At 42.2% G+C, this 71,157-nt stretch overlaps 6 protein-coding genes across 11 annotated transcripts in view; 2 read left to right on the top strand and 4 right to left on the bottom strand.

Moving 5' to 3' along the window:
• The window catches only part of LOC121580795 (protein phosphatase 1L), an 18,811-nt gene extending 13,718 nt beyond the window's left edge, over window positions 1–5,093 (top strand). The window contains exons 2-4 of the mRNA XM_041895836.2: window positions 657–831; window positions 2,733–2,894; window positions 3,583–5,093. Coding sequence (XP_041751770.2) covers window positions 657–831; window positions 2,733–2,894; window positions 3,583–3,935 — 690 coding nt within the window. The 3' untranslated portion in view covers window positions 3,936–5,093. The remainder of the gene's footprint in view (window positions 1–656; window positions 832–2,732; window positions 2,895–3,582) is intronic.
• A 7,680-nt stretch (window positions 5,094–12,773) lies between these two features.
• arl14 (ADP-ribosylation factor-like 14) lies at window positions 12,774–14,788 on the top strand. Its single transcript, XM_041896969.2, has one exon. It carries the CDS (start codon window positions 12,875–12,877, stop codon window positions 13,487–13,489), a length of 615 nt encoding a protein of 204 aa, XP_041752903.2. The 5' UTR covers window positions 12,774–12,874; the 3' UTR covers window positions 13,490–14,788.
• Window positions 14,789–23,107: 8,319 nt separating this feature from the next.
• LOC121581471 (zona pellucida sperm-binding protein 3) lies at window positions 23,108–26,477 on the bottom strand. 3 transcript variants are annotated; one of them, XM_041896965.2, is made up of 8 exons: window positions 26,070–26,477; window positions 25,509–25,621; window positions 25,314–25,417; window positions 24,861–25,038; window positions 24,551–24,668; window positions 24,361–24,446; window positions 23,856–24,085; window positions 23,108–23,591 (listed from the first exon to the last, which is right to left on the bottom strand). In XM_041896965.2, exons 1-8 carry the CDS (start codon window positions 26,439–26,441, stop codon window positions 23,497–23,499), a joined length of 1,296 nt encoding a protein of 431 aa, XP_041752899.2. In that variant the 5' UTR covers window positions 26,442–26,477; the 3' UTR covers window positions 23,108–23,496. The 3 variants fall into 3 exon arrangements, with proteins under 3 accessions (XP_041752899.2, XP_041752901.2, XP_041752902.2); XM_041896967.2 differs by having other exon boundaries at window positions 24,861–25,035; XM_041896968.2 differs by having other exon boundaries at window positions 25,314–25,414.
• Window positions 26,478–31,931: 5,454 nt separating this feature from the next.
• On the bottom strand, window positions 31,932–33,934 carry LOC121581688 (interleukin-12 subunit alpha-like). The gene is made up of 7 exons (XM_041897169.2): window positions 33,913–33,934; window positions 33,521–33,675; window positions 33,337–33,423; window positions 33,135–33,194; window positions 32,832–32,948; window positions 32,598–32,642; window positions 31,932–32,385 (listed from the first exon to the last, which is right to left on the bottom strand). Exons 1-7 carry the CDS (start codon window positions 33,932–33,934, stop codon window positions 32,230–32,232), a joined length of 642 nt encoding a protein of 213 aa, XP_041753103.2. The 3' UTR covers window positions 31,932–32,229.
• A 784-nt stretch (window positions 33,935–34,718) lies between these two features.
• Window positions 34,719–60,190, bottom strand: LOC121580794 (schwannomin-interacting protein 1-like). Of its 3 annotated transcripts, none has more exons than XM_041895834.2 (8): window positions 60,087–60,190; window positions 59,301–59,673; window positions 50,737–50,849; window positions 39,543–39,657; window positions 39,092–39,295; window positions 36,677–36,800; window positions 36,262–36,355; window positions 34,719–35,973 (listed from the first exon to the last, which is right to left on the bottom strand). In XM_041895834.2, the coding sequence occupies exons 2-8, from the start codon at window positions 59,586–59,588 to the stop codon at window positions 35,922–35,924; spliced, it is 990 nt and encodes a 329-aa protein (XP_041751768.1). In that variant the 5' UTR covers window positions 59,589–59,673; window positions 60,087–60,190; the 3' UTR covers window positions 34,719–35,921. The 3 variants fall into 3 exon arrangements, with proteins under 3 accessions (XP_041751768.1, XP_041751767.1, XP_041751769.1); XM_041895833.2 differs by having other exon boundaries at window positions 39,540–39,657; window positions 60,087–60,187; XM_041895835.2 differs by lacking the exons at window positions 59,301–59,673; window positions 60,087–60,190 and adding an exon at window positions 55,970–56,202 and having other exon boundaries at window positions 39,540–39,657.
• A 1,845-nt stretch (window positions 60,191–62,035) lies between these two features.
• LOC121580793 lies at window positions 62,036–66,599 on the bottom strand. 2 transcript variants are annotated; one of them, XM_045224685.1, is made up of 9 exons: window positions 66,160–66,599; window positions 65,785–66,075; window positions 65,269–65,559; window positions 64,871–65,044; window positions 64,079–64,135; window positions 63,943–63,966; window positions 63,684–63,743; window positions 63,322–63,351; window positions 62,036–62,190 (listed from the first exon to the last, which is right to left on the bottom strand). In XM_045224685.1, exons 2-9 carry the CDS (start codon window positions 65,867–65,869, stop codon window positions 62,159–62,161), a joined length of 753 nt encoding a protein of 250 aa, XP_045080620.1. In that variant the 5' UTR covers window positions 65,870–66,075; window positions 66,160–66,599; the 3' UTR covers window positions 62,036–62,158. The 2 variants fall into 2 exon arrangements, with proteins under 2 accessions (XP_045080620.1, XP_045080621.1); XM_045224686.1 differs by having other exon boundaries at window positions 65,785–66,599.
• Window positions 66,600–71,157: the final 4,558 nt, after the last annotated feature.

The following is a 71,157-nucleotide window of genomic DNA, read 5'->3' as shown; positions in this document are numbered from 1 at the left end:
ACAGACATTTTGAAACTAAATGTCTGATACTCTCTGTTTACATTGGCGGCTATCTCCTGGCTGTGCTCTGGCAAAAGATGGGCATTTAGACAGACACTTTCTCAAGGACATCAGTCATTTACAGCATCGGAGGCTCACAACACTGCTGAACACAGACAATAAAAATGTGCCTCGTTCAAACATTTCATCCGGATTCATTCGGCTACAGGCAAAAAAACAAGCATTCTGTACCTCTGTACAAGTAAAAGTATCAACCAATCATCGGAAAGTCGACCGGTCAAATACCTGAAATTCAACCAAAACCGTGATGAACAACTTTCTAAATACTTATATTGCTCTCTTTCTCTCCCTTCTCTCTCCCCCCTCTTTCCCACTTCGCTCCCTTCTCTCTCCCCCACCTCTCTCCCTCCTCTCTCTCCCCTCTCTCTCTCCCCTCTCTCTCTCCCCCTCTCTCCCCCCTCGCTCTCTCTCTCTCCCCCTTCTCTCCCTCCTCTCTCCCCCCCTCTCTCTCTCTCCCTCATCTCCCCCTCTCTCCCTCCTCTCTCCCCCTCTCTTCCTCCTCTCTCCCCCCTCTGTCCCTCCTCTCTCCCCCCTCTCTCCCTCCTCTCTCCCCACTCTCTCCCCCCTTTTTCCCTCTCTCTCTCCATCTTTCACAGGCTGCGGCAGACTATGTAAAGGCCCACCTTCCAGAGTCTCTGAGGCAGCAGCTGCTGTCCTATGACAGGGAGAAGAGGGAGAGCGTTCTCTCCTACCCCAGCATCCTGGAGCAGCGTATCCTGGCCATAGACCGAGACATGGTGGATAAGCTCTCCGCCAATCACGATGAAGCAGGTGAGGGACTGTAGAAGTGCTGATTTAAGATCAGTTGAGCCTTTTAGGTCCTAGATCAGCACTCCTACTCTGAGACGTTTTATGAATACGAGCATAGGTCTGACGGGTAAAAAATGTGGCAATAATGTGGAGTGGTTAAGACAGTAGGTCAGATACACTATATATACAAAAGTATGTGGACACCCCTTCAAATTAGTGGATTCGGCTTTTTCAGTCACATCCGTTGCTGACAGGTGTATAAAATCAAGCACATAGCCATGCGATCTCCATAGACAAACATTGGCAGTAGAATGGCCTTACTGAAGAGCTCAGTGACTTTCAACGTGGCACTGTCGTAGGATGCCACCTTTCCAACAAGTCAGTTCGTAAAATGTCTGCCCTGCTAGAGCTGCCCCGGTCAACTCTAAGTGCTGTTATTGTGAACTGGAAATGTCTAGGAGCAACAACAGCTCAGCCGCGAAGTGGTAGGCCACACAAGCTCACAGAACGGGACCACCGAGTGCTGAAGCACGCAGCACGTAAAAATCGTCTGTCCTCATTTGCAACAGCTCTGCACTGCAGCATACATAGGCAGGCTAGCTAAATAGGATGACTAAAGACAGTACAGTATGGGGAGCACAGAGATTACTTTAAGGAATGAAAAATAATAGTATTCAAATAAAGTAATATACACAGCTGACAATTTTTATTATTTTATAGTAATATTCTATTTTTCTATTGATTTCTACCCAATGTGGACCTGACCGAGAGAATGGAATATTTTCAATGTTTTGGCAATTGAATGCTCACTATTTAGAATTTCCATTTAAAAGCTCTAAAATCATTGTAATTTAATGTTAAAAAAGTAATCGAAACTGAAATTGAAAACCGTGAATATTTTTTAATAATCTAACCGAAACTGAACCGACTTCAAAAAGCACTAATCGCTCAGCACTACGCTCAGCACTACTCTCAGCACTACGCTCAGAACTACTCTCAGCACTACTCTCAGCACTACGCTCAGCACTACGCTCAGCACTACTCTCAGCACTACGCTCAGCACTACGCTCAGAACTACTCTCAGCACTACTCTCAGCACTACGCTCAGAACTACTCTCAGCACTATGCTCAGCACTACGCTCAGCACTACTCTCAGCACTACGCTCAGCACTACTCTCAGCACTACGCTCAGAACTACTCTCAGCACTACTCCCCGTTTTACTCTTTTTTACAGCTGTTGAACACAACAATGCTTAAGACAGGGTCAGAGTTGACAAATCCAAATCACTTTATGCATAAAAAATATATATAAAAAATGTACATGTAAAGCACTTTTTCGATTTTTTACAGATTTGGTCTGTAGAAAAGTAAAGCCGTATACATCAAATGTATATTTATTATGGCGGAGGTGAAATGTCTCCATGGAGATGACCTTTGGAAGATCAAGACACAAAGTCAGTGTTATTATACGCCGGTACACAGAGCCACTTTGTTGCCCTGAGATATTTATTGTCAGCCCTGAGAAATGGATTAGATGCCTGTACTGGAAACAGTACCTTATAAATAACTGGATTGTCAATGGAGGAGGATGACATGAAAAGGTAGACCTTTGTCAGATAAGTTAGTAGGGCCTTCACTCCTGTTACCTGGACTTTCATAGCTGTGATGGAAATACAGCATGGCTCTCAGTATTTTGGTTGGTTAGCAGACCTTGGTACACTTGTGGTATTCTGAGAATGAGAATCACAGGTGAAAAACATGTGAACTTAAAGGTTCATTACACTCAGATGTTTTCAGACCTTCACAGTAGTCTAATGTCAATATGAGCCCACGTCGCAGGCCATCAGTTGTGTAGATCATCTATGGTTTTGGAATGTAATTTCCCTTTAAATTGAAATATCACCTCTGTCTCCCTCTCTCAGGTACTACATGTCTGGTGGCCCTGCTATCGGACAGGGAGCTGACGGTGGCCAACGTTGGGGACTCACGAGGCGTGTTGTGTGACAAGGACGGAAACGCTGTGGCATTGTCACATGACCACAAGCCATACCAGCTGAAGGAGCGCAAGAGGATCAAGAGGGCAGGTGAGTGGACCACCAGCATGGGTCAACAGCACCACAATGCTATGGGGACGTTAAAAAGACGTGTTTGTGTCAAACCTAGCTAAACTCAACAGAGTGAAGTCACACATTGGGGTGGGTTTTCTGGATCAGATTAACCTTAGTCCTGAACTTAAAAACACTTTGAATGGAGAACTGCTTCTTAGTCCAGAACCAGGCTTAATCTGTCCAGGAAACCTGCCCTTAGTGTTCAGCACAGAAACAAAACACACATACCATCTTATTGGCTGTGGAATGTAGTGCATAACGTCATGGCAACATAAAATATTTCCCACACTTGAGCAGATAGCAATGGCACACTAGGATGAATCACTAGAATGAATTAGTGTCAAATGGAGAGACTGCAGAATTGCAGCCTTGACTCACCACCTGTTGGCCCTCTTTGGAAGTGCAAGAGGAGTTGAATATATTACTTGCTCTGACAAATGATAGGAATCACTGCTATGCTGAGGTGGCTTTGGTAAATAGAATATCTATAGAAATATAGATATAATGTCATTTGACTGTGATAGAGAAATTCCCTTGCTCCGTCTGCACTTTTTTCTGTGTTGTTTTCCGTGTACACAATCAATGACAAATGTCCCAGTGTGAGATAATAAAGTTACCGACAGTTTAATCAAAGTGCATTGCACTTCCATCCCTTCACCACCAGGGGGCTTCATCAGCTTCAACGGCTCGTGGCGCGTCCAGGGCATACTGGCCATGTCTCGCTCGCTTGGCGACTACCCCCTGAAGAACCTCAATGTGGTCATCCCTGACCCCGACGTGTTGACCTTTGACCTGGACAAGCTGCAGCCCGAGTTCATGATCCTGGCGTCGGACGGGCTGTGGGACGCCTTCAGCAATGAGGAGGCGGTGCGTTTTGTGCGCGAGCGCCTGGACGAGCCGCACTACGGTGCCAAGAGCATCGTGCTGCAGTCTTTCTACCGTGGCTGCCCCGACAACATCACCGTCATGGTGGTCAAGTTCAAGAGCGGCCCTGTGGGGAACAAGGCTGAGGAGTAGAGGCGGTGATGAGGTCACGATGAGGTCACAAGGTCGTGTTATAGTTAGACTCTTCTACCATATGGATAGTGCAGCAAGCAATCAATGGGGAGGATTGGGAACTGTTGCAACCTGCATACCTGGCATTCTCTTTGACACGCATGTACACCCACACCAACACCCTAAACTATGTTGTTTGTTTTTCATTTCTGACTATGACTTTTGGATAGAGAAGTATTTTTGTTTGAATTATGGCCTTAACTCTGAAGCTGGAGTGCTTGATCATCTTGACACACACACACAGAGAGAGAGAGATCACCTCTTCTTCATCACTGAGAAGATGACTCTCTGACTCAAACAGTACAGCAAACGGATCTACTGTTCTCTGTACACACTCTGGCAGTGTATTCTACTGTCACAGGACTGATAATGTTCTGAAGAAAATTGTTTTTAAAAAATGCATCTTTGAGAATTTCATTTTTGTGGAATGTAAATCAATGAGAGAGCTAGCTCCAGCCATTGCCTTTTTCGTCAACATAGTCTTAACAGGGATGATGTTTAGTTACTGTATTATGGTACTGGACCTGTATAGGGCATTTGTTTAGCCTATCCATGTTTGGGAAAGATCTGTGGATTTTAGCACACAGGTGTTGATGCCTTCGACCATGGGAATCGTACGGACTGGGAGGTGCAACTCAGACTGCTTATTAAAGCACTGTTACCCATGGTGACCGACTTGAAGGCTACACAGCAGAAACAGGAAGGCTAATTGCCAGTAATACGCATATGATGCAATATGATTGGAGTGAATACTGATGTGTTAATAAGGTCAGGATCAAGTTAGAGACCAAGGATGGGCAACTTTGCTCCGAGAGCAGCAGTGCGTGCAGGGTTTTGTTCCAGCCCAGCACACCTGATTCTAATAGATGGTTATCCAGGACAAGAGTTGGCCACCCGTGTGTTAGTTTTACTACTGTTCTACTGTATTGAAAAGTACTATTACGACTGTATTTACACAGGCTCACCTCAGAATTAGACTTTCATCCATGTTTCTCAAATGTCAAAATTCGAAGTTGTTCCAAACAGCAAATTGTTTAAGGTTATGTTTAGGCATTAACTCAAAATCTTTAAGGTTAGGGTAAAGTTTAGGCATTAACTCATTATTCTTAAGGTTATACATTAACTCTGAATGGTTAAGGTAAGTGATAAGGTTTGGGATAGGCTTAAAACCAAAATATAAAAACAACTTTCTATGGCTGGATTCGAATATGCAACTTTTGGAACCAGATGCAGATGCTTACGCCCACCCGCCATCCCCGTCTACAACGCCCTAGCAAAACCGAAACCTACTTGACGGTAACAACGCTCACTGTTGTCCCTAGTGGCCGGTTTCCACTTTATCTCCCGGAGTCCTCAGACATGAATGGACATCGAATACTGACTTGTATGAGGGGGTGACCTGCCTGGTATTTCATAGGATAATTTTTTGCTTAAAAAAAAATAATATATATGTTATATTATCACATACACCGGATCGGTGTTGTGTACAGGGTCAGCCATAGTACGGCGCCCCTGGAGCAAATCAGGGTTAAGTGCCTTGCTCAAGGGCATATCAACAGATTTTTCATTTTGTCGGGTCGGGTATTCAAGCCAGCAACCTTTCAGTTACTGGCACAACGCTCTAACAGGTAGGTTACCTGCTTCCCTATGATGTGGCAAACCTTTTATAATTTAACAATGTACCTTAATTGCCTTATTTATTTGTTCCGTTTTAATGTTATTGTCAAAAACAAAACATACACAGCCGTTTATTGTTCACATGTACATATGCATAAATCGATAATGCAACAAGCATCACTTGTAGACAGTTCACCAACAAGTCACTCATATAATCTGCCAAACACAAAATGTATGAATTTGCTGAATGCAGTCTGTCAGTATTAAAATTCAACTCTACCATGTCAAATGTTGTTTTTGTTTGTTATTCCTGCCAATTTGAAAGAGTGTGCAGAGAGACTATTTAGCTTCTACTGCGCTCTCTGGTTTAACACAGTACATTTATTTTTAACATTATGGGTCCAATAACAATTCATTGAAAATCTATAATACAGCAAAATGATTAATAAATGGGTCACAGATTGGGCTGACCTCTGTTGCCTATTCATGTATGGCAACGTGTATGTGACCTTTCTGTAGGCTACAAACGAAGTATGGCCGCCAAGAAACAGTGCAGTATTTTCTGGGGCCGGTGAGAAACCACAATGACGCACGCACATACCAAGCCAAACAATCATATCTCTGTATTCATGTTTCTCGCTTCACCTGTGTGTTGGATTGTCACACATGAATGAATACGTCTCCCATCAGTCACGTCATGACACTAAACAATTGATTGGGTTTCATTTGAAAATCCTCAATCATGACAACAAGCATAAGAATGTTTGGGCTGGTGAGATCACAGCCAGAAAGAAAGCTATGACGTCGTTGAAACACTTCTGGGACCGCTAGACACGGGCACAAATAGCTCTGTCTGCGCCATAACTCCAGTAACTAAACACCCTACCACTAGCTACAGAGGCTTGGCAGTTGTTGGCGTGCGTTGCCTAGAAAGCACGCAAGCTAGGGGCCAAGTCAAAACTGACGGCCGGTGCCAGGTGGAACTGGCCTTAGAATAGCATGTAGGCCTACATTTGTAAAATATCGAATGTGCAAAATGCCAGAGACATGTGTGGTAACGTTCAACAGGCTTTCCGTAAACCAAAGTCACTGTACTTAACGCCACCTTACAGGAAAGCTAACCTCATTATTATGGACACTGAGCCTCTGTAAGAAGAATTCGGTCATTGGGCCAAGCGAGACAAGTGTGTATCAAACAGCAGCACAAGTGACGAAAGACGGGACCTTTGAGGGTGTTTGCAATTAGGGTCTCTATCTGAGCTTTGGTTCTTCGGGAGCTGACTCAGATCTGCTTTTGAGGTGAATTTGGGCTTAGTTTTGAAAAATGGGTCAGCGCGGTTCCAAGCCCACTGTAGTAGAGGCGCATGAGCTTTTCCAGTGCTTAGGTGCGCGGGCGCCGGTGAAACGCAATTCAATGTATCAGAAAATGAACGAATGCGCCACACTTGCCCTTACTATCCAGTTCCAAGAGACGGTGAAGAGGCCGGACCTTTCGTATGACGCCGGGGTTCAGGAGAGGAGGACACGACCCCGCTCATGGCACCACAGCCGCCGCGACACGGGACTAGTGTATGTAATGGATGACCCGACGGGTGGAGTTTGGATGAAGCCGAGAAAGAAATGGACAAGATCCTGAAAAAGAGGGAAATCTATGTTTTTAAATCGGTCTCTATTCGTGAGAAAGTCTAGCATTCTCTATTAGGGTGCATCTTGTGCTTCGGCGCAATCGCGGTGAGTAGTCGCCGCCGCGTATTTGTGCGGGGTGTCTCTCAAGGGGACAGAAGTTCAGTGATTGAGAGACGTTTCAGGGGGATGTGCTTGACCGCACCACCTTGCACTGACCAGTGAGGAAAGGATTTCATTGGATTGATTACTCTCTGGGTGCATGTTATCCAGCAGATTGTTATCATCCACTGTCCTAAGGTTAATACACCAAAAGTTGTTTTATCATGAATTTATCTAATATTTGTGGATGAAAATGAATGCATGCTTGGAAGCACAGCCTAATCAGGTGCCTCCACTCTGGAGTCGCCTTCGTCCATTCATTGTGCCATTGTTCATTGCTCACATGTACATTTTCTTTGACGTGTTATCCAGCATGAACAACTTTTCATTTTATCCTATGTTCATAGCCCTGCCTATTCAGTGAAAACATATTCAAGCGCAATTCATGTGTCAACTATTTAAAAACATGTGGAATGGACTTTATAACAGGCTCGAAAAAGTGGATTATCTTGTCACACCTGCAGTCGTAGGCTACCTGCTGGCAGAAAATGATACCGCCATCAAGTGGATGAGAACATTAATGTCTATATCAAAGATACTTCCTTTCTCTTTTTTTCTTTCTCTCTGTGACTAGTCTTCTCATCTCAACCCTTACAAAAAAAAGATTGCAGTTTTGAAACTGCAGTAAAAGTGCAGTAACTGCAATCGACTATGGTAATTTGAACGCAGTAATTGTAAGGCAGTTATACTGCACTCTGAACGCAATCTTTTTTTTGTAAGGGAAACAACTGTATCGGTAAAACTGAAGAGATATGCCAAGGGCAGGAGCCATACCTATGAACTTCGACTTGGACTTTTTCGTTAGATGTTTTTGACATGTATGGCGACTAGCCTACTACTGCATCAAAAACAATCAAGAAAACCAGGGTTTGATTATCATGTATGTCTTTTTCTCTTTCCAGCCTGAGTTTGGAAATACACTCATCTGTTTCTGTTTTGTGATAGGCTGTATTTGTAGTCAGCAACTTGATGGAACCCTTTGGCATTTACAGTAATATGAAGGAAGAAATTCCACCGTGCAAAAATTGGTTGAGTTAATGTTGTTTCCATTACATTTCAACAAAATAATTCAATGTGATGACATTGAATCAACGTGGAAAACGAATTAGATTAGCAAGAAATCATCAACATAAGGGAATTTCGTATTTTTTTCACCCATCTTTTAACTTAAATCCAATGACATGGTGCATTTTTGTTGTTGTTGACAACTCAACCAAATGTAAATCAAAACTAGACATTGAAATGACGTTTGCGCCCAGTGGGTATGGAAAGATCACGTGTATATTTAACCAAGCTTATGTAAACTATAACACAATCTCACACTCAATTCGTCCAAATATGTACAAAAAGTATTTCAACAGATTTGTGCGTTTTTGTGTGTTTTTGTGTGGCTTAATTAGTGTGAAAACACACACATTTTTGTGCAAAATAATTCGTAGGAAAATACACAAATTTTTGTGCGACTTCATTCATAGGAAAATATATTTTTTGGGGGTCAAACTTTGGAACAAGCTTTTGAAAGTTATTAGAGCAATGCATGATGGGCAATGGTGTTCTACACTGCCTTTTGTTTCTGTCCCACATTTATTTATATAAAAAACCAAACGTGTTAACAACCCAATATTGTTAATCAACCAGGTTGTCACCAAAATAATTATATAATATAGTAGTAGCCTTGCGTTCTTGTTTTTTGTTTATATAGGCAACAGTAGGCCTACACGATTTTCTTCATAATGCATTTCATATTTCGTGGAGCCTATATTACACAATTTCTTTCATAATGCATTTTACACAATGCTACATTTTATGAGGGTTGCCAGATTGGAGAAAAAAATACAAATATTCTTTTATTTTTTTATTATTTGTTTTGTAGTATCGATGAAGGTATTTGATTGGGGTATGGGGATACATTTTTATAAATGGGAAATTATAATACACACCATAATACACACACACGCACACAAACACTTCCGCACATATACACACTCACTTTGTTTGTACTCATGTTATTGCCAACTCTTGACTTTTGTATGAATTATTTTTTATAAAATATTTGTATCTCGTTGTCATGTATTCATTATCTTTAACTGGTTAAATGTTTGTAGTTTGCGTGTTTCAGTAATGGTTCAAATGGTTAAATAGTCATATCTCTGCTTGATTTAGCTTTTGGTATATTTGGCATTTTTATATATATTCTGTATTTCCACTGAAGAAAGCAATAATTAATCAACACACTACTGTAAATAAATGGACACTACCTGTTATAAAACGGAAATTGTTCTCTGTAAATAAATGGTGAGAAATGCTCAGTCTGAAGCCATTTGGCTATGGGGTTCACAGCCCTATAATAATGATACAAGTTATATCACCTTAAAAAGGGTTTATTTACAACCTCTGGGGTATAACATGTTGGGCAAAGTGGTACAGGAGAGTCTGACATATAACCCCTAACTTGAGATCAGTCTTCACCAATGAGAACCAAGAGGGGACTAGCTTTGTCCTTCATGACTGGGAAAAGCCTAAATTCTAGGCCGTAGAAAATCCTACATCCATCTCATTAGATCAGAACAGGATAGATCAACAGTGATTCATATCACTGGTTTGCATCCTAAAAAAGGATAGTTGTGTTTTGCTGCATAACACACTTACATTATTTGTCTACCCATATGATGTAGATCATTGTCAGGTTATTTGATACACAAGCTTCAGTAACAAAATAACACCATGGTTGTAATAACACATTAAACAGGTAGTTTGTAAATGTGTAGAATCTGTTTGTTTTTGGTCTACACTGGTGAGTTAACTTATTTAAATTAGACAATCGATTTTCTTCTGAATAACTGGTCAGGGCATACCACTTTCCATTCAGCTTTGGGCAACTTTGATGTAAGGCTTGATCACACCTGTATTGACTACTTCTATCCGTCACACCCATTGTTGCTTATCCATTGTTCACTAGATATATCAATGTAATTGCATCCAACACAATGTTGAAAAACAGAATGCTTCCCACCACTAGATCACATAACTAGACGTGAGCTGGACGTGATCCCAACGCTGCCACCAATGTAGCGGAAGAAAGTGAAAGCTGCAACAGGGACTGAGGCACTACTGGAAGAGCTTCTATCAGGACACAGCGGGACTGGTGTTCGTGGTGGACAGCTCCGACAGGCGCCGGTTGGACGAGGCCCGGCGGGAACTGGATCACGCCCTGAGGAGTGAATTCTTGCGGGGTCTGCCTGTGGTCATCCTTGCCAACAAGCAGGACCTTCCCGAGGCCGTATCTGTCACGGAGATAACGGACACCATGGTTGTAATAACACTTTTAACAGGGAGTTTGTAAATGTGTAGAACGTGTTTGTTTTGGGTCCACACTAGTGTGTTAACTTATTTAAATTAGACAGTCACAGACAATTTTCTTCTGAATAACTGGTCAGGGCATAGCACTTTCCATTCAGCTTCGGGCAACTTTGATGTAAGGCTTGATCACACCTGTATTGACTACTATCCATCACACCCATTGTTGCTTATCCATTGTTCACTAGATATATCAATGTAACTGCATCCAACACAATGTTGAAAAACAGAATGCTTCCCACCACTAGATCACATAACTAGACGTGAGCTGGACGTGATCCCAACGCTGCCACCAATGTAGCGGAATAAAGTAAAAGCTGCAACAGGGACTCTAACCAGGGCTCATACATGGCAAAGTGTGCTCTAACGGCTGTTGCCATGAAAGCCTAGTAGGCCTCTGGGCAGAGGCAGTAGACCCACAATGCTGGCATATGCCTTGTTACAATAGCCTAAGTATATAACATGATTGACACGACCGTAATAATCATCATGAAACGGCCTTGCAAGTGCCATAAGTGTAAGCCAACATAATGCATTATTTTACATTAACTTATTTAACTGCTTTGATATGGCTTAATTGATCATAGTCCAGACACTTTATAGTTGCAAATACCATTGCAGTTGCACCAGGGGAATTTAAACCAAATTTTTTTTTTGTTGCAGGTATTCAGTTTACCCACATTTATTGATGAATGAATTTCCCATCATGAAAATTTATCCCCATTCCCCAATCAAATACCTTCATCGATACCACACAAAAAACAGACAAATACAGCTATTTACTCCAATCTGGCAACCCTCATAAAATCCAACATATAACCAGTATCCAAAAGTATTAAGCGAAAACAAGCATAGAAAACAGCATTGGCATTAATAAAAAATAATTTAAAAAATAAACGTAAGGCTACTATTTTATTATAAGTATTTCGGTAACAACCTGGTCGATTAACAATATTGGGTTGTTAACATGCTTTTTGTTTTATAAATAAATGTGGGACACACAAAAAGGTAGTGTAGAACACCATTGCCCATCATGCATTGCTCCAATAACTTTCAAAAGATTGTTCAGAAGTTTTCCCCAAAAAACTGTATTTTCCTATGAATTAAGTTGCACAAAAATGTGTGTATTTTCCTACGAATTAAGTCGCATACATTTTTGTTGTATTTTCACTCTAATTAAGCCACACAAAAACGCACGAAATCTGCTGAAATGCTTTTTGCACATATTTGCACGAACTGAGTGTGAGATTGTGTTGCAACTGTCTATGACCAGTCAGTTTAAACGTAATACTAGGCCTGAAGGCTACAGGCAGCAACTGAGAACAAAGCAAATATTTGTTATTTCTTTCTCTTTCTTTCTATCTTTCTTTCTTTAATCTAAACAGCTTTGGAACTGTTCTGCATTGTTTGATATGTAACTTAATGTAAATTATATTGCCTGCCTGATGGTTTTATTGTGATTAAAGGTATCTGTATCTGTCAGATTGAAGTGGAAAATGCAATATACTCTATATGATGTCCTAATGGCCCATCAATTATTGTATCTATAGGCTAGGCTACACATGACATATCTAATGGTTGCCTCGCCCTTAAGTACATCTGAATGATATAATAATGTATATTATATAATGATATGCTGATATACTGTTATCTGATGATATAGAGGGTGCGTGCGTTCCTCTCCATGCATACACTTCAATTTTACGCAAAGGTCAGACCACTCGAGGTGACGCTTCAATGTGTCTTTAAGCACGTTAAATACGATGCACAGGGATGATTTTAACATGTGAAGTGTGATAAAAAAATGTTTTACAAACATTAGGCTATCAAACCTGTGCATGTGCCACATTGTATTGTTCGTGTCAACAGTGCACTGATTTGAGTCACGCTAAACTGACTCATTTGGTGGATAATTTCCCAACCAAACAACAGTCATATCCTGCTTCATATAGGGCCTACTTTGACCCTTGCTTATCGGTGAACGCAAGGTTTATAGGTATCATATAATCGCTTACCTGGTAACAGAAAGGCAACGCACTGGGTAAACACTGCAGCTCGAGGAAGAGAACAGTGACATAAGGTGATATGTCTCCCTGATTTGCATCTTTGTCACTAAGTAGTCGGGCTACGCTTTACCACACATGGGACAGCGGGGATCGAGACCCCAACCCGAGACCCGAGTTCTCCTATTGGGCCTCGACTCAGCGGGGAAATCAACCCTTCTTTACAAACTGAAATATAACGAATCGGTCGATACCGTTCCCACCATCGGTTTCAATGTGGAGATGATAGAAGCCAAGAAAAGGAGGGAGAGGGTTGCTCTGACGGTGTGGGACGTGGGCGGCCAGAAGACAATGAGGCACTACTGGAAGAGCTTCTATCAGGACACAGCGGGACTGGTGTTCGTGGTGGACAGCTCCGACAGGCGCCGGTTGGACGAGGCCCGGCGGGAACTGGATCACGCCCTGAGGAGTGAATTCTTGCGGGGTCTGCCTGTGGTCATCCTCGCCAACAAGCAGGACCTTCCTGAGGCGGTATCTGTCACAGAGATAACGGAGCGCTTTAACCTGAAGAAGATGTGCGCTGAGCGGGACTGGTTCGTTCAGCCCTGCTCTGCCGTGACCGGTGCTGGGCTTGTGGAGGGCTTCCAAAAGGTGGCAAACCTGCTCAAACTACCATCAGAGGACGTTCAAGACAATATTAAAGAGACAGTGCAGTATCTAAGATCAAAATCAGTCAAGTCAATGGGTTTGTAATGTTTGAAATGATAGGATATGTCAAAGGAGTTATGGACAAATGATGATCATTTGTTTTTATTTAATTGTTTAGGGATGAAGATCACATTCCACTATGATCAATTTGTTTCTTTAAAAGGTTATCACAGTACAATAGACTACATGGAAACAAAATAAATCCACGAAGCGAATCATTTCACTTTAAATCAGCCTATGAGATTTTTTTCAACAAATTTGATACAGGACTTTGGGGAGCAATGCGTAAAAACGCACTCCAAATGGTCAAATTCACTTTTCACCGTTTATGTAGGCCTATAACCTAATAGATATAAATATTGTATCTAATAAAATGTCGTCCCTATATGCTATTTCTTTCCCACCTAAACATTTAAGGCCTCTTTCACACCTAGGAGTGACCGATTTTATTTATTTGTGTTAATTTAACAAAATAGGCTCTTTATAAACAACATGTGAGAGTTATCAAACGTCATTGTGCTGGCAGTGAAGGTCAGTTAGCCTGGTTCTGTCAGCGATTACATACAGTTGGAAAGGCGCAGTTGGACCTGGCCGGTCCCTGTTCTTGTCCCGCTTGCGCCGTGGTCTCCAACCGACCTCTGTCCCCCTCCCGCACGGTCTCCTCATATGTTGGCAAGTACTTCACCTCATCGTAGGCGGGTAGAGAGACAGGGGGAGCTAGGTCAGTAGCAAGGCTATGGGATGTGTAGCTCTCCAGGAGCGGGTCCTGAGATACCGTTGTCCGTCCGTTGAGGAGCGGGTGCGGATCGTTGCTGTCAAGCTGTCGCCTGGGTCTCGGGCAGACAATCCGCTGGATGAAGTAGCCCAGAGCAAACAGAAGGAGCAAAAGGAGGACCCCGGAGAGTTTCCGCGTAACCATTGCGATGTTGTAGAAGGTGCTGTGAACGGTGTGCCTGCAACAGCCGACGGCGACACTGTCGTTACCGTATGCGCAGCATATCTGGTCGTCTCTGCAAAGGATTTCTCCACAGTTTCGGAGCGCATGTCCAATAGTTAGAACAAATATGGAGAAAAATGTAAAGCTCGGCGTGTGACCTTTGAGGTAAAGACACATTCTTGTTAAAGAAAATGCTGTAAGTCTGCTGTTTTGATTGTAAATATTTCAAGTTGGTTGGAACGACGTACGCTATAGTTTACTAGAGGCGCTCTTCACGCGCGTTTGGCTGAGGTACTTGTGCAATGAGCCAAAACCATAGATCGATGACACTGGGTGAGCCGTAGCATCTGAACATGAGGTGTTGAAAAATTAGTCTGGAATTTTCATCCATATTTTCTCTCTGAACGTGTTTTCATAGCAAGCTCATTGAGCCAAATGCTGGTAAACTAATTTATGTCTGATTATAACCGGATGACCTCCATCACTAGGCTACAAAATTGATTGTGGTTTATCAAATTAGGCCTTTTATGCTTACAGAGCATTTATTTTTGGTCCATTTTCTCTTTGTAGGTTCAAAACAACCATCGCCAGACCAATCTAGATAGTATTGACTGGAATACATATCTAGGCTATGGGCCTTTTAAAAATGTGCTTTATTGAAATAGTCTAACTCATTGCATCATCCAAAGACTAAGTGCCTTTGGAGTGCACTTCAGTGTCCCCTGTCAGGGCATTAAATCCAAATGAGCAATAATCTGCCTGCTATTAAATCATTAGCGAGCACCCAGTGGCCAATTGTTGGAGGGTTGTCATTAGATACAGTACATGTAAACTGGTGGCGCCGGCGGACAGAGAGATCAATTTGTTGTCTGAGTTGTATTCAAGATCAGTAATGATAAACCCAGAAATCGATAGGCTACAGTTTCTGTTCGGTCTAGTTGTAGATGAGTCATATCTCTGGTGCAAGGTTCTAACTACACCAGGCCTATATGATGTAGGCCTACAGCCTGGGAGCGTGAGGGGCTCTCCATGGTCCTGACACCCGATTTGGGCGTACGGTGACCTATCCATGGTCCTGAACAGTCACGCAGTAGCCTAATCCTGGTTACCCAGAAGTACATTTTCGCAGAAATTCGTGTTGTTTTTACGTTGTCATTCTTTTCAATTGTCTACTTGTTTAGAACAAACACTCTAGCATCCTATGTTAAATGGGGAGTGGAAACAGCGCAGGCCAATCTTCCATAGGGAGTAGAAACAGCGCAGGCCAATCTTCCATAGGGAGTAGAAACAGCGCAGGCCAATGTTCCATAGGGAGTAGAAACAGCGCAGGCCAATGTTCCATAGGGAGTAGAAACAGCGCAGGCCAATCTTCCATAGGAGTAGAAACAGCGCAGGCCAATCTTCCATAGGGGAGTAGAAACAGCGCAGGCCAATGTTCCATAGGGAGTAGAAACAGCGCAGGCCAATGTTCCATAGGGAGTAGAAACAGCGCAGGCCAATGTTCCATGGAGTAGAAACAGCGCAGGCCAATGTTCCATAGGGAGTAGAAACAGCGCAGGCCAATGTTCCATAGGGAGTAGAAACAGCGCAGGCCAATGTTCCATAGGGAGTAGAAACAGCGCAGGCCAATCTTCCATAGGGAGTAGAAACAGCGCAGGCCAATGTTCCATAGGGAGTAGAAACAGCGCAGGCCAATGTTCCATAGGGAGTAGAAACAGCGCAGGCCAATCTTCCATAGGGAGTAGAAACAGCGCAGGCCAATGTTCCATAGGGAGTAGAAACAGCGCAGGCCAATGTTCCATAGGGAGTGGAAACAGCGCAGGCCAATGTTCCATAGGGAGTAGAAACAGCGCAGGCCAATGTTCCATAGGGAGTAGAAACAGCGCAGGCCAATGTTCCATAGGGAGTAGAAACAGCGCAGGCCAATGTTCCATGCAAAGTCGAAACGACGGTAAGAAGTAATGCTGCATCTCCATTTGTAGGCTATCAACAACCTGCATGACAAGGACATACTTTGTTTAAAACATTCTGTGCCACCTTTCTGCAGAAATAGCTTAGGGATGAAGCTGGAGAAATCAAATGTAACCCCCCAAATTCATAGACAAGGCTATTGATGCAAGGACTGACCATCCATGAGATCAAAATTATAGTTGAAACAATGTTTGAAGCTATACAGTGTTTGTTTACAATTTCATTGTTTACAAATAATGGAGTAAAACAAGATTATATTTTGGGTTCTGATGGTGTAGACATTTGAACTAAGCTCATAAGGCATTATTTATAAGTTATATTATCAAAGAATCAATGGCAACATATCATTAATTTAAAGGTAGAAAATATATGTACAGTCCTGGCCAAAAATATTGTCACCCTTGCATTTTTTTCAAATAATGCACAATTTCTTTCAGAAAACGGTTGAAATTAAACAATATTTTGGTATCCACATATGTATATCTTTGGTTTGCAGGTGAACAAAACAAAAAACATCTGAATTTACTAAATGTTAGCTTATTCCACAAAGAATCCTAAAATGGCCCAAACAATATTATTGGCATTGAACTCACCTGAAGTGAGTTGCAGAATCCTGCAATATAAAAATCACTAATTCAACCAGTTTGAATAGAGAAAAGGACTCATTCTCCGGTTTTGTGTCACTGTGTGTACCGCAATGAACATGGAGAAAATAAATAAAACCAGATAATTATCTGAGGACGTCAGACACAAGATTGTAGCCAAGCATGGACAATCTCAAGGCTACAAGTCCATCACCAGAGACCTTGATGTTCCTGTTTCCACCATACGTAATGTTATCAAGAAGTTTAAGGCCCATGCCACTGAGCCAACCTCCCTGGACGTGGCCAAAAGAGAAAATGTGATGGAAGATTGCAGCGAAGGATTGTTCGAATGGTGTAGAAAGCACCTTGATCAACTGCCACACAGATTCAAGCTGACCTTCAGACACAAAGTACGACAGTTTGAACTCGCACCATCTGTCACCATCTCAATGAAAGGGGGTTATATGGTAGGAGACCCAGGAGGACCCCACTGCTGAGAGAGACATAAGAAAACCTGACTGCAATTTGCCAAAACACACCTGAACATGCCAAAATCCTTCTGGGAGAATGTCCTGTGAACAGATGAGACCAAATTAGAGCTTTCTTGTAAAGCACACCATCTCTATGTTTACAGAAAACAAAATTAAGCCTTCAAATAAAAGTACACCTTCCCTACAGTCAAACATAGAGGAGGTTCAGTGATGTTTTGGGGTTTCTTTGCTGCCACTGGCACTGAGTGCCTTGAACGTGTGCATGGCATCATGAAATCAGGAGAATACCAAGGCATTTTGGAGAGCAATGTCGGACCCAGTGTCAGAAAGCTGGGTCTCTGTCGAAGGTCATGGGTCTTCCAGCAGGACAATGACCCCAAACACACTTCAAAAAGCACCCAGGAATGGTTCAAGACAAAACGCTGGACTGTTCTGAAGTGCCCAGCAATGAGTCCAGATCTAAATCCCATTGAAAACTTGTGGAGAGATCTGAAAACAGCAGTTGGGAGAAGGCACCCTTCAAATCTGGAAGAACTGGAGCAGTTTGCACAAGAGGAGTGGGCCAAACTGCCAGTACATAGGTGCAGGAAGCTCATCAATGGCTATAGGAAGTGCTTGATTGCAGTTATTTTGACCAAAAGCTGTGCTATCAAATATTAGGTCTAGGGTGTCAATAATTTTTGTCAATGCCATTTCTGTTTATTTTCTTATTTAAATGGATATATTAAGTTCTGAATAAATAACAACGGTTCTGTAATATTAACAGTGAAATAAATAATTGTGGAGACCAAATACTTTGGTCAATTTCAACTTTTTTTAGAAAATGATGAGTTATATTTTTGGCCACGACTGTAGCAATCGCAGATTGACCCTTTAAGATGCAATCATACCAACACAATGGTAGCTTTCACCTACTCAAACATTGCGTGCATCAACCAATGGTTGCGTGCCATGTCATCGACTGTGTCATTGACTGACAGATTGCTATAACATATGTGGTTAGCTGATACGTAAAATACCTATCCAGGCGTTGTACATTTTGGCAGGCGTCAGCAACGACTGGCAGAGAAACACGCCCCATTACTTCCAAATATGGGTAGCTGCAGCCCAATATGGCGACCGGAATATGGGCGAGTGGGTGTGTCAAAATGTGTTTGCGTGAGTGTGTGTATGGAAAACGAATCAGCTAATTGGGCAGAATTGTTGCCACTCAAGACCGTTTTGCGTGACTGATTGGGCTGCACGACAAGTCGATAAGTGCACCGGTGTTGTATCAACGTGTCTGCAGACGGGAAGTGTTTCCTACTGGGTGTTAGGCTACAGTCGTGTCGCCGGCGGTAGCTAACGTGGCAATTATTTTTCCCTCCCATGATTTAATTGCAAGTAGGATAGCAGCCTACACAATAAATAACAAATATTGCTAACCATCTAGATGTCACCTTGATACATACATAGCCTACATCAGGGTTCTTCAGTTCCGGTCCTGGAGGGCCAAAACACCTGTTTTTCATCCTCTCCTTCTAATCAGGGGCTAATTCAGACATGGGACACCAGGTGAGTGCAATTAACTACCAGGTAGAAATAAAAAACAGAAGTGTTTCGGCCCTCCAGGACCGGAATTGGCCTACATACTACTACTCAATGGGAAGGGCATGAACGCAACAACACCGGGACACAGTGCCCTTTGCTCTTGCTTGACAAGCACTAGCCTACTGTACTGCAACGGTGTGGGAAGTAGCTACCTAGCTAATATCAGGGTGACTCACAGTAAGCACACGCATACCACACATGAAGCAACACTACATCCATCATCAGTACTTTTAATAAAAAATAAACAATCGTCAGTTTTATAACTGAAAATGTACAATTGTGTAAAACTGGCTTCAAAACAGAAGTCCAAACTCTCGTGGTACGGTAGCTCAATGTAAGGTAGTTGTGTGGTAAGAAACGGAAGAAAAAAACAGCTCAATCAAAACCATCTAACATATAGCAATCAAAACCATCTAACCTATAGCAGAGTGCTTTCGACACACCCACTCCTTTCCACACGCTCGCTCACTACTTTCCTTTCGACACACACATTCGCCCATAATCCGGTCGCCATATAGGGCTGCAACTAACCCCCTTGTTTTTGTAAGAAACATTGTGTTGGAAATTCCACATTGTTTGCTTAGTCAATTTACACACAGCACTGACACTTACCCCACCAGACATGCCACCAGGGGTCTTTTCACAGTACCCAGGTCCAGAAAAATTCAAGGAAACGTATAGTATTATGCCATGAGTGCATGGAACTCCCTTCCATCTTATATAGCACAAGTGAACAGCAAACCTGGTTTAAAAAAATGAATAAAGCAACACCTCACGGCACAACATCTCTCCCCAATGTGACCTACTGGTTGTGTGTATGTACTGACATGTACACTACATGACCAAGAGTATGTGGACACCTGCTCGTCAAACATCTCATTCCAAAATCATGGCCATTAATATGGAGTTGGTCCCCCTTTGCTGCTTTAACAGCGTCCACTCTTCTGGGAAGGCTTTCCACTAGATGTTGGAACATTGCTGATGTTGGGCAATTAGGCCTGGCTCGCAGTTGGCGTTCCAATTCATCCCACGGGGGCATTGTACTGCTGAAACAGGAAAGAGCCTTCCCCAAACTGTTGCCACAAAGTTGGAAGCACAGAATAGTCTAGAATGTCATTGTATGCTGCAGCGTTAACATTTCCCTTCACTGGAACTAAGGGGCCTAGCCCAAACCATAAAAACAGCCCCAAACCATTATTCCTCCTCCACCAAACTTTACAGTTAGCACTTTGTATTGGGGCAGGTACCGTTCTCCTGGCATCTGACAAACCCAGATTTGCCCGTCATACTTCCAGATGGTGAAGCATGATTCATCATTCCAGAGAATGCGTTTGCACTGCTCCAGAGTCCAATGGTGGCGAGCTTTACACCACTCCAGCCGACACTTGGCATTGCCATGGTAATCTTAGGCTTGTGTGTGGCTGCTCGGCCATGGAGACCCATTTCATGAAGCTCCCGATGAACAGTTCTTGTGCTGACGTTGTTTCCAGAGGCAGTTTGGAACTCAGTAGTGAGTGTTGTATCGGACAGACAATTTTTACATGCTAAGCTCTTCAGCACTCGGTGGTCCCGTTCTGTGAGCTTGTGTGGCCGACCACTTCACGGCTGAGCCGTTGTTGCGCCTAGACATTTCCACTTCACAATAACAGCACTTACAGTTGCAGCAATTTGACGAACTGAGTTGTTGGAAAGGTGGCATCCTATAACGGTGCAATGTTGAAAGTCACTGAGCTCTTCAGTAAGGCCATTCTACTGCCAATGTTTGTCTATGGAGATTGCATGGCTGTATGCTCAATTTTATACACCTGTCAGCAACGGGTGCTGCTGAAATGCCGAATTCATTCATTTGAAGGGGTGTCCACATACTTTTTTATGTGTGTCACTGATGCACACGTTTTTTTATATGTAAATTGTAAAGTCAATCCGTAATGTCTTTTTTGTTGTCGGACCCCTGTAAAACTAGCGTTCGCCATTGGCGTCGGCTAATGGGGATCCTAATAAATCTAATTACTTCTGGGTCCGCGCCAAAGACCAAGTGCTAATGCTGCATTCATAACTAAGTGGGAAGGTGGAAATTACCAGTTCGATACCTTCACTATGGTCAATCTGTCTGCATTGGCGGTGTTACAGCCTCTGCAGATGTCAAGGCATTCGTACTTCTTGCGCAGCGCTGTCGTCGAGTGTTTTTATACAGGACCACCAGCCCCCACCTACCATCAAGTCAATGCGGCGCTATACAGAGCCTTCCACATTGCTACAAAATTTGGGAGGCACGGCGATGTGGCGCTTTGTCCTCCGGAGGTTCTGCAAATGCATCGCACCCGACCACATTGTCAAGTAAGTCATAAATTGGCCAACAAGCTTAAACTAAAAGTACAGCCATCATGTTTATAAACAAATGGTGCTCAATAACTTTTGTATTTGCATTAAACTTCCAAAAATGAGGGAGTTTCCCCACTGGTATTTACCAGATGGGCATTTAAGTAGATTTAGCCCAGTTGTACGTGGTAAATGCCACCGTCACACTTGGTTGTGAATGCAGGGTGCCACGTATGATCAGTGCATTTCATAACGCTGGCAGTTATGCTACATAAGACAGGTAGGTGGGCTGAAAGCGCAGACTGACCCATACTGGCAGCAGAACATTGTATGTGCTCCAGGGGCAGCAGCTTACTAACCCATACTGGCAGCAGAACATTGTATGCGCTCCAGGGGCAGCAGCTTACTAACCCATACTGGCAGCAGAACATTGTATGCGCTCCAGGGGCAGCAGCTTACTAACCCATACTGGCAGCAGAACATTGTATGCGCTCCAGGGCAGCAGCTTACTAACCCATACTGGCAGCAGAACATTGTATGCGCTCCAGGGGCAGCAGCTTACTAACCCATACTGGCAGCAGAACATTGTATGCGCTCCAGGGGAAGCAGCTTACTTACCCATACTGGCAGCAGAACATTGTATGCGCTCCAGGGGCAGCAGCTTACTAACCCATACTGGCAGCAGAACATTGTATGCGCTCCAGGGGCAGCAGCTTACTAACCCATACTGGCAGCAGAACATTGTATGCGCTCCAGGGGCAGCAGCTTACTAACCCATACTGGCAGCAGAACATTGTTGCGCTCCAGGGGCAGCAGCTTACTAACCCATACTGGCAGCAGAACATTGTATGCGCTCCAGGGGCAGCAGCTTACTAACCCATACTGGCAGCAGAACATTGTATGCGCTCCAGGGGCAGCAGCTTACTTACCCATACTGGCAGCAGAACATTGTATGCGCTCCAGGGGCAGCAGCTTACTAACCCATACTGGCAGCAGAACATTGTATGCGCTCCAGGGGCAGCAGCTTACTAACCCATACTGGCAGCAGAACATTGTATGCGCTCCAGGGGCAGCAGCTACTAACCCATACTGGCAGCAGAACATTGTATGCGCTCCAGGGGCAGCAGCTTACTAACCCATACTGGCAGCAGAACATTGTATGCGCTCCAGGGGCAGCAGCTTACTAACCCATACTGGCAGCAGAACATTGTATGCGCTCCAGGGGCAGCAGCTTACTAACCCATACTGGCAGCAGAACATTGTATGCGCTCCAGGGGCAGCAGCTTACTAACCCATACTGGCAGCAGAACATTGTATGCGCTCCAGGGGCAGCAGCTTACTAACCCATACTGGCAGCAGAACATTGTATGCGCTCCAGGGGCAGCAGCTTACTAACCCATACTGGCAGCAGAACATTGTATGCGCTCCAGGGGCAGCAGCTTACTAACCCATACTGGCAGCAGAACATTGTATGCGCTCCAGGGGCAGCAGCTTACTAACCCATACTGGCAGCAGAACATTGTATGCGCTCCAGGGGCAGCAGCTTACTAACCCATACTGGCAGCAGAACATTGTATGCGCTCCAGGGGCAGCAGCTTACTAACCCATACTGGCAGCAGAACATTGTATGCGCTCCAGGGGCAGCAGCTTAGACCGCTAGAGCTATAATTTAATATAATCCTATTGCTTGACCATCAATAATCCAGGGACAAGTATTGATCCAAACTGATAAATTGACTGAATAGCAAAAACTAAATTCAAATAAGACAACTATGGATGTAAAAGTTTTATTTTTCATTGGCCATGTTAAGGTGGAATGGAACAGCAGAAAAGCAAAGACTAACACAAAAATGTGAATTCACACTTCATTCTTTAAAAGGAACTAGAACTTGGTTAGTTGTTTTAGCAAAGGGTTGGTCAATTACCATCCTAGCATCAAGTGAATTCAAGTTCCAGTTTTCTTCCTGCACAGCACCCTTCCATCCAGTGAGATGCCATCTTGTGTGACTGGAAAACCTCCATGGTGTTCACAGCAGTGCCAGTCTTAGTTTTTGCAAGTAACACTGGTGTGCCAGTAGAGATGTCTGCTGGCACAGTTGTAGCCTCCTGCAGCTCGTTGGGATGGACTGCCTCTGGAGTCTACAATCTCACCCAATGTCATTATCGGGCAGAGTGTTGTGGAGACAGTTTCCAAGGTGATACTTCCTGAGTAGGGACAACAATCAGGGGCCCCAAGATGGTAGTCTGGCTCCACTCTGAAATAAATAACTTTCTGATTTAGCTAAACCGTCAGAGGTAATTTTAGAAAACAGTCATTGGTTGTCAATGATATTCAAAACACCAAGAAAAGTTCAAAATCTATTTTGCCTCAATTCTAGCTAGAGCACATTGCTTTACAGTTCATCTTTAAAAAATATGTATCCAAAAACCACAAAAACATAGGCTGGAGCAAAAGCCAGGACATACTAAGCATGCAATGCATCCAGGTTGCCTCTGGCTTTGTGTTGTGCGTAACCCACCTTCCGTTGTGTCCGTTCCCCTCCTCCAGACACCAGAGTAAGGCTTCTTGGATCTGGGCTCAACCTTTTGGAGCTGCTCTCTGCGCTGGCCTGGGCGAACACGGAAGCTGGATGGATTTAGTTTGGGAGTAGTAGTGTTTGTTGTAGTCATGGGGGCAGTAGGCTCCTCGAAGCGTTTGGAGACTGCACAGCTTCTACAGGCCTGGTCGTTTCCATCTGCTGACCTCCAGCTGGAATGAGAATGCATTGTCAATGAGGAACTTGTTCGATTGCAGGTCAAAGTTAATTTGCCTTAATTTAGGCCATGCACAGTATATACACTTTACAGTATCCATGTTAAACTTCCAATTACATTTTATTAACTACTTCTACAGTACAGCAATATTATGCATATAATGAAATCCCCTGGCAGCGCCAATTAAGAAACCCCATTCAATGTTGGCAGTCTACATAGACCAAATTGCAGTTTGAACAACAGGCAGAATGCCCCATCTGCATCTCATACCGGTTCTCAATGAAGGAGCACGCTCGGCTCTTTGAGTTCACAGCAAACATGGTGGGGACAGCCTTCAGATGGCAGGTGATGAAGATCTGTGGCAATGGAATGGATATCAGAATGGTCAAGGTGCAGACAAGGAAAATACTTCACATAAATACAAAGGAAACCCAGAGGGAGATGTGGGATGGGCACTTGCCATATTGGCATCATCCTGGTAGAATCTGAAGGCGTCCAGCATGATATGCAGCTTGTCATCCTGTATCCTGGGCATGTACCGGGAATTAGAGCCAGTCAGCTGGGCATCAGTGAGGCATCTAATTAGGCAAGACAGGGAGATAGTGGTTAGGGAAAGGAATTTGCCTACTAGCTGGTTTACTACAGTTGTTATCCAACAGCTAAGCATTGGAAAAATGAAAGTCATCCTATTGCAAACTGAAGCAATCATGTGATGAGTCACGCATTTCAATGAAGGCCACTACCAGTCAATACTTTCTAGATGACCTTACCCGTAGAACTCTATGAAGTTGTGTCTGGGGTTTGAGTCTGCATCAGGAGTTGCCGTAGCCACACAATGGTCCACATACACACGGAGGGGCATGTGGTTGCTCATGGCAACAGCTGCCTCCAGGTGTATGGTTTCACCTAGGAAGTAGGCATTTGATCCCCTCTCAGAGGGCCAGTCTTCTGTAGAGAGAAGCAGGTGGGTATGTGCAACTACGTCAGAGAACAGCCATGTCGGGGATTCTTATACCAGTGTTATGACCTAATGTTGATATTTGAATTCCTCATAATACACCACATGGTCATGTTCAAAGAAGTTCACTTCATTTTACCAATTGTTGCAAACATTATCAAATGGTCTACGCTGGCAACTTGCATACTAGAGTGCATGTTTTAGTGTGAAACGCTTATGGCCCATGAAGAACGTATGAGTTAAGAGTGTAAAAAACATAGCTTACTTGTGATGAGGCGGAGGCTGAATTGCAGATGGTCCTCAGCAGTCGATGTTGAGGCAAAGGGGATCCAGATGGGCACCAGGGCTGCACTGTCCACAGCATACCTTCTAAATAAAAACATTTAAATCATTTAAGTTTAAAACCCCTTTGTATTAGGTTAACAGGCATCAATGCCGCTACTGATAGCCCAACACTCACTTTCCATAATGGCATTCGACGGGAATCACAGCAGAATCCAATCTGACGACACCAGAAGAGGGTGCAGGTGAATAGCTGAGAATATTGGAATAAACCAGCTCCTTCTCCGTAAACTGTGGAAGAGGTAAAGCGTTGTCAGGTGTTACATGTGCAGCTTGACGATTCATTATCGACGTTTTGTTCATTGGTTTCCTCAAGTTGCGACTTAAGCATTGAGTGGTGTACACGCAGATATTAATAAACTTCTTAACTCCTAACCACACAAACCTTAGGTGTTAAACTAACAATATATTTGAACATGGCCTTGGGGAGGTGTGCCCCTTTATGTCCATGGACTCACGAAGTTGTATTTGCGGTTGCGGAGTCAACGACCTTCCTGTCCATGGAAGCGTTTCTTGGACAATATTCTTTAGCTAACTTTGGCTCAGAGCACCCCCTGCAAAAGTTCCATATTGGCTTTGGTGTAAATTGTTCAATGCGTGAACCTAATTAGCATACTTAGATATGTGGCATGATTAGATATTTAAGCTGAAGTGCTTAAAATGTAATCGGAAAACTTACTGCGAGTTCGGTTCCACATGCGGTCAAATGTGCGAAGATGCTAAACTCTGCCTCCCGGGTAGGAACCGCACTGCAAGAATCTTCAACGCCTTTGCTCCTCATTGAATTGGAACCTAGGTGCAAATCACTGCCGTCCACCAGAATGCCCATGTCAAAAAGGTCAGCTTTCACCACGACTTCAAGAGAATCTTCGTGGCACTTAACGAGGACAGTTGTCGGCCTGGTTGGCTCTGCGCTCTGTTTGACGGATTGGGCCTGACTGACATCTTTATAACCATAACCACGAGGATTAAAAGACTGATAACAATCAGCAAGTACAGAAATTGTCAGCAGGGTCGCGGCCCACCACGGAGATTTTTGCAGAAGCTCCATTTATGAGCTTGCAATCTGAATGTAGTTTGGCGGCTTCGCAGACACACTGAATTACTTACACCGAATTACAAACATTTATATGACAAAAAATGTCCAAGCATGGACCAATCATTGAGCACAGGTGGGGTTACCGCACCTGTGTCAAATCAGCGCTAATTACTAGATGAAAAAAATCCTGTCTGTAGCCTAATTTATTTATTTTTGACAGTACCACGCACCTGCCACTGGGTGTCAGTGGTACACTTCAATTGAATGAAAAGGACTGCTATTTCTCTGTGTAGGCTATTGATTGAACTGTCATGGCCAGACAGCATGTCATTAGGAATTGTAATACAAACTCCCAGAAATATACAATGCTTTGTACTCGTCATATCTCTCAAAACCGTTAAATAGTTGACCTACCGCACCCCTTCACCGACGGTGCAGTCCAGCAATCTAAAGCGCCAACCTTGTCCTCGTGCCCATCACCCCTATCATGGTTATCGTTCGAAAACATCCAGCAATGCCCTTAAATATACATGTTATTCCTCGTCAACATAGTCCTTATAAATTCAGACCTGTTTGAATTAATTGAGGTAAGACATTTATTACCCGAAGGATAACTTATTATTGCACTTGTCCGCACTGGCCAAGCTACTAATAACGGGAAGAACCAGTGGCGACCTGTCATTCAGGGCAGGTGGGGAAGAGCCACCGGTTTTGAGCCCCACCTGTTTAGCTACAAAAAAAAATATATATATATATATATATATTTGTTTTTTTGCTTGTTTTGCATTTTATTTTGGCATTCATATGTGTCACATATCAGTTTGCAAACAATGTAAAATAAAAAAATAAAAAATATATTTGAGTAAGGCAGCTCCAAAATGCAGGTGTTTCAGCCTAGCTCAGTGCTTTCTGTGGTGGTGTGGCAGCCAGCGGAAAATACGGAGCGTAGGGGTTGGTAATGTTCTCTAGTTGCACCCTGATTGGCTCAGTGTTCTGTCACTAATGGGTACACTACGTCACTGCAAAATCTACAGGGAGAGCTCGAACATTCAAGCCCCTTGGGTTCTGCCATAGAGTTAAATTAGAAATGCCCATCCAAGAAGGCTCAAGGTCTTTGGCCACAGATAAAATTACGTCAAATCACGTTATATCTACCGTAGCTTTGATTGGACTGATCATGTCAACATCATATTTTCACAATCTTAGCTAGCAAGCTAGCGGTCATCATCATGAATCAAGTCAACAATCTACTGGCAAATCCTTTTCAATCCTTGTCATATGAAGAGAAATAATGTAAACATTACACAACAAGTTGGAAATCGCAAATTCAACAATGAGTGGTTTTGAAAGAATCCGTGGCTAACTGCAAGCATTGCAAAGCAATCACTAGCCTGCTATTCAGTGGAGTGGGTGTGTGGTCCAAGTCTGGGTTTAAGGTTCTCTTTTCCAAACTTAAAAGGATAAACATTCAACATTGGCCATGCTGTCAATCCAGCATGACTTCTGACGTGTTCAAAACACCTGGAAACTCGGAACTGGGAAATCTCAGGCTTCAGTGAGTTCAAGACAACTGGGAACTCTTAGAAAACGAGCTCCGACTGGGAAAATACGTTTTGAACGGTCATCCAATTCGGAATTGCAAGTCGGGAACTCAGGCCTCTTTCTAGAGCTCCGACCTGAAGATCACTAATGATTCAACCTTTTTTTTCCAGAGTTCCCAGTTGTCTTGAAAGCACGATAAATCCAGAGAATGCCAAACTTTGATGACAAAGTTTGATGGCAAAATTTGTCCACCAAGTGAGCACAGCACAAGGTGAGTCCAAAAATGTATTGTATGCTCCTGCATAAATGATGTAATATGCCAGGGAGATATGTATACTGTAGCTAAGAAAGTAATACTAAGTGTATGTTGTGTAGTAAGCTGTAAGTAGCCCATGTGCTTCTTCTGCAACGTGACCCAAATGAACTACCTTCCATTGCATGCATTATAACATTGGCTGAAATAGTACTCACACACAACTACTTCATGTTTTTAAATTATTTCTTTATTCAGACGAACGGTACTGCTATGGGATCCCCTATGGCTCCTAACTATGCTAATATGTATGTGGGTTACATGAAGAAACAGTCAACCTTCAATCCTCTCAAACATGTTTTCTTGCCTAACATTCTTATTTGGAAATGGTACATTGATTATATTTTTGTTCTTTGGAGGGGTGATTCAAAACAGCTCCAGGCATTCCATGCTTTTCTTAACTCTTGTTCTGAGCACCTGAGATTTACTATGTAATCTGAAACACATCAAATCAGTTTCCTTGATCTTCTGATTTTGTGTGAGGATAATGTTCTATACACTGATCTTTACAGGAAACCTACTGATCGTAACAGTTTGTTGAGGGCTGATAGTTGTCACCTGCTTCCCTTGAAAAACAGTTTGCCCTACAGCCAATTCTGTCGAATCAAAGAATTCTGTCGAATCAAAAGATTTTGCAAAAAACTATCAGATTTCGACAGAAATATGGCTGAGACGCAAAGAAAATTAAAGGAGAGGGAGTACAAAAATTGTCAGATTAATACTGCCATTGAGAAAATTCAAAATAAATCAAGACCTGATCTCTTTCAAGGACAGTCTCGCAAAAAGAAGCATTCTTGCGTTCTAACTATTCAAAGTGCTCTGAACAAATTAAGGGAATCGTTCAAACATTGGCACATTCTAAGATCCGATGACAGTATTGGTCATGTGTTTTCGGACCCTCCCTTGGTTGTATTCTCGCGGGGCAGAAATCTCAGAGATCAATTGATAAACTCTGATTTACCACCCCTAAATATCCCTGCACAACGTCTATTTGCGCCTCTACCGGATGGAAACTACAAGTGTAATGGCTGCGCTCAATGCAATGACACTTACAAATGTAGATCCTTCAAACACCCCCAAACAGGGAAACAGATCCCAATCAAAGGTGTTATTACGTGCTCCACTAAGGCAGTTATTTATCTTATAACTTGTCCTTGTGGTAAAAATTATTTGGGAAAAACAAAGCGCGAATTAAAAGTACGAATATCGGAGCATCGAAGAACCATTAGGTACAAAAACTCTACATACCCAGTCGCTGCCCACTTTTGGAAGCTAACCACTCGATTTCGCCCGTACGTTATATCGGCATCGAACATGTCACCCTCCCTAGGAGAGGGGGTGACCTGGACAACTTATTGTTAAAACAAGAGGCTGCCTGGATCTTTCATTTAAAGACCCTTGCTCCCTTCGGTCTCAACGTAGAATTTGATTTGAAGCCATTCTTGTGATTATTGTGATTTTGCTATTCATTGTAAATGTTTGTGGGTCTATGTAGCCAAGTTGTATCTATGATCGGATGCTATCTATTCATGTTTTTTGTATGTTCTGTTTATCTGTGAATTAACCAATGATATCAGGCCACACCCGGCCATGATTACAGACACCTGTGTGTGTCCTTTGACACTATATAAACTAGTGACCCGCAGTGTTTGTCATTATACCCTGATGAAGACAGCTTGTCTGTCGAAACGTTGGTTATCAGGTCATTAAATTATTGCATTTGAGCTGCTAGAGTGTGCAGCTCTCCTTTTCTTTTTCAAGTAGCCCTTGTGCCTCACCCTAATAACTTGGTCCCTTTTCCCCTCATAACTTAGAATACTGTTCTGACTTGGTGGTGCACATGTAGGCTTTAGCTTGTTTTAGAGAAATGTCATCATCGAATATTGTAAGAGCTTTCATTGTCTGCGTATATGCCCCCTTTATTTATCCTACGGTTCTGACTTGGTGTACAGGGAGAATACTGTAAGAACAGCCCATGTTCTGAATTCTGTCGCTGTACATTTCAAAAGTGCTGAACAAATAGTTATATTGACTACGTCCGTCCTAGCTTGCTCATTAATGTCTTAATCGAAATTACGGATTGCCTCTTATCCACTCGTCGTCCCCTTATATCATAGTTTGTACATCTCAATTGTCAGTAGAAACCACATTTGTTTAAGCAAGTCAGCCATATCAGCTATGTTTTTTTTAAAGGCAGTAAATGAGGCTGAATGAACTGATTCGCTGCCAGATAAGGCTCCGCAGATAGCCAGGTGTAGCAGTGGTAAGGTGTTGGGACTGCTTTATGTAGGCCCTAACAGTTTGTGGGCACCGTTTGTCACCGTTATAGTGCAATTAATGTATTGTTTAGTGTTGTGTTGTGTAGTGGCTTTGCTGGCATGCATCTAAAACATGTTGGAGGAGTTTGCCCCACCAAGATGTACATGCTAAAATCGCCACTGGGAAGAACATAGCCCAAAATAACCTAACATTAGGCCATTTGCGAGCTCAAACCAAATGCAAAAATTAGACTTTAGAACAAGGTGTCAGTCAGCCCTTTCAGCTGCATGCGGGCTCACGTTTCTCGAGAGTGAAAAAAGTCCAATGTGAGGCAGTCACTTGGCTGTGCTCAGTCAAAACCATACCACCCCCGAATATAATATAGAGTATAGGAAGGCCTAGTAGTATGCTACATGTCATCATGACTTCTTAATCTATACGCCTACACAAATGTATGGTACTTTCTGAAGTTTCTCTGTGGTCTTCTGTGAATCCTAAAAATTTACTAAAGTCTCAAAATTTGAATTTTGAATTTAATTTAATTTATTTTGCGTAACAGACATATACAACTAAATGTACACTGTGGACACAGATGATATCATTTGAAAGTATTAATTAAAATGCTTGTTTCCAAAGTGGTCCTCGATGGTAAAAACAATAACACATATAACCGTCCACATATTACACGCAGATACAGTAGGCTATGATTCCGAGTGAAATGAGTATAATTGACCAGTGTAGGCCTACAAGAACGAGCATATTGTGTGGTTGGGGGACCACCCGAGTTAGTGATATGGGTTTACCACTGTGTCTTTTCCTGGAAGAAAGCCTACAGTTTCCCATCAGTTAACTCAGTTGAATGTATTGATTATATATGGCAAAATATTCCACACACATACACTATCCTTGTGGGGGCCAAACAATTGATTCCCATTAAAAAATCCTATTTTCCCTAACCCCTAACCTTTAACCTAACTCTAATCTTAACCCCAAACCCTAACTCCTAACCCTAAACCTAATTCAAATCCTAATCCTAATTATAACCATAAACCTAACCCCTAAGGCTAAAATAATGGGGAAAATTATTGGGGAAAATAATGTCCCCACTTTCCGATTTCTCGAGGACTTGTCCCCTCAAGGAAACACAAACAACACACAGAGAGAGAGAGAGAGAGAGAGAGAGAGAGAGAGAGAGAGAAATACCATGAAAACGAAGAGAGAAATAAAACAGCTGGCATTAGACTATTTGAATTCATTGCGAAATCTATTTTATTTTGCAGATGTTTAAACAAAAACGATTGAAATAGGTTAAATTGATATGTAGAAAATAAATATTTTTAAATCATAAATTAGGCAAATAAATAATACAACCCATTAGGTTGATAATAAATATCACATTGAATATTATTTTGCTTTTCATGTAAAAACAAATCAACAAATAAATACCTAGATTAAATACTTATATATTAGCAATATGTCATAAATATTAGACTCCTCTAAATTCTACATTATTTGATGATAATAAGAACACTTGTCCACAGGACATAACATTAACAAAGGCAACTTTGTTATGGTCATGAAAACTGGATTATTTTTCCCTTGAGTGAATGGTGATGACGATGATGGTGATGAGGAATAGTCTCCAACAGCATAGACACCTGCCTGGTCCTTGATGAAGATGCCACCTTACATATTGTGTTCTCCAGCATGAATATAGCCAATGATTCTGTTGATGGTTATGGTGCGAACCTGGAACCCCTTCAGCACTTTACACAGATGTAGCCTTTCATCAAAGGGATTTTGATTAACAGTACCTTGAGTAGGCCTACAACCTTGTGTATCCTGAAAAGAAACATAGTGTACACTGTGTCAAGTTAACTTTATCTCTATTTGGTTACGGACAATTGACATACAAATGACCATATTTGGTTAGGAGATATTTTAGGGACCATTCATTCCACCACCCACATCCCAATGTAATCCCTACTAATCTTAGACTGAGTCCCTGAAAGGCCTCTTTATGTTAGTCAAGGTTGCTTTTGAGAATCTCTTACCTGCTGAGAGGACCAGTCTCCCAACAAAGACAAGGAGAAGCAGTTCTATAAAAATAAAAAAAATAAAATGAAAGGGTGAGGCAATATATGACAGTAGATTTGTGTAGCCTAAACCTGCAGCTACAGTGACATTCCTATACGAAACTGATTGTGTTAGAAATATCTCAAAAATCTGTTTTTTATGTCATGTCCTCTCCATGCCAGTATTTTGGCATAGTAATTCCCAGACTTTACCTCTTTAATCTCCCTGAGGTTCTGCAGCACATTGGGTCCAAGCAGTTTAGGGTCAATAGCTTGTAGCATGTCACTATAACAATGCAGATCCTCCTCAATGTTCCTCAGACACTTGTCCTATGGGATACACAGGAACAATACATGTAAAAAAGTTAACAATACAGGCAGACAGTGTGTTAGATTTGCCCCCTTTAGACTGGAAATAAACATGCCTTTTCCATTTCTTATGGGAAAAACTGATGGAACTGTTGCTCTGGGCAACAACAATAATATGTAATTTATAGACAATGGCAAATAGCCTACCTGATCAAACTCTAAATTTGTGACTCTGGAACATGTTGAGTGCTGTTGAGTGCTTTTGGTCTATAAAACAAAGTATAGATTATTCAGCAAAGGCTTTCAACATCGACGTTATATAGCCTTGTAAATGGAAATTCACATTATTGTCTGAAATATTTGAATACAGATTACAGAATGTCATCTGGCAATATTGTCATTTTCTTACCTTTGGTGCACACACTTCCACCGTCTGTGTTCTCGTGTTCAACTCCATACCCTGGTCCGTGCAGTTTATTCCTTTGAACAGGTGTTCCTAGTATTGAAACGAATTTAATGAATAGGCTACAGATATGAATTGAATAAATAGTCTACCATCAAGAATAGTGTTGGAAAATGTGTCTGTGTCTCACCTGTGCAAGCGCCTCGGTGATGATCCAAAGGAGTGTTTGCGCAGTAGCAACACAGTTCTCAGCTATCCGGCCGTTGCGCGCCACCACTGGGCTGGACATGTTCACGTGCCAGAGAGAACAAGTGAGCGCGACCAAGAGCAGCCAAGTGGCAAAATCTGACAGGTTCAAGAAGAGGATAGAACTAAGACTTCAAACTAAAACTTTCTATACAAAAACATTTGTCAATAATATGCCAATAATTTTGAGATGGTTTTGCAATATTCTCATGCAAGAAAAAAGTATTCTCAGATAACCTGACCTATTCTAACTTTAAGCATAAAATAAATAGGCTACTAACTTTATAACAATAATTTTGTTAGAAGAGAAAGAGAAATAGGCTATAGATTACTCACAAAGCTTGGCGTTTGGCATCATGGTTATAACAATGTTTATCCTTGGTTTATCCTAATTATTTTGTGTGTCTTGCTTCATATCTCAGTGTTTTTATACTTTCCCGGGCAGGGAATTCCCTAGCACAATAACAATGTTTGAAAATATAAATTGAAAGTAAATCAGGTAACAATGTCACTGTGTAATTTTCCTAGATGCCAGATATCAATAATGGAACGTTTTCCCAGAGTGGAACTGGAATTAACATTGACTGGAGTTGAGTTGATTGTATCAGATGTTTTGGTTGTAGCCACTATAACCACAGTAGTTTCTCACAGTTTGGTAGAAAATATCTGGTTGCCTCCTCTGCTTTCTAGTGGTTGGCTAGGCCTAGGTCAAGGTCATGATTCAGTATGGGCTTTCACTATGGTCAAAACTCAATTACATACGTGTTTGGAGCCTTGTAGTGCAACATGAGAAATGAGGGAAGAAACTGCCTGTTATCCACACACATGCAACAGTCACTTGCCTATATTCAGCTATGTCATAGCATTAATGCCAATTTAATTATGTAATTGTTGACATCCATAGAAGAAAACAACTAGTAGGCGACCATAACCTTATCTTATTTTGTAGTTTGTATTTATAGGTTTTATGTGTTTATATATATTTATGAGGCACATGTAGGCTAATGTAGCCTTCTTTGGTCCCTCGAGCATCCTTCTGTACCATTTATGAATTAATTTGGATTGTCTCATCTACTGTCAGTTAGATCTGGTTCGGATGGCTACCAAGACTGACCATAACAACACAACAATGAACTAATAAAGACACGCAAGCACTTCAAACTTTTATATAGAATTTTCATCTCTGTACACAAAACATTTTCAGAATGCAGCATAATACAGTTGAAGGGCCTTAGTATAATACGAGGGAGAAATGTTTTAAAAAGAGCTGCTAGAAAATGACATTCTCTAAATGCTGAAGATGGACTAATCATAGTGAACAAAGATGTCATGCTCAGCAAAGTTGTTTTATGTAGCCCAGACTGACCAGCTATCACTTTACCAGTGTCAAGAACAGTCAGCTCAGACATCTTTAGTTCTTAACCATTGCGATTTGACTTTGTCAATAATATTTTGTCTTAAAATATATAGTTTTTCTGTGGAGTAGCATTAGGATCACAAAGCAGGGATCGAATTACACACTGACCTTTGGGGGCGCCCTAAAAATATTGGGCTAAACCAATGTTAATATTTTGAATATATGGGTGTCAATATTAGTTAAGCACCCCTATTATTTGAACCCTGCCACCAAAAACACCAAAAGGACTCTTATCTTCCATTTAATCTAAAGTGCAGACAAAAAATAAGGTCATTGCAATCTGTCTGTAAATTTGGCAAAATCAAGGGTCAACCAGTAAACCTTCAAAATATCTGAATGTTAAAGCAGGTGGAATTATGCAACAACAGCTGTACTACATCCATTTGTGTGTCTAAAGTATTCATACAAGATCTGTGTAGTTGCCGCAATGTTTATACACTGGGAAGCCTAGGAGCTAATTCCTTAGCAACAGCACAAACAGCTATGTGTGTTTAGTATTCTACAAAGCACGCGACTGGCTGAGCGGGGCAACAAACAGAACTCTAGTCATCTTCTGTGATCAAACCGTCACTACAACACATGGTTTATGACTGGGGTCCGGAGTTTTGCCTGAACACTTAAAACTCAGGACTTTGTGTGACTCAGGGATGGTTGTGGTGCCTCTGTAGCCGTGGATACCAACCCTGGTTCTGGAGAGCTAAAGCATGTCCAGGCTTTTGTTCCAGCCCAGCACTAAAACAAACCTGATTTAACTAATGACCTAATCATCAAAGATATTGATCAGTTGAATCAGGTGTGAAAGTGCTAGCCTGGAACAAAAGCCTGCATGCCTTATTGGTCTCCATGATCAGGGTTGTTGACCACTGTTCTGTGGTGGTTGTGGCTGTCATGTGACGTAGGTGATTATGGGGACAGGTGGCCAGGGGTTTTATTTGGAGAGTGTTTTCTCTGCCATGTGTCTCTGCTGGCTCTGAGCATGCCTGTGACAAGAAAGAACAACAAATAACAGTTACATTAAAGAATGCATGAAAAATCATCATTAGAACCTTAAAAAAAAAAAGACTAGTCTGTTTTCATAAGAATGTATTTTAGCTGAGCCTTTCCTTGGCATTTGACCTCCAGAACTAAGGATACTACAGAGGCCTATTGGTGGTGCTGTTAGTAGTGTTGGTGCGCAAGTGTGTGTGTGTGTGTGTGTGTGTGTGTGCATTAATGCATGTATGTGTGTGTGCTTCTATGATCATAGTACTGTACAATATGATCTTCACCTGGTCAGGTCCTCTATGTCCACCAGCATGGCGTCCTGCTCCACATGGAGCTCATCTCTCATCAGCAGCAGCTGTACCAGCTCCTCATTCAGGCCTGCAACGTCACCACAACGTTATCTTAACATCCTCATAGCCCCCGGAACAACAGAGTTATGATGGTGGTGATGAAAGGTAGATTGCGTGTGTACCACATGTGGCTGGGGGCACATTAATTGGGGAGGACAGGCTTATAGTAATTGCTGGAACGGAATACATTGAATGCTTTCTATGGGTTTTAATACCAATCCATTTATTCCATTCCAGACATTATTATGAGCCGTCCTTCCCTCACCAGCCTCCTGTGGTGTGTACGTACATATTGTGTGTGTAGTGTTTGTGTGCATACGTGCGTGTGTGTGTGCGTGTGTGTACTCACTCTGTATCTGCGAGTGCAGATCGTTGGTGATGACCTGGAGCTGGCCCAGGCTCATGTCCTTCATGTCTCCCCTCCTCAGACTCCTCTTCATCAGACCCTCGCTGATATGGGGCAGGTGCAGCAGCTGCACACAGACAGACATGGGGACAACATTAGAACAACATTAACTAGACAAGCAGGTGAACATTAGGCACAGTCATCTGTATCTAATGTTGAAGAGAGAAATAAGGTAACGTATTTGGGCCTTTGGGGTTAGTTAGGGTGATTACAGTGCTTTCAGAAAGTATTCATGCCCCTCACCTTTTTCCAAATTTTGTTGTGTTAAAAAGTGGGATTAAAATTGATTTAATTGTAATTTTTTTGTCAACAATCTGCACAAAATTCTCTAATGTCAAAGTGGAAGAAGAATTCTAACATTTGATTAGATAAGTATTCAGTCAATACATGTCACTGTATATATATATTTTCTGTTGTATTTTTGACTTTATGTTTTGTTTACCCCATATGTAACTCTGTGTTGTTGTTTTTATCGCACTGCTTTGCTTTATCTTGGCCAGGTCGCAGTTGTAAATGAGAACTTATTCTCAACTGGCTTACCTGGTTAAATAAAGGTGAAATAAAAAAATAAAAAAATAAATGTTAGAATCAACTTTGGCAGCAATTACAGCTGTGTCTTTCTGGGTAAGTTTAAGAGCTTTGCAAACCTGGATTGCATAATATTTGCAGATTATTCAAATCTTGCCATAGATTTTCGAGCCAATTTAAATCACAACTGTAACTCGGACACTCAGAAACATTCAATGTCATCTTCGTAAGCAACTCCAGTGTATATTTGGCCTTGTGTTTTAGGTTATTGTCCTGCTGAAAGGTGAATTTGTCTCCCAGTGTCTGTTGGAAAGCAGACTGAACCAGGTTTTTTGCTCTATGATTTTGCCTGTGCATAGCTCTATTCCGTTTCTTTTTATCCTCAAAAAAATCCCTAGTCCTTGCCGATGACAAGCATACCCATAACATGATGCAGCCACCACCATGCTTGAAAATATGAAGAGTGGTACTCAGTGATGTGTTGTGTTGGATTTGCCCCAAACATAACACTTTGTATTCAGGATATAAAGTCAATTTCTTTGCAACATTTTTTAAAGTTCTACTTTAGTGCCTTACAGGATGCATGTTTTTGAATATTTTTTATTCAGTACAGGTTTCCTTATTTTCACTCTGTCATTTAGGTTAATATTGTGGAGTAACTACAATGTTGTTGATTCATCCTCAGTTTTCTCCTATCACAGCCATTAAACTCTGTAACTGTTTTAAAGTCACCATTGGACTCATGGTGAAATCCCTGAGCGGTTTCCTTCCTCTCTGGTAACTGAGTTAGGAAGGACGCCTGTATCTTTTTAGTGACTGGGTGTATTCATACACCATCCAAAGTATAATGGATAACTTCACCATGCGCAAAGATATTCAAAGTCAGCCTTTTTTTTATTTACCCATCTACCAATAGGTGCCCTTCTTTGCGAGACATTGGAAAACCTCCTTGGTCTTTATGGTTGAATCTGTGTTTGAAATTCACTGCTCGACTGAGGGACCTTACAGATAATTGTATGTGTAGGGTGTAGAGATGAGGTAGTCATTAGAAACATCATGTTAAACATTATTATTGCACACAGAGTGAGTCCATGCAACTTATTATGTGACTTGTTAAGCACATTTTTACTTGAATACTTACTGACTCAAGACATTTCAGCTTTTCATTTTTAATGAATTTGTAAATAAATAAATGAAAACATAATTCCACTTTGACATTATGGGGTATTGTGTGTAGGCCAGTGAAACAAAATATCAATTTAATCCATTTTAAATGCAGGCTGTAACACAACAAAATGTGGAAAAAGTCAAAGGGTGTGAATACTTTCTGAAGGCATTGTATATGCAAATAACTCAATCCTTTCATTTATCCTGAACTTAGAGCAGTTTCTTTAAACCGGGATGAGTTAAATGCCAGTATCCCACCATTGTTTGTTTGGGCACTGACACACATATCAACAGTTCAGTAGAACTCCAGTCAGGGGGGAATTCACTTGGCCTGACACACAATGACTGTATGGTCGTATTCACAACTCATTCACCACAATCTCTGGGGCAGGGAAAATATAGAAATTACACTACATCTACGTAGCCACCAATTTCTCAGAAGTGCTAAAGCTGTTCCAAAAAAGCACTAAGTCGACTAACCTATGTCAATACTGTAGACGTGTGCCTGAGGCTATGGATTAGACCGCTACACCACCCTAGATCACTAACCAGAAGAATTCTCTATTAAATGTGTTATTCCGACAGCACCATGGCCTCAAGTGTCCTCTCTCTTCAGCCAAGTCAACTTATCAGAAATGACAGGTCTACAACACACACACTGACCAGGTCGGCGACAGGCGAGCGACGGTGGAGCTGGATCTGTCTCTCCACCTCTACCTGCATGCGGGCCATGGGGCGAGCCAACGCCAGTGCCACCCGGGCCTCCTCTTGGAGCCGCCGCTGCACCCGCCAGAAGCCACAGTCCTCCAGGGGGTCCGAGTCATCCTCTCCCGTGTCCCGGTCCGACAGGGACGAACTCTGCTTGCTCTGGATGGACACACACACCACAGTAAGTACACACACACATGCTAGTTATACAGAATCATAGACAGTAATGTAAATACATGCATACTTCAGAGTCATCAAACACATTGGTGTGTGTGCTCACACACACATTCCACAGTCAATTAGATTATTTTGCTCCTGTTGAGTCAGGTTCCAATGTATCAGTTGTGTGAATGAATGTGGAGAGCACACACCACATACACACATCTACATCTTTAGCGTGTACCACGGGTGAAAGCGGCGTGTCCAGGCTGGTCTCTGTCCTGCTGTCCTCTGCATCGCTGTCCTTGTCACTATTGCTGTCATTCACAAAACACACCTGCAGGTTCACACCGTTTTGAGGCCTGACAGTGACACAGAGAGAGAGAGAGAGAGAGAGAGAGGGACGAGAGAGAGAGAGAGAGAGAGAGAGAGAGAGAGAGAGAGAGAGAGAGAGAGAGAAGGAGAGGGTGAAATAAGGAGAGGGAGAGATAGGGAGAACAATCAAATCACAGCCTGAAAAAAAGGGGAGCAGGAGGGAAAGGCAGATAACCCTACCCCTGATCCATACAAATCCTACCCCTGATCCATATAGCCCTACCCCTGATCCATACAACTCCTACCCCTGATCCATACAACTCCTACCCCTGATCCATATAACCCTACCCCTGATCCATATAACTCCTACCCCTGATCCATACAACTCCTACCCCTGATCCATATAACTCCTACCCCTGATCCATATAACTCCTACCCCTGATCCATACAACTCCTACCCCTGATCCATATAACTCCTAACCCTGATCCATATAACACCTACCCCTGATCCATATAACCCCTACCCCTGATCCATATAACTCCTACCCCTGATCCATATAACACCTACCCCTGATCCATATAACTCCTACCCCTGATCCATATAACCCTACCCCTGATCCATATAACCCTACCCCTGATCCATATAACACCTACCCCTGATCCATATAACCCTACCCCTGATCCATATAACCCTACCCCTGATCCATATAACACCTACCCCTGATCCATACAACTCCTACCCCTGATCCATATAACCCTAGCCCTGATCCATATAACCCTACCCCTGATCCATATAATCCTACCCCTGATCCATATAACCCTACCCCTGATCCATATAACCATACCCCTGATCCATATAACCCTACCCCTGATCCATATAACCCTACCCCTGATCCATATAACACCTACCTCTACCCTGATCCATATAACACCTACCCCTGATCCATATAACTCCTGCCACCCCTGATCCATATAACACCTACCCCTGATCCATATAACGCCTACCCCTGATCCATATAAAGCCTACCCCTGATCCATATAACTCCTACCCCTGATCCATATAACACCTACCCCTGATCCATATAACTCCTACCCCTGATCCATAGAACACCTACCCCTGATCCATAGAACACTTACCCTGATCCATATAACTTCTACCCCTGATCCATATAACTCCTACCCTTATCCATTTAACTCCTACCCCTGATCCATATAACTCCTACCCCTGATCCATATAACTCCTACCCCTGATCCATATAACTCCTACCCCTGATCCATATAACTTCTACCCCTGATCCATATAACTCCTACCCCTGATCTATATAACGCCTACCCCTGATCCATATAACTCCTACCCTTATCCATTTAACACCTACCCCTGATCCATATAACTCCTACCCCTGATCCATATAAGACCTACCCCTGATCCATATAACTCCTACCCCTGATCCATATAAACCCTACCCCTGATCCATATAACGCCTACCCCTGATCCATAGAATACCCACCCCTACCCTGATCCATATAACTTCTACCCCATATCCATATAACTCCTACCACCCCTGATCCATATAACGCCTACCCCTGATCCATATAACTCCTACCCTTTCCATATAATCCTACCCCTGATCCATATAACCCTACCCCTGATCCATATAACTCCTACCCCTGATCCATATAACCGTTCCCCTGATCCATATAACACCTACCCGATCCATATAACTCCTACCCCTGATCCATATAATCCTACCCCTGATCCATATAACACCTACCCCTGATCCATATAACTCCTACCCCTGATCCATATATATTCCTACCCCTGATCCATATAACTTCTACCACTGATCCATATAACACCTACCCCTGATCCATATAACCCTACCCCTGATCCATATAACTCCTACCCCTAATCCATATAAGTCCTACCCCTGATCCATATAACTCCTACCACTGATCCATATAACTCCTATCCCTGATCCATATAACTCCTACCCCTAATCCATATAACTCCTACCCCTGGCCCATATAACCCCTTCAAATCCTGGCTGCATTTCATTAACTCTCCTTTGCTGATCTGAGATCTGACTTTCAAAAAACATGAAAGGTGGAGCTATTGCTTTTACACCAGTCACCCAGTCATAGAGGTGGCAGGTAGCCTAGCTGTTAAGAGCATTGGGCCAGTAACCGAAAGGTCGCTGGTTCAAATCCCTGAGCCAGAAAGGTGGAAAAATCTGCCGTTCTGTTATTCAGCAAGGCAGTTAACTCCCGACGACAACAGTTCCCCGGGCGCCGATGACATAGCCTTCAATTAAGGCAGCGACCCCGCACCTCACGGATTCAGAGGGGTTGGGTTAAATGCGGAAGACACATTTTGGTTGAATGCATTCAGTTGTGCAGCTGACTAGGTATCCCCTTCCCCTTCCCTTCCCTTCCCTCAGATCCACACAGGGGAGTGAATGAGGGCAGAAGGGATTGTGTGCAACCTGGACTCAGGGGTTGATGTAACATAGTAAACGTGAATTGTTCTCCCTCCATTTAGTATGATATGTTACGTTTCGTATGGTATGTATTAATTTGTGGACGTCCATCATCCGTTTCGTATGATATGTTACGAATTCCAATTTATATGATATGTTACGAATTCCAATTTGTTGTTGCTAACAATAGCTAGGTGGCTAACATTAGCTAGACTAGGGGTTAGGGTTAGGGGTTAAGGTTAGGGTTAGGAGTTAGGTTAAAGGGTTAAGGTTAGTGTTTGGGGAAGGGTTAGCTAACATGCTAAATATTTCCAAAGTAGCTAACAAAGTAGTAAGTAGTAAGTCGCTAATTAGCTAAAATGCTAAAGTTGTCCATGATAAGATTTGAACACGCAACCTTTGGGTTGCTAGAAGTTCGCTGTATTTACCTTCTGTCTTATGTAACCATACCAACTTCAACGTATCATACTAATTTGAGTGTCCCGGATTTTCGGGACATTTTCGGTTACCTTGGGCATTGTGCGGTTTCATTTAGTAACATCATATGTCGTCACTGTTATAACAGCTTTGCATCAACCCAGCTCAATAAGGCTTTTCCTTAATAGGGAAAACAAGCAACAACAAAAAGTTAAATGAAACAACCAGATCCATAACATGACATAATAATTGGAACCATTGAAATCTCTCAGCCACAGTGATGACGAGTCAAACAGACTCTCAGTCACGTTCAGTAAGCAAGACTTTTCAGTCATCATAATAGTTCATACATCATTCATTCAAGGAGCTCTCACTAAACAAGATGTGAGAATTTGGTTGAAACCTAGACTTCCTTCTTCAAAGTTGGAATAGGAACCGCACCCAACCCCCAAACGCCTGTTAGCATTGGAATTTCCACCTTACAATGTACCGGTAGGTACACTTTGACCTCCACTAAGGGTCATGTGACTAGAGAACATTCAATAGGAGCAGTGGACAGAAAGAGGCAACACTTCTTTATTTCCAGTAGCTGGACCACAGACAGATGAGCACTTCCCTAAACTGGACTGAAAGGGGGTGGTCCCTTTTATTTAGGATAAACACCAACCTCTTTTCCAGGAAAAGGTGTAGGTGTAGGTACTCAAGTTCACTCGTCAGAGAGACTTGCCATTTCTGAAGGCTTGGCGTAACCTTGTGCGTCTATACTCATACACCTACAGTGTGTGGGTGTAGTATGCTTTGGGTTTGTGGGTTCAGTGGTTACGTGTGAATGCACAGTATTTTAGCATGTGACATTTGTGTCATTTGAAGTGACATTGTGCAGTTGTTTTTGTGTGTTTGCACTATGCTATGAGCTGATTAGTATTTATAAGTCAGTGTGAGAGGATTACATTGATCAGTGTGTGCATGTGCTGTATGCTTTTTACATCTGCATGCTTCCCCGTTCAGCCATTTACAGTCAGTGACTCTCGTCTTGCCCTTTAGAATGAAGCCCTTGTGTTACTGTTACTGGGTGAAAGACTGAGAAAACAATGTAGCTTTCCAGGAAGCCACTCTGTCTTTCTCTATACATTTTCTTGTCTCCCCCTGTGGGGTTTTCTCTGCTTCAATGCCTAAATGACTCATTTCAGGGAGGATAAACTAACGTTGACATTAATATGAATAAAAAAAGACATCTGCTGCTTCCAGACAAAGGGCCAATCCCAAATGTCCCCCTATTCCCTAGACCAGTGATTGTGTTTTTGCCCGGAAGTAGCTCGCTCAATGGCTTGATAATTATAATGAACAAAAATATAAATGCAACACGCAACAATTTCAACGATTTTACTGAGTTACAGTTCATATAAGGAAATCAGTCAATTGAAATAAATAAATCATGCCCTAATCTATGGATTTCACATGACTGGGCAGGGACACAGCCATGGGTGGGCCTGGGAGGGCATAGGCCCACCCACTTGGGAGCCAGGCCCAGCCAATCAGAATGAGTTTTTCCGCACAAAAGGGCTTTATTATAGACATAAAAACTCCTCAGTTTCATCAGCTGTCCGGGTGGCTGGTCTCAGACGATCCCGCAGGGGAAGAAGCCGGATGTGGAAGTCCTGGGCTGACGTGGTTACACGTGGTCTGCGGTTGTGAGGCCAGTTGGACGTACTGCCAAATTCTCTAAAATGACATTGAAGGTGGCTTATAGTAGGGAAATGAACATCAAATTCTCTGGCAACAGCTCTGTTGGACATTCCTGCAGTCAGCATGCCAATTGCACGCTCCCTCAAAACTTGAGACATCTGTGGCATTGTGTTTTGTGACAAAACTGCACATTTAAGAGTGGCCTTTTATTGTCCCCAGCACAAGGTGCACCTGTGTATTTATCATGCTGTTTAATCAGCTTCTTGATATGCCACACCTGTCAGGTGGATGGATTATCTTGGCAAATGAGAAATGCTCACTAACAGGGATGTAAACACATTTGTGCTAAACATTTTAGAGAAATATGCGTTTTGTGCGTATGGAAAAGTTCTGTGATATTTTATTTCAGCTCATGTTGCGTTTATATTTTGGTTTTCAGTATACTGTACACCAGAGAGCATAATTTAGCCACAGAGGATCAATAGTTTAAGACACTTTATGTTTGGGTTACCTTATATTTTGGCAGATACCAGTACGTGCTTGTGATAAAACTTAATCCACTATTATTTTTTATAAAAGGGTGTTGCGCGACCACGAGCTGCCAGAACAGCTTCAATGCACCTTGGCATAGATCAGAGGAAAATGCACCCCATACCATAACATATATGTACTTTGTATCCTTTGTTTACTCAAGTGTTTCCTTTATTTTGCAGTTACCAGTATGCCTACAGTTGGGAAGGCAGCAATTTGGGCAGTATGTGAGCCAAATATAGGCTACAGCTTGTTGCCTTGTAATCCATAGAAGGGTTTTGTAACCCTTGCAATTTGACTGTTAAACTCATGGGTACACTAGCAATGTATGCCAGTCCTGACTTGAATGGGAATTGCCATCTATGGATTCTATTTCTATGGTTGGTTGCAGCTGTCTGCTACTGTAGCCTATGATATATATACTGTATATACAGTATATTGCCTCCTAATATTGTACAATCTGTGTGTTGCTTCATTGGCCTGGGCTATTGTTTGTTTTATTTCAAGACCAGATTGATCTCAGTTTGTCAATAATCAGGTTTCCATCCAACCTTTTTATGAGAGTAAAGTGCATGTCGGATAAGAAATGTCATGACAGGCCTGATTGATTTTTGGTAAACTTTCCAAATGTCGACAAAACAAAATCCGCTAGACAAGGTGGGATCTTTTTGTGTCGGTAAAATGAATTATGCAAGAAATGTCAGTGGAAACATGCGCAAATATTGATATAATAACCATCTCGAAGTAAACTTGGAGTCACGGGATGACATGTTGTGTGGTCCTCCCACTACCACTCCTCAGGAAAGCATGCAGTTTATTAGGCTACAGATTAAATAAATTATGATGAACTTCACAGGGTGATGAGCTTGATGCTCCTTTCCAATAAATATCGAGGGTCTTATTCTGGTGACATGATCATCGATGCTTGGCTCGCTCATACCCGCAGGGAGATGTTTGTGGGTGGGGGTGCTGCGGGGGGTGGGGGTGCTGCGGGGGGTGGGGGTGCTGCGGGGGTGGGGTCGCCCCTACTTCCAGCGGCTATGATCTTGCTCTTTAGTCCATAATAGTCTCATCATGTATGCATTCTATACATGCTGTTTGTGAGAAAACCATCAGTAGAGTTGAAAATGTGATGGAAAGCCATTTAACTTAGGAATTTAACTGCAAAAGTTATTTTTATGTGCACTATGTCATCATGCAAAGCCTTATCTGCAACAAGTCAATTTGATGGAAACAGATCTCAGGTGGGAAAATGCGCATACTGTTATGCGGATTTTAGAATATTTGCATGAAAATCTGTTGCCAATTGGATTGAAACCTAGCTAGTGTCTTAGTAGCGACTCATTTCTGTCATTTGTGTGATATTAAAAAAGATTCAGCTAATGTCTTCATGTAAATGACGTAGAATTGCATGAAAAGCGTTTTTAAAAGGCAGATTTATATTTGACCCTGCGAAAAAATCCCCATGTGTGGAAATCCTAAGACTTCCTCTGCTCAACTGTAGCTTATGTCACATGGCAAAAGTTATTACAGTGTATTATAAAGGGCCTTTTTCTTCAGCAGTCAATGTACCACGCATCTTGGTGCATGGATTTGTTTACAGAAAATGATGGTGTGCCTGGAAGGGGGAGGTGATTCGGTGGGGTGGGGATTTGAGGGGGTCTATAAAAAAAAGCCCCGGGGGCCTATGATTTCTTAATCCGGCCCTGTATGTGATAGCTTATTTTACACAAAAGATGTAGCTAAGCTAATTAATCTCTATTTAACAAAATTAATCTGCAATTCTGGAGCCCTTTTTTTACACTAAAAGTATAGAATAAAATACATGCCAATCACTAGTTTAGGTATTGCAAAACAAAATATTTTTTTCATGCATTCCTGCAAATCTAAGTCTGGAGCCCTCCTATACGTTTTTTAAAATATGGATAACATGAGTTCATGGGAGGCCAACATTGAAAGTACCATGATCCCACCGTAAATAGGCTAGCGGGAGTTTTGTAAATTCTCCAAAGTTGAGAATATTGTGTAGCCTATCCATAGACCAAAAAGCTGAACAGATAAAAACATTTTGGATTTGCAGGAGGGGGAATTGCATTAAATCAAATTATTAATTTCCAATGCGCTAGTGGTTTATATTTGAGTACTCTCTACAAAGATGGTGGATAAATCAGAGTTTACTCAGGCCGTTTACAATCTTTAAAAATGGTCCAAGTTCCTGTCTGTGTAAGTGGGCGTTGCCTCTCTTGCGTGAGCATGCTTTTCCCTGTGAGCATGCTTTTCCCCCGTGAGCATGCTTTTTTACACCTGCTCCGTGGCCAGAGCCGATGGAGGTGGGCTCTGCACGTTTGCCCGAGGCAGAGCGTAGGAGAAGGAGGAATCTGGGCCTCTGCTCCTATTGTGGAGAAAGGGGTAATTTCTCCCCGACCTGCCCTCTATCCACTAATAGGTGAGGAGGTGACAAGCCAGGGAATTCCCCTGCTCCAACCCAGGGAGGATGCAAGATCTCCTCTCCTTTTCTGTCAACTCAACCAGTGTGTTTTTCCATTAAATTCCCTGAATACCCTAGCCCCTCACTCCCGTTAGCTCTGATTGATTCCGGAGCTGCCGGGAATCTTTTAGATAGCGCACTGGCCACTACATTACGCATTCCTTTGGTTCCCCTACAGTCACCCATTTCGGTTTGAGTTCTGGATAATCGTCCAATAGGGACAGGGCTCGTACATCACATCACTGTTCCCGTTTCTCTGCTGACCCAGGACACTCATTTAGAACAGATCACCTTTTTGATTATAAGCACCCCCACGCACCCCGTTGTTTCAGGTCTCCCCTGGTTGAGTTGGCATAACCCTGTTATTTCCTGGTCTGAGAGGAGACTGCTGGGTTGGTCGCAGGAGTGTCAGGGGAGGTGTCTCGCGGTGTCTGTCAACACTACTATGGTGGAAAGTCCGGACCACGCCACTTAAGTGGATTTACAGGAGGAATACCAGGATCTGGACTGGGTTTTCTCTAAGACCCAGGCTACACGCCTACCTCCCCACCGCAACCTGGAGTTCATCAGGGCAGCGATGAGGCTAAACCCGAGACAGGCCAGGTGGGCTCTATTCTTCGCCAGGATCCAATTCACGCTTTCCTATAGACCAGGCTCGAAGAACGTGAAGCCGAACGCCCTGTCTCGCCACTATGACGCAGAGGAGAGGCAGGAAGAGGAGACCCCCATCATCCCTCCGTTCCGTATCATTGCGCCAGTGGTGTGGGACGTGGACGCCGACATATGGCAGGGACTGTGTACGGAACCCGTACCTGCACAGTGCCCGGAGAACCGTGCCTACTTGCCCACGGGTGTGCAGGACCTCCTCCTTTCCTGGGCGCACACGGCGCCTGTGTTGGGTCATCCTGGGATAGGCCGTACCATCGCCTGCCTGACTGAGAAGTACTGGTGGCCCACCTTGGCTAGGTGGACCTTGTCACTGACCTTCCCCCCTCCTAGGGGAACACCACCGTTCTCGTCATTGAGAATCTGTGGTATGACTTAAAGATTGCTGTACACCAGCGGAACCCATCCAACTTGAAGGAGCTGGAGCAGTTTTGCCTTGAAGAATGGGCAAAAATCCCAGTGGCTAGATGTGCCAATCTTATAGAGACATATCCCAAGAGACTTGCAGCTGTAATTGCTGCAAAAGGTGGCTTTACAAAGTATTAACTTCGAGGGGGGTAAATAGTTATGCACGCTAAAGTTTTCAGTTTTTTTGTCTTATTTCTAGTTTGTTTCACCCCAAAAAATATTTTGCATCTTCAAAGTGGTAGGCATGTTGTGTAAATCAAACGATACAAACCCCCAAAAAATATGTTTTCATTCCAGGTTGTAAGGCAACAAAATAGGAAAAATGCCAAGGAGGGTGAATACTTTCGCAAGCCACAGTGTATATTTATATATACGTGTTTGTTTTGTGCTTCGTCCCTGTCGTTTTCCATGACGTACCTTATGTTGGGTAGAGTAATACAAAAAAATATTATTATAGTATTCCTGCGTCCGTCTTCTATCAGTATACAACGTGACAAAGGCTTTGTGTTGGAGCCTATTTCTTCCTATTTAAGAAATAAGAGGTCGGCCTACCTGTTTGACAGATGAAATTAGGTTATAGGCTGCTATATCCATAGATGTGTCGGTCAATTCCTCCACCCACCATGCACTCTTTAAATAGCCTACCTCCGTGTCAGTGAAGGGCTGTAAAGTTAAAGAAAATGGTAAAAAGCACAGGCCTACCCCTTAGTTTTGAAGAAAATAAAACAGATCTGATTAGCACTTTAGCCCACAATGCTTTATGTTAGAAACAAGCTGTAAAATACCTGGGAATTATGTGACTCCGATGCATACAGTGGGGGAAAAAAGTATTTAGTCAGCCACCAATTGTGCAAGTTCTCCCACTTAAAAAGATGAGAGAGGCCTGTAATTTTCATCATAGGTACACGTCAACTATGACAGACAAAATGATAATAAAATCATTAAAAATCCTACAATGTGATTTTCTGGATTTTTTTCCCTCAATTTGTCTGTCATAGTTGACGTGTACCTATGATGAAAATTACAGGCCTCTCTCATCTTTTTAAGTGGGAGAACTTGCACAGTTGGTGGCTGACTAAATACGTTTAGTTTCTTTTACATTCAGAGGCTGAGCTACAACCTTCTATAGCCAAGGAGACATAAAATGGACTTTGCTTGGGAAGTAATCTAATTCTGTCTATTCACTTTCTGTACAACAGGCCTAGAGTATGTTTAAACGCAGACAGCTTTTAGGGAAACACTTGTGACCTTCTTTCGTTGGGTTAAGCAATGGAAGAAGAGTAGCCAGCAGTTAAAGCTTACATTTCTTAGGCCTAACTTTTGAAAGTACCATGCTCAGATTCCTAATGACGTCTCAGATTTAATTATTTGCAAACAGGGACAGTTTCGTTGCAAACACGACACACTGATTTGGCATTAGAGAAATATGATCAAATGAACACATAGGCCTATCTCTCTGTCCATTCTTAGCCTGTAATTTCGGTAATTTGTTTGGTATTAAAAAAGATTCAGCTAATATGTAACATGGCATAGAATTGCATGACATTTTTAAAAAGGCTATTTTTTCATGCAATACTTTTACTATAAAGGAAATCTTTCCACCCCTGCTCTTGCCCACGGTGGTCTGCGAACCCACAACCTTCTGGCCCACAGCTCTTTGCGCTATCAAAATTCCTGCGTTGCCATCTAATGCTTGCAGGATGAAGAACAGTTTCTAAAACTGCATATCTAAGGTTCGTCTGTCCAAGAAGTGAGAGGAAACGGTAAGCATGTTCTCTGCTATCCACTTTATGTTTTCATTATTATTTTGGGTATAGGGGAGGGTCATTTGTTTTTGTTTTCAAGCGTTCAGGGAGGGATAATCTATTTTGCTGAAGGGAGGGCCATCCATTTTCTCCATGTAAACCTTATTATAAATAACGTTCACTCCCTTATTGTCCCCTCCCACTCACCAGTGAGATGTCTCGCCCAGGGGAAATAAGTAGACCTGAGTGGGCCCCGCCCCGATCATAAAAAAATAGGGAGTGGGGTGTCTCACTTTCTCTACCGTCTCTGCTCTCTATTCAAGGAGTAGAATGAGGCTCCCCCTAGACGCTGATCAGTTTCTGGCAGAGGGAAAGCTGATCCTAGACCTGTGCCTAGCTCTCTTCCACTAGAAAGTATGTCAAACACTCACTGTGCGCCACAGCATCACACCATCTAGTGGTGGAAAGGGTGCAATACAACTGACTCAATATTTGTAGTACGATGCTATTATCGCATACTGAAACTGCAGCAGCTTCAACTGTCCTGAAACTATGGGCGATCCCTTATTTCATAATACTACAACACACACTAAATTAAACTCAAAATATTTCAACTGGACCTACCTATTTCAGATAAAGAGCACAAGCGAGCAGACAGACGAACACTATCAGGTTAACACATGCATTATCACCATCACACAAACCCACCGGGAGGGTATGCCATTCTTGCTGCAGCTGGTGTAGATTGCTGGCTCCTCGTCGTCATAGAAACTGCCAAAGGCTAGCTTCTGCCTGATGGACTCTCTGTCATTTCTCTGGGCCTGGTGGAGGTGGAGGCATATAGAAGAGATCAATACTCCAATAATACCACAGTACAATACTACAACAACACCACAATAAACCTTGATGATAAAAACAGCCATCAACCCAATGATAAAGATGAAGGATTTTAATGTATTGGCGTTTTTAAGAGGCACAGCAAACTAAGATGATTGGGTGACATTAAAGTATAGCCTACAACATTAAACTATATAGTAGATGGGCTGATTATAAATCAAATGTGAAAACTATAGTCAGTATAACAACGAATAACGTATACTATTGCTTAAACCAAGGGAATAAGAAGATGTCGAGTTGGGGTATGGTCACACAAGCACACAAAGAGAAGAGATGGGTGGAGGAATGGAGGGAGGAGGAAGAAGAAGGGATGGATGGAGTGTTTTAAACGGAGTCTGACTTAATGCTTGGATGCTAAATCACTGCCGACTCAATGAGTCGTGAAGAGAAGGGAAAGAGCACACCACACACACACACACACACACACACACACACCACAGACACACACACAGATAAACATCCAGTCATCTTGCATTGATTTTCATCTCATCTTTCTTTGTCCTCGCCTTTGATCTCTTTTGTCATCTTAACTCTCCTCTCCTCTTTCTCTCTTTACCTGATCTGTCCCATCTCCCATGTCTGACCACTGTTTGATCTACCTCTCTCTCTGTTTCTCTGCTTCTCTGTTCTCTCCTTCTCTTCCTATTCTTTCTGTTTGTTCTCTATACCCACTACATCCAAAATAACATTTTGTCCTGGGCAGGTTGTTTGTGTCATATTGCTTTTAGGTCGACCTGCAGATCCTTTCTTCATATAGGCCTGCTCCTGCAACCACATAGATAGAGATCCAATGGAAATGCATCATGCTACAGTAAACATGATTTTCCTCTCCAGATTCTATATTTACAGTCCATGACTGGGCCCACATCCCTCAGGCCCACTCACAGTTTGTGACATTACACACACACGTATGCACACATGTATGCAGGGACGGCTTGTTCAATAGGGCGATATGGGCGACGCACTGCCAAACGGGAAAAGGAAGGGATTTTTTTTCTAATCAATTATATCACGGCAACAGCAGTTATCAGTGTTCACGTCTGATCTGCCAGCCACTAAATGTCAAATCAGGCTAAAGTCGTGCTTCAAATGGCCCCGCCCGTTTTTGGGGCGATTTCAGTCAAGTTGAAAATCGCCCAGAAGTCTCTCATAGCCTGTCATGTAAAATCTATTTTTTTCACATTTCAAAGCTTTCAATACATTCTCTATGGGTGTCTGTGGGCTTGCACTTACGCGCTTTCGTCATACGTGACGTAACGTTGAACGTAACTAAGACAATGGCGGCTAGAAGCGTCTCTGTTGCGACCTGCAGTGCGGCGTTATTTTATGTTTTTAATTTGTAGACTTAGTTTACAAACATTCTGCCAACCATGGATTTCCAGTGGTTGGTTTTGGACTGATCTTGTTGATCGTGTACATACCCGCTACGAACGGACTAAATAATGAAAACGCTGCTGGCAGCTGAATCCCAATACAGCTGGGAGACTTGGCTGGATGAGTCCCGGACAGAGAAGTGGAGCCGGCCACCTTCACCCTGGTCAGAGCGGACCGCGATCCTGGTAAGAGAGCGACTCTGTACCCCGACATTGAACTGCTTTCTGTGTCATTGCGACCTTACTATCAATTCAATTCAATTTAAGGGCTTTATTGGCATGGGAAACGTGTGTTAACATTGCCAAAGCAAGGGAAGTAGATAGTAAACAAAAGTGAAATAAACAATAAATATTAACAGTAAACATTACACTCAGAAGTTTCAAAAGAATAAAGACATTTCAAATGTCATATTATGTATATATACAGTGTTGTTACAATGTGCAAATAGTTAAAGTACAAATGGGAAAATAAATAAACATAAATATGGGTTGTATTTACAATGGTGTTTGTTCTTCACTGGTTGCCCTTTTCTTGTGGCAACAGGTCACAAATCTTGCAGCTGTGATGGCACACTGTGGTTTTTCACCCAGTAGATAAGGGAGTTTATCAAAATTGGGTTTGTTTTCGAATTCTTTGTGGATCGCTGTAATCTGAGGGAAATATGTGTCTCTAATATGGTCATACATTTGGCAGGAGGTTAGGAAGTGCAGCTCAGTTTCCACCTCATTTTGTGGGCAGTGTGCACATAGCCTGTCTTCTCTTGAGAGCCAGGTCTGCCTACGGCGGCCTTTCTCAATAGCAAGGCTATGGTCACTGAGTCTGTACATAGTCAAAGCTTTCATTAAGTTTGGGTCAGTCACAGTGGTCAGGTATTCTGCCACTGTGTACTCTCTGTTTAGGGCCAAAAGCATTCTAGTTTGCTCTGTTTTTTTGTTTGTTCTTTCCAATGTGTCAAGTAATTCTCTTTTTGTTTTCTCATGATTTGGTTGGGTCTAATTGTGTTGTTGTTGTTGTTGTTGTTGTTGTTGTCCTGGGGCTGTGTGGGGTCTGTTTGTGTTTGTGAACAGAGGCCCAGGACAAGCTTACTTAGGGGACTCTTCTCCAAGTTCATCTCTCTGTAGGTGATGGCTTTGTTATGGAAGGTTTGGGAATCGCTTCCTTTTAAGTGGTTACTATCTGCCCCGTGAGTTCCCCCAATTGTTTGTTACCGTTGTGTACTGTTGATAATCACAAGTTTACTGGAGAACTGAGACCAAGTAGAGACTTTGGACAGGGTGGATATGGTATAATAAAGGCAGTTTATTCAGAGGTAAAGATATCTGGAATCGCGTGCACGGACTCGTGCACGTGTGTAGGTCACCTAAATCATCAGAAAAATTGCCCCTCCTGAGAATTTTTTCAGGAGCCGCCACTGCATGTATGTACACACACACACACACACAGAGACACACACACACAGTGATTAGATGGTGCTGTGATGTAACGTCATAAATCACAGATGGACGCTCCCATTGTAGAGGGAGCAGCCAACACTCCACCCACTCTAGTCTCCTCACACTGGAGACCCAAGGCAGTTACTGTCCTACTGGGTAGATAGACCATCTACACCACAGCCAGGTACTGTCCTACTGGGTAGATAGACCATCTACACCACAGCCAGGTACTGTCCTACTGGGTAGATAGACCATCTACACCACAGCCAGGTACTGTCCTACTGGGTAGATAGACCATCTACACACAGCCAGGTACTGTCCTACTGGGTAGATAGACCATCTACACACAGCCAGGTACTGTCCTACTGGGTAGATAGACCATCTACACCACAGCCAGGTACTGTCCTACTGGGTAGATAGACCATCTACACACAGCCAGGTACTGTCCTACTGGGTAGATAGACCATCTACACACAGCCAGGTACTGTCCTACTGGGTAGATAGACCATCTACACACAGCCAGGTACTGTCCTACTGGGTAGATAGACCATCTACACACAGCCAGGTACTGTCCTACTGGGTAGATAGACCATCTACACACAGCCAGGTACTGTCCTACTGGGTAGATAGACCATCTACACCACAGCCAGGTACTGTCCTACTGGGTAGATAGACCATCTACACCACAGCCAGGTACTGTCCTACTGGGTAGATAGACCATCTACACCACAGCCAGGTACTGTCCTACTGGGTAGATAGACCATCTACACCACAGCCAGGTACTGTCCTACTGGGTAGATAGACCATCTACACACAGCCAGGTACTGTCCTACTGGGTAGATAGACCATCTACACCACAGCCAGGTACTGTCCTACTGGGTAGATAGACCATCTACACCACAGCCAGGTACTGTCCTACTGGGTAGATAGACCATCTACACACAGCCAGGTACTGTCCTACTGGGTAGATAGACCATCTACACACAGCCAGGTACTGTCCTACTGGGTAGATAGACCATCTACACCACAGCCAGGTACTGTCCTACTGGGTAGATAGACCATCTACACCACAGCCAGGTACTGTCCTACTGGGTAGATAGACCATCTACACACAGCCAGGTACTGTCCTACTGGGTAGATAGACCATCTACACCACAGCCAGGTACTGTCCTACTGGGTAGACAGACCATCTACACCACAGCCAGGTACTGTCCTACTGGGTAGACAGACCATCTACACCACAGCCAGGTACTGTCCTACTGGGTAGATAGACCATCTACACACAGCCAGGTACTGTCCTACTGGGTAGATAGACCATCTACACCACAGCCAGGTACTGTCCTACTGGGTAGATAGACCATCTACACCACAGCCAGGTACTGTCCTACTGGGTAGATAGACCATCTACACACAGCCAGGTACTGTCCTACTGGGTAGATAGACCATCTACACACAGCCAGGTACTGTCCTACTGGGTAGATAGACCATCTACACACAGCCAGGTACTGTCCTACTGGGTAGATAGACCATCTACACACAGCCAGGTACTGTCCTACTGGGTAGATAGACCATCTACACACAGCCAGGTACTGTCCTACTGGGTAGATAGACCATCTACACACAGCCAGGTACTGTCCTACTGGGTAGATAGACCATCTACACACAGCCAGGTACTGTCCTACTGGGTAGATAGATCATCTACACACAGCCAGGTACTGTCCTACTGGGTAGATAGACCATCTACACCACAGCCCATATGAAACATAAACAACCCACACTGTATGATGTTTTAGGTATATGATACTGTATGTCTTATTGAACTGTAAAAATCATGGCATTAACATACACTCAAACAAAGTCTAACGCATTTTACAAAATGTACACACCAAAATGTACACACCACCTCTGCGAAACACTAACACACCTCACACGTACACATACACCTAGCAGCACATACGCAGAAATGCACACCTCCAAAAAACATACACACCAGAAATGTACAGACAGGATCGCAAACCAAAAACTACAGGCTAATATATGTAGTCGGAAATAGACGCACAATCTTGTCAAATATACACACGGACACACCCTTGCGTGATACAATCACACACATACTGTACATAACCCACACATTCACCTAACACACCTATATTAACCTAACATAGCTATATGAACCTAACATAGCTATATGAACCTAACATACAGTATTTAAATACATGTAAACACACACACCATACCTGGTAAACACGTTTCTCCTGGTGCACCATTCTTCAGCACATTGTACAGGCAGCAGCCCTACCCTTCCATTCACTGCAGTGAGCCAGACCCAGGAGACCCACTCGTGCAGAAGGGAGGTGGGAGGAAGAGGCAGAGGGGGAGGGAGAGATTATGCGCAGCTGATGGAAAGACGTTTAGCACTCTCCTCTGTGTGACTGTTTAGCATGGCTGCTGCCTTCTACACCTGCTCCTCCATATCTCCCTTTCTCTGTATCCTCCATTCCCCTCTTTCTCTCTCTCTCTCTCTCTCTGTCTTTCTTTTTTTTTTTTATACTTTTTTACATTTTAGCAGACGCTCTTATCCAGAGCAACTTACAGTTAGTGAGTGCATACATTATTATTTTTTAATACTGGCCCCCCGTGGGAATCGAATCCACAACCCTGGCATTGCAAACACCATGCTCTACCAACTGAGCTACATCCCTGCCGGCCATTCCCTCCCATACCCTGGACGACGCTGGGCCAATTGTGCTGGGCCATGGGTCTCCCAGTCGGCTACGACAGAGCCTGGATTCGAACCAGGATCACTAGTGGCACAGCTAGCACTGCGATGCAGTGCCTTTGACCACTGCGCCACTCGGGAGACTCTCTGTCTTTTTAACAGTACAAAACATACACATGCAAAAGACAACATACAGACGCACTCAAACATCAATGACATCACATCTGCCCAGACCCACCTGTTCTCACTCCTATCTCCAGTGCCTGCACTGCTCTCCGCCACATGTCCTCAAGTTGCACCATTTTGTTCCTCTCCGTCGCCCACACTCTTTAAATATTTAGATAATGAAGCATATGATTTTTACATTGTCTTAATGATGGAGGATTGGTAGATTTCCAGTTTTTAAGTATATATTTTTAAAGATAATTGCAGAGAAGCGAATCGCCCAACCCATCGGGTATCTCACTGCACCTTCATATGCCATGTCTTGAAATATGCAGACAGACGGATTAAAAGTAAATTTACATTGTAATACTTCTGACAGACAACTCTGCTCATGACCTTTTGACTTTATAGCATTGCCAGAAGGCATGGATTATTGAATCATTGTTAGTTTTACAATTAAGACATGACTCTGCCATTGTCTCTTCTATAATAAATTCTATATATTTATTTATACTGGATTAAGCATACATTTTCGTTAACTGTAATTTTGTTAGATATGTACCAAAATTCCCTCCATCTTGTGCCAATATTAGTTATTTTTAAGTCTTGATTCCAATAGTTTATATTTCTTTCTAAGAGATTGTCAGTTAGATATGCTCTCTGCAAAGTTGTGTATATCGTACCTATCATATGAATATCCTTTTCTGACTCAAATATCTCTGTCTTTCTATACCTCTATCTTTCTATCTCTCCATTCCACCATGGGAACAGCATGATTGATAGAGCGTGAGACGGAAAGATGGCAAGATGAAAAAATGTGAAGGGAGATGTTGAGATAGATAAAGAATTAGGATGGGAGTGAATGGAAGACAAACAAAATCAATGGTGGCGAGACCAGGCTAACCTGCTGTATCAGACTGAAATTATAATCAGGATATTATGCAAAGAGCGTTGAGTGTTGTATAATGTGGATGTAGGCTACCATCTGTTCAACTGGAAGCAAAACAGTGAAAGGAGAGCTGACCAGGATTATTGAGAGTTTGGGACTATACATTTCTAACAACATTTTTGTCAAAATTGAGTTATTGACATAGCCTTGTTCTGTTCAATGTTCAAAGCTGTCATAAAGGCAAAGGGTGGCTATTTGAAGAATCTCAAATATAAAATATATTTTGATTTGTTTAACACTTTTAAGGTTCCTACATGATTCCATATGTGTTATTTCATAGTTTTGATGTCTTCACTATTATTCTACAATGTAGAAAATAGTAACAAAAGAAAGAAAAACCCTTGAATGAGTAGGTGTGTCCAAACTTTTGAGTGGTACTGTATGTTTTTGAGTGTACACTTTGTCCCTCTTTCTTGACCATCATTCCTCGTGTGGAGAGTCATAAGACACAGAGAAGGCAAACGCACGCACGCACACGGCTCTCAGGGTGCGGCTGTGTCACCATGCAGCAGTGGCTCACTGTGGCTGATTAAACAAATTAACCTCTGAGTCATACTCCATCACTTCCCTTCATCTATTAGCAATATACTGTGACTATAAAAGAGATGGAGAGGAAATACTACTCCACAGGATACGATTGAAACCCAGTGACGGGATAGATGTGTCACAACACTCTTTAATGGTACCCCAGTTCCTCACCTCATCACATGACCTCTGATTGGTCAAAGGATGGATCCGTTTCCAGCTAATTGCTTACTCTAGTCTATCACTGGCTGGCTGAGGCATGCTGTGTTATGTTCAGTCTGTGTTGGTGTGGAAGGGATTAAAAGAAAAACAGCGCCATCAACTGGCCCTCACTACATATTCGTCACCAAACCCACTGGCTCCAGGCCATCTATAAATCACTGCTAGGCAAATCCCTGCCTTATCTTAGCTCACTGGTCACCATAGCAACACCCACGCGTAGTCTGCGCTCCAGCAGGTATATCTCACTGGTCATCCCCAAAGCCAACACCTCCTTTGGCCGCCATTCCTTCCAGTTCTCTGCTGCCAATGACTGGAATGAACTGCAAAAATCTCTGAAGCTGGAGACTCTTATCTCCCTCACTAACTTTAAGCATCAGTTGTCAGAGCACCTTACCGATCACTGCACCTGTACACAGCCCATCTGAAATTAGCCCACCCAACTACCTCATCCCCACATTGTTATTTATTTTGCTCATTTGCACCCAAGTATCTCTATTTGCGCATCATCTCTATCATTCCAGTGTTAATACTAATTGTAATTATTTTGCACTATGGCCTATTTATTGCCTTACCTCCATAACTTGCTACATTTGCACACACTGTATATATATTTTCTGTTGTATTTTTGACTTAATGTTTTGTTTTACCCCATATGTAACTCTGTGTTGTTGTTGTTTTTATCGCACTGCTTTGCTTTATCTAGGCCAGGTCGCAGTTGTAAATGAGAACTTGTTCTCAACTCGCTTACCTGGTTAAATAAAGGTTAAATAAAATAAAATAAGAAAATAAGAAAATCCGTACACAAACTACACACACACACACACACACACACACACACACACACATTCTCCCTCTCTTTCTCTCTCTCACACACACACACACTCTACCTTTCATCACCACCATCATAACACACACAGAGAGAGAGAGAGAGAGAGATAGAGAGAGAGAGAGAGAGAGAGAGAGAGAGAGAGAGAGAGAGAGCACTTACAGTGATGTCAAATGATCTGCTTGTTCTCCTTTGACAGTCAGCCTCAGCCAGAGGAATGAAAATGCCCTGCAGCTCCTCAGCCCAACTCAGACTGTCAACCATCCTGCCGCCGCCATTTTCTCTTCTTCCTTCTTCCATCTCCTCACATGCATCTTTGTTGCACTCGCACCACTGCTCTGGGACCTTCTTCCTGTAGCCATCTTCCTCCTCCTCTTCCTCCTCCTCCACATCCATGTCAAAGTCCTCCATTAAATGATCCTGACTGTGGAAAGAGCCTGGTTCAAGCATTGGGGAGGGGCTGGATTATTGGTTGTGGCCAGAGGCAGGCCTGGGATAGAGGTCAATTCTTATCTCCGTCCTTTTCTCCATTTTCCTGAGAGGAAGAGGATGAAGATGAATAAAGGAGTGCTTTTGGTATGCACATGTTCTCATTAGGCGACACAGCAAAGGTTTACAGTAGGCTCTGATGTTATTTGTGCAACATCATGTGTCGCTCACAAATAGCCCCCCATACTTGATTACATCTAATGTGATGTTGAGAGAGCAGCAAAAGGCTGACTGGTTCTCCATCTGAACATACTGTATGTAAACATCCTTTCAGAGTGATGGCTGACACAGGACCGATATAGTGTTGCTACTACAGTGTTACTCAAAGACAGAGAACACTCAGTAAACTATCAAATTACCATACGAGTATCATGGAACCATAGAATGTAATTCTGACGTGCTATGACATCACATACCTATTACACATGCCAAAAAAACACACAATTTTTTTTTACTTACAGTCATTGCAGAGACACACTTGCTTCTGAAGAGACTAGTGATCGAAATGCCAACCCACATCGAGGGAGTGATGAGCCGAGAGTGAAACCATTGAGCTGGATGTAAAGACCGCTACTGGACAATACAGGGAGAGATGTAGTGTGATGCCCAAGGATATCAGTCATCTCCAGCATCCGTCGTGGATCTCTAGAGCCGGAGACTCAAAGCCCTACGGCAACTAACCAGCTGACGTTCAAGACTTTCAAGAAAAGATACACGAAGACAAACACCCCTGATCTATGCTAGACTTTCAAAGACGCTGACACTTCATGTTCCATAGTTCTTGTGACTAAATTCCAGGGATGACGATACAGCAATGTTCAATTGTGTGTGTGTGTGTGTGTGTGTGTTCTGTAGAGAGTAGGATATGAACATATATAGTGGTGGACAGAATGGGGTGAACGAAAGAGGGGCCTCCATGTAGTCCAAGAGTATCATCAGGAGTGAAATTATAAGACTGGCGGTGAGAGTGAAGAAAAAGAAGAGAACGGTATTAAATATAGGGAGAATCTCAACGGCATACTCCTCGCGTCCTCTCTTCTCACGTCCCTCTCAAAACACATTGGATGAGAAATCCAGAGGTCCCTCCCCTCTGACCTTCTCCTCCAATGGGTTTTGAGAAGGAGGCAAGGAGAGAGGACGGGAGGAGTATGCCGTTGAGATTCTCCCATAGTGGACAAAATGTGGAATTGAAATGAGGGAAGAGGGAAAAGTCCAACTGGGTATAAACCCAGGTCATTAGTGTAAAACATTACCTTGTAAGCCCGCTGAGCTAAAGCCTAGGCATTAGTTTGGCAAAATAACACAAGCATAATTCACTGAACAATTCACTGAACCATCTCCGAGTGATAAACAAAGTCAAGACCAGAATGGTATGAAAATGTGTGTTGGAAGTGTATCATATACACTTGGAGATAATTAGATGATTCATGACATTTTAAAAAGGGGGAAATCATTTGATGAGAATTAACTTTAATGTATGAATAATTCTTCATTATCCTGGATGGCGGTGGGTTAAATAAATGTGTGTATTCATTGACGTGAAAACTTTTTTGTCTATATAGTTTCCTTCTGGGTGGTCAGAGATATAGTGTCAAAGATTGGGAGTGTAAAGCTATACAGCATTTATTTAAATTGATCAAACCAGAAAATATATACAGTACATGAAAAAGTAGAAAATTGTAACTTCTACTTTTGATACTTGGTCCCTGAGCTGTCCCCAAGTCTAAGAAGTTTGGGACAATTACAGCATAATGTGCAATACCGAGTACATTTACATTTTAGTAATTTATAGACAAGAGCGGCTTACAGTAGTGAGTGCATACATTTTCGTGTTTTGTTTGTACTGGTCCCCCGTGGGAATCGAACCCACAACCCTGGCATTGCAAGTGCCATGCTCTACCAACTGAGCCACACGGGACGTAGCTAGCATGCTTTATAGAAACATTACAAATACATAGTAAAATATCGATCACCATCTTAGTTTTGAGCTCTGTAAATATCTATCACCATCTTAGTAATGAGCTCTGTAAATATATATCACCATCTTAGTAATGAGCTCTGTAAATATCTATCACCATCTTAGTAATGAGCACTGTAAATATCCATCACCATCTAAGTAATGAGCTCTGTAAATATCTATCACCATCTTAGTAATGAGCTCTGTAAATATCTATCACCATCTTAGTAATGAGCTCTGTAAATATCTATCACCATCTTAGTAATGAGCTCTGTAAATATCTATCACCATCTTAGTAATGAGCTCTGTGATAACAGCCAGACAACGATCAGGACACATGGAAATGTCTAAAACAATCCCTTCATTTCCTCAGTATTCTTTACTGTATTCCATGTTAGCGTTGAGCTGCAGACGATACGTAGCTCCTCTTGTAGTCAGTTACCTCGGTAACTTGATCCCAGGCAGAGGTAATGCATAATCATATGATCTGGGTTATCTTCAGTTGGCACGTAAAACGTTTGGAAATTGACAATCGGATAAGAGTGTTGTCAGCTGGGTCTGTGTTGAATTCCAATTAGGTTATTTGAATCTGTGACAGGTCTGAATCTGTGAGAATGGAAGAAAGATTGGTTAGTGGGCTACTATAGCACTAATATAAGAACTAGGGCTGTCAGTCAATAAAAAATATGTTTGTTGATTATTATTTTATATTTTGAACTATTATGATTGGCAGCATGGGGCAAACATCTACATTAGAATACACTTTTCATGCAAAGATGTGGTGTATTTAATTATGCCTCACTATGTTCCTGTCCAACCATTTTTATGCAAGTAAAGAACCTGTCAGATAAAAAATCCACGACAGGCCTGATGGAAAACAGCAAACCTTTCCGAAATGTCGACAAAACTAAATTTGTTCGACAGGGGTGGATCGTTTGTTTGTTGATTAACTAAATCATGCGACAAATGGCAGAGGAAACATTGTTGATAGAATAACCATTATGTCGCTGTATATTTGCAGTCACGCGATGCTATGTTGTGCGGTCCTCCCACTATGACTTGGAAAAGCATGAAGGGTTAACCAGGCTACAGATTAAATTAATTAAGGTGAACTTCACAGGATGGTGGAAGTGCACGGCGATGAGCTTGATGGTAATTTCCAATAAATTAAATATCAAGGATTATTATGTGTAGGCTATGCTGGTGACATGATAGTCGGTGCTTGGCTGCTAATTGACAACAACAACAAATATCTTGCTCTTATCCATAACCTCATTGTGGCTGCGTTCACACAGGCAGCCCAATTCTGATATTTTGCCACTAATTGGACTTTTGACCAATCAGATCAGATCTTTTGCCCATAATTGGGCAAAAGATCAGAATTGGGCAGCCCATGTAGCCCACCCTATCTGAAAACTGTTGTCTAGAGAGCATGCACCAAGGCCAGATTGGGCATGTTTGCTATATCAGAACACAATTTGTGACAAAACCATCAGTATAGTTGAAAATGCAATGGAAGCACATTGAACTTTGTTTTTTTATTCGGTACATGAAAAGACATGATGCAAAGTTCTTTATATGTGCACTTCATCTACCCACTGCTTTCTATCTGCAACAAGCCAACTTGATGGAAACACACCTCTGCTGGTGCATATCTTTTTTACGCGAGTAGAAGATAATTTACTTGAAAAACTTTTGACAGGTGGATGGAAACTTAGCTACTGCTGCAATACTCACCAGAGCTTCTACAACTCCCATAGGCTTCATCTAAAATGATAAGCAAAGGCAGAAATCAATATTAGTAGTATAGTACAGTAGTATTATAGTAGTATAGTGTACTGTAGTGAAGGAAAATCATGGGCTTAATAAAGCCATTTTTTGTTTAGAAGCCAACGTCACGTTTGCGTAATGCGTCAAAGAGCCCTATACGCTGATGTCAGGACCTTGACTAAATTAACAGTGATTGATGACCAGGAAAACATACAAGACTGATGGCTATAGCTATGTTCAACGACTATATTATTATTCTGGCTTTAGCTAGCTCTATTTGTGAGAGCTAGATAACTTTTCATTACTTGGCCAGGAAATGATTATCTCACCATTTTCACCTTCAGCATCAGGGTCATTTGAAAGAACATCTCTCTCAGAGGACAGATTGACTACAACAGCCAAGAAAAAAAACATGTTATGCCATTATTCTTTTTCGGATACCCACATCTATCAAAAATGTCATTAGTCATGAGAGATGATGCATCAGGGAAATACACACATCTATGTTATTTTCACCACTTGTTTAGTTGTTGTTGATCATTTTCAAATTGACCTCGTAAGAATACTGAGCATGAACAGAATACTTACCAGAAGTGGCATCACCTCTTGGATCTAAAATAATCAATACATGAAGACATTAAAACGCAATGATTATCATGCATCAGCATCAAATATAAAACAGAGGTCCTGGAAAAGAGACACCAACCCTAAGAATGAAACTCACCAGTCAAACTCCCTCCATCTTGAGCTCTCAGCGCAGCATTCTCTTCAGGATTAGGAGCTGGGAAAAATCCTTTCACATTAGTCTCAGAACCTAAGTTCTATGTAGAGTATCATACAATGTTTGGTTCCACATGGAGAAGAGTCTGTATGGCTCTGATCAAGCCAGTGTTTAACACATTTGACTGCTAACAAAACATGAGTGTATTAACAAAACATAAGTAATTAACCAGCATGGTTAGTACCTTTTTGGAGATGGGACATGGTTAAGATAATGCACTGTATTCTTCGGTTGAGCACCCTTGTCTCTGTTAAAATTGGGCGGACACTCATTTGGTTTAATAGACTATACTCACCAGCCAAATGTTTAAGTTAGGCTGACACTCATTTGGTTTAATAGGCTATACTCACCAGCCAAATGTTTAAGTTGGGCTGACACTCATTTGGTTTAATAGACTATACTCACCAGCCAAATGTTTAAGTTGGGCTGACACTCATTTGGTTTAATAGACTATACTCACCAGCCAAATGTTTAAGTTGGGCTGACACTCATTTGGTTTAATAGGCTATACTCACCAGCCAAATGTTTAAGTTGGGCTGACACTCATTTGGTTTAATAGGCTAAACTCACCAGCCAAATGTTTAAGTTGGGCGGACACTCATTTGATTTAATAGGCTATACTCACCAGCCAAATGTTTAAGTTGGGCTGACACTCATTTGGTTTAATAGGCTATACTCACCAGCCAAATGTTTAAGTTGGGCTGACACTCATTTGGTTTAATAGGCTATACTCACCAGCCAAATGTTCATTAGGTTCAGATCTCCGTCTGTTTTTGAAAAACAGAACAGCAACAACAACAGCAACGACAGCAACGACAGCAACAGCAACGACAGCAACAGCAACGACAGCAACAGCAACGACAGCCAGTAGAGGATGTGATCGCTCCTCCTCCTCTTGTTTTTTCACCTCTGTAAGCACACAAGAACACACAGTAGTCATTCCATTGGTTTCTGCATAGTTGTTATATAAGTGTACGAAGTGCAATCATCTTTTAATGGTGTCCCCATTAATTTCTCCAACATATAAAAATTCTACATTATCAAAATTCGGACCTTAAAGAGACCATTTTAATTGCTCACAAACATCAATATGTCCATGCTTTGAAGTCTTTGAATTGAAGAAAGAATTTTACCCCAAGTGTAATTCCGTGGTTTAGGGAAGCTTTTATGATTGACATCACATCGATAAACGACAGACTCTGAGGCGTTAATCCTCACTGTCTTCCTCAGCTGGTAGGTGTGGTCTTCGTTAGGTCTGACTCCCGATGAATGGACACCCTCCATCTCCGTTAGGAGGATGTTGTCCCTAAACAGATTCATCTCGATGGGTGATGACTTCGGATAGGATCCGGTAATTAAACAAGTCAGGTTGACCCACCCAGGTTTTAAAGAGCCACTAGGGACAGTGTAGACCTTTGGAGCAGCTACAACATTGCAGAGGCATAAGAATACATGGTTACTTACATAACATAAATATGAGACCTGGATAAATAGGTGATAAGAGACACTGATTGACAGTGGGAGAAGTGATAAGAATGTGATCCATACAGGTGGGGATTACATGACTGTAAAACTGTTCTGAAAGATCTGGAACAGCTAATAAAATTTGACATTTGTAAAACCAAAGTGCAACCAATAGTAACACTCACATGAGTTCTTGCTCTCTAATATTCGAAAACGATCAAGTACCACAGGACACTTAACATTCACAAAGTTGGTGAAAGTGTCTTTCATGCTCAGGGTGTTCAATTTTTGTGCAATGGTGTGAAATGTTGATCATCTTCATCTTTTGGAATCCACATGTTTGAGTTATGACTGAGGAGCAGCACTGTGTTTCCATAATAGGCAAACTCAGCAAAGCCAATGTCTTTCTCCTCCGTGCTAAGGCCTCCAGTGGTGGTTTTTAGTACAGCCAAGTCTCATCTGCACAATATCACCCCCTAATACGACAAAGATGGAAAGGATTAACATGCATTTAGTACACTGAACTAAAACAACGCTGAGAAAGCAAAGGTGCAACTCACCTAAGTTATGTTTTACAAAGTGCCTCTTCAGGTCTACAGCACTGGATAAAAAACACGTATTAATGTCCTGTCGATGTGAAATACTTTCTTTCCACTCATAATATCCAAAGCTTGTCTCGTTTTCATTCCATCTTTTTTTAGGTACAGGGGAATTGAGGCCTCTGCTGAAGAAGTCCACAAGTTCACCATCCAACAACCCAACAACTTCATAGTGGGAGGAATTGAAGTAGGTGTACCCGTACTGAAGTTCATGTTTCACTGTGAGCGGGTGATGTTAAGAGAAAGGGAGAACAATGGATGACGAGAGAATGCCTATTAGAACTTCTGATAAACTTAAAATGCATAATTTATTTAAAACAACAAAATCATAGAATAGGCTACATGTAGGCATATATAATATTTTCATTAATTAACAGGATATCAGAAATACATTTATGAAAGCAAGACTATAAAAGCAATACTTTTTAAAATCTGTCTTAGACTAAGACATACAAAATAAATTGAAGTGATTTCTTCTCTGAAAAGACAGGCCTAAACATTTCGATAATAATATAAACGTGAGGGTGAGAGTATAAGCGTGAAATAAAATTAATTGAAGTTTATTCTATGCTTGTAGGTTTTGTCGTAGTAAATATATAATGTTATAGCTTGGTCTGACTAAAATCTTGTGCATGACCCATCTTGTGTTGGGCCTTTGGATTTAATACAATGCACAAAGACTTCTATCTTGTCGGCCTTATCAGCAGGTGGCTATGGACAACACCCACGCCATAGGTCTCTCAGTTCTCCCAACTCACGAGTTATTGCTCTGAGGACATACACACACACACCCCCACACACACACACACATACACACACACACACACACACAATCATCATTGTTAAACATACACACACATACACACACACACACATACACACACACACACACACACACACATACACACACGCACACACACACACACACACATCATCATTGTTAAGCACACACACACACAAAAACCCCCTTCTCTTAGGCTGAACATCTGAAGACAGAGAACCCGACTCAGAGCCAATGCAATGGAGGTGACCTCGACCAACTCATCAGGACCAATCAGAAGATCAGAACTACTAGAATCAACCTACTTTATTTTATTGTATAAAATGTCAGCACACAATGTTTAGGGCTCGCTCTCAGATATCTCCCTACGAGGTTGACGAACGGGTCCGTGCACGCTATTTACAGATATCTTTACCTCTGAATAAACTGCCTTATATTATACAATTATCCACCTTGTCCGAAAGTCTCTACTTGGTCTCCGTTCTCCAGTAAACTTGTGATCATCAACAAATTTGGTAGCAGAGGGTGGTTTTCTAACTCTGAATTCGGTCCATAAAAGTTGATAGAGACAGGAGACAAGTAAGAGACGGATCTGAAAGGATGGGTGACCTGTCCGCAGGAGCAGCCGGGAATCCAGCTCGCCTCAGGAAACTGATCTAAACCGACGTCAATACAAAGGTAAGCAGAACCTGTTAAAACAAAATCTGCATATTGTATTGTAGGATAAACCAAATTATGATCAGTAGTACTGGGCGTGAGTATGGATTACTGTTAAATTTATAACATATCTATTATGACTCAAAAAGGCATATATGTAAAGATATCTGAATTCTTTAGGTTTTTACTGTTGAAATGTGACTCTCTAGGGGAGGGAGTCTAGTTACAGAGGTTGTGGTTCACGAGAGACGGACCCTTTTATTTTTTGCTGTTGATATCTGAAATCTTAGGTTTTTACTGTTGAAATGTGACTCTAAGAGAAGAAGTCTAGTTACAGTGGTTTTATTTTCTGTTGAAATGCGGCTTTCTAGTGAGGAGCCTATTACAGAGGTTTTGGTTCGCGATGGACCCTTTTATTTGATCCACAAGAGAAGGATCTGGTGACTTGATAAAAAGATTCAGATAGTCGGGTTGAGTTAATTCCGTGAGAATCCAAGTCCAGAAAAGGTTCTCCCGACTAGACGCCAGTTGAATGGTTTAACGACTGGGAGTCTCCTTGAGGAGAATCAAAAAAAATAAAAATAAAAATACAAGTTCAGATAGTCGGGCAATTGGTTGACGTGGCACTCAACTATATGTACTGTGAGGAACTCAAACTGAATTTGTGTGTTGATGCTGATATGTAATGAAAAATGTAATTGTTGAAATGATAACCTGAATGTTGTGTAAGATTGGCCGTTTCATGAGACTAACTAGTTGATAACTTTTAAGAGGACCACCGAGTCCTATTTTGCCTGTTATGTAGCCGCTGCGTAAAAGCTGACTTGAACTTTTTCCCTCTTGTGGTGTTGGTATTTTCATAATTCCTAAAATTAAATTGATAATTATTTTAGGAGCGCTCGAAGTTGCTAATATATTGTTCCAAAGGGCGATTCTGATACCTTTTGGGGAAAATATATAATAACTCGAATACCTGAAAAACAATAATAACTTTTGCAAAATAATTCCCAAAATTAAATTGATAATTATTTTAGGAGCGCTCGAGTTTGCTAATATATTCTTCCAAAAGGGCGATTCTGATACCTTTTGGGGAAAATATATAATAACTCGAATACCTGAAAAACAATAATAACTTTTGCAAAATAATTCCCAAAATTAAATTGATAATTATTTTAGAGCGCTCGAGTTTGCTAATATATTCTTCCAAAAGGGCGATTCTGATACCTTTTGGGAAAATATATAATAACTCGAATACCTGAAAAACAATAATAACTTTTGCTAAATAATTCCTAAAATTAAATTGATAATTATTTTGGGAGCGCTCGAGTTTGCTAATATATTCTTCCAAAAGGGCGGTTCTGATACCTTTTGGGAAAATATATAATAATTCGAATAATTGAAAAACAATAATGCCTTTTGCTAAATAATTCCTAATAATAAAGCATTGAAAAATTTTTGTGTACGAGGGTGGGACATCAGAGATAAATCTCAGTCAGCGCCAAGAATACATTGCTGGATTCGGCCAGTGACGGGCTAAGAGCACCAAGATAGTCTAATAAACTGGCAACCACTACCGTCCCAAAACTCAAATTTAATGAATATCTAGATCAAAAAATACAGGATAGAGCGGGAGTGGTGCCGAATGGTTTTTAATTCGATCTAAAAGTTGGTGCGAGAGGAAAAGGCAAATCATCGATCTAAAAACAGACGGAAGAGTGACCTGAAAATCCTGGAGAAATCAACTATTCGTCTTGGCTCAGGAAACCTGATCAGAGCGCGCTCTTCTAAAAAGGTATGCAGAGCCTGTTAAAACGAAATCTTGCATATTGTATTATAGACCAATACCAAATTATGATCAGTAGTACTGAGCGTGAGTATGAATACTTGTTAAATAATTTTCCATCCTAATGAATTAAGGCATACATGAGATATCTGGTACTGTGTTTTATACTAAGGAATAAGGAATAAGGAATAAGGAATAAAGATAAACGTATCCAGAATGTGTCGAACTACGGATTGACGCATTGGTGGATAAGATTTGACCCACAACTAGATTCCTAAAGGGACCCAGTTTGAACTGAGACCTTTTGCATAAATCCTATTAGGGGAGGTCCTACCCTATAGGTTGCGAGGAGGTAGAAGTTTAACTGTGGCAGAGTTCTAGACATTAGGTGGGGGAGAATCACCGAAAATTGACCAGAGGTATTAAATTCCCGGGGATGCCAGTTATCTCTGTGATTTCACACTTAAAACGTTCCATATAAATGGTTGTGTGAAAGGTACAATTAAGCTGAGATTAAGTCTTTCCTAGTGATTGAGTTGCCTAAAGAAAATCCTTTGATAGGGATCCAGTTGCTTCTGTGACTTCACATAAGTATAAGGTTGTGTGAAGGGTGGCAGTTGAACTGAGACTATGTTTTAGGACGCTCTGGTAACCTAAATTTTTAAGGTATTGTATTCTAATTGGCAGTTTTGTTTTGCTGTGTTTATATTTTAACGTGTCTGTGTTTTTATGTATTATAACGTGTAATGGATGATGGGAAGTTATAGTGAGACTTATGAGACCGAACACCAATCTGTGGAATTGAGTGAATTTGACCTAGGGTTTCAGGAACCGGGGACTGGGGAGACTGATATTGGAGTTGTGCACGATTCTAGAACAAGCGTGAGATAACTAAAGCGTGGTGTGTGCTGTGTGTAGAGATTACTGCATTGGTATATGTGACTGGAATTCTGATTCTTATGATAATAATTGCATTACAAATTATATAAATTAGCCTCTTTATATGCGAGGGTGTCATACATGAGATAAGTCTGTATTTGATACCGATAATACATCCAAGATAGAGAAAGCAAGATGGCAGGACCAAACATAACCATACCCAAATTCAATGAATACATAGAACAACGAATGACAGGGAGAGTAATGCCTGGTCCACCAAGGGAGGGAGGTCATATGCCCGCCCTTGATGTACAACAGATAGAAATGACTGATTATGTGAAGAAATTGACGGAATTTTCTGCAGCACTCTCTTCTCAGGCGCAGAAGGCCCAAGAGGGGGAGCTGTCGGGAAGTACGCTGACACTGAAGGTAAACGTGGGAGGCTGGGTGAGGGTTAAAGTCCACAAGAGAAAGTGGCTGGAACCCAGGTGGACTGGACCGTACGAAGTGAAGGAGGTTACTTCACACTCAGTCCAGGTCAGAGGTAAATTAGGCGCACACTGACACCATCTAACTCATTGCACACCAGCCCCCACTCCTTCTAGATCACTGACAGAAGTCAGGGCTGATTTGAGCAGCGAGAACCAATCCTGACAACACAATGAAGAAACCCTTATGGGAACAACAATCTCACTCAGGGTGAAGAATAACTTTTTCCCCCTGGGAGAGATTGGGAGTGTCTGAATGTTTGTATGTATGTTTTCTGATAGGTATTGGACTCCTGCTGGGCACTCCTTATGAGGTGTTGTTGTGTGAAGCTATTTTGAATTACTTGTTAAATTGACTTGTAATATAGAAG

Source organism: Coregonus clupeaformis, chromosome 14 (assembly GCF_020615455.1).
Source record: "Coregonus clupeaformis isolate EN_2021a chromosome 14, ASM2061545v1, whole genome shotgun sequence".
Classification (NCBI taxonomy): domain Eukaryota; kingdom Metazoa; phylum Chordata; class Actinopteri; order Salmoniformes; family Salmonidae; genus Coregonus; species Coregonus clupeaformis.
Note: the sequence above shows the minus strand (reverse complement) of the source record. Positions and strands in the feature narration are given on the sequence as shown.

Excerpts from the sequence above, each read along its gene's own strand:
- arl14 (XM_041896969.2), top strand. The coding sequence starts at position 12,875 with ATGGGACAGCGGGGATCGAGACCCCAACCCGAGACCCGAGTTCTCCTA.
- LOC121581471 (XM_041896965.2), bottom strand. The coding sequence starts at position 26,441 with ATGGAGCTTCTGCAAAAATCTCCGTGGTGGGCCGCGACCCTGCTGACA. Across the intron at positions 25,622-26,069 it reads CATGTGGAACCGAACTCGCA|TTTACGGAGAAGGAGCTGGT; the intron begins GTAAGTTTTCCG and ends CCTCTTCCACAG. Across the intron at positions 24,447-24,550 it reads ACCAGGATGATGCCAATATG|ATCTTCATCACCTGCCATCT; the intron begins GCAAGTGCCCAT and ends CCATTGCCACAG.
- LOC121581688 (XM_041897169.2), bottom strand. The coding sequence starts at position 33,934 with ATGATGCCAAACGCCAAGCTTT. Across the intron at positions 33,424-33,520 it reads TCACCGAGGCGCTTGCACAG|GAACACCTGTTCAAAGGAAT; the intron begins GTGAGACACAGA and ends TTTCAATACTAG. Across the intron at positions 33,195-33,336 it reads TGGAAGTGTGTGCACCAAAG|ACCAAAAGCACTCAACAGCA; the intron begins GTAAGAAAATGA and ends TTTGTTTTATAG.
- LOC121580794 (XM_041895833.2), bottom strand. The coding sequence starts at position 59,588 with ATGCTTGAACCAGGCTCTTTCCACAGTCAGGATCATTTAATGGAGGAC. Across the intron at positions 50,850-59,300 it reads GCAGATCATTTGACATCACT|GCCCAGAGAAATGACAGAGA; the intron begins GTAAGTGCTCTC and ends CACCTCCACCAG. Across the intron at positions 39,658-50,736 it reads AAGAATGGCATACCCTCCCG|GCCTCAAAACGGTGTGAACC; the intron begins GTGGGTTTGTGT and ends TGTCACTGTCAG.
- LOC121580793 (XM_045224686.1), bottom strand. The coding sequence starts at position 65,869 with ATGAAAGACACTTTCACCAACTTTGTGAATGTTAAGTGTCCTGTGGTA. Across the intron at positions 64,136-64,870 it reads ACCTAATGAACATTTGGCTG|CTCCTAATCCTGAAGAGAAT; the intron begins GTGAGTATAGCC and ends GATTTTTCCCAG. Across the intron at positions 63,967-64,078 it reads AGATGGAGGGAGTTTGACTG|ATCCAAGAGGTGATGCCACT; the intron begins GTGAGTTTCATT and ends TGATTATTTTAG.